This window comes from Sceloporus occidentalis, unplaced genomic scaffold, assembly GCF_023333645.1.
Source record: "Sceloporus occidentalis isolate IW3139 unplaced genomic scaffold, rSceOcc1.0.p SCAF_4, whole genome shotgun sequence".
Lineage (NCBI taxonomy): Eukaryota > Metazoa > Chordata > Lepidosauria > Squamata > Phrynosomatidae > Sceloporus > Sceloporus occidentalis.
This window is the reverse complement of record NW_028316984.1, coordinates 82093054-82159038: the sequence shown is the minus strand read 5'-3', so window position 1 is coordinate 82159038 and position 65985 is coordinate 82093054. Positions and strand designations below refer to the sequence as shown.

The following is a 65985-nucleotide window of genomic DNA, read 5'->3' as shown; positions in this document are numbered from 1 at the left end:
TAATGCACTTTGATAGCACATAAATTGCCATGGCTCAATGCTATGGAATTTATAGTTTTGTGAAATATTTAGCCCAGGCCCATAGCTAGGCCTTTAGAGACCCTGAGGCAGAAAGTACATTAGGGGCCCTGGGGCCGATTCTAGGGCTCAGCAGAGCAGATCGTTTGCACACTCCCGAGTCCTACCACACGCCGCAGGCACCATCTTGGCACACCGTTTACACAGGGCATGCATTGATGACGTGGCTCATGCGCCATATCCAAGCGGTGCGGTGCATGAGGGACATCACATCGCCACTCCAGGGCACTTATGGAGCCTCTGTTGTGGTGGACAAAGGAGCCACGTTTTTAATTTTCTTGAATTCTCTTTGGGAGGCCCTTTGACTGGGGGCCCTTTGACTGGGTTGCTCCAGTCTGGCTACAGGCCTGATTTAGCCAGCTCTGTCAGCTCTGGTGCCACAACAAACTACAAATTCCACAATTCCAGAGGATGGAGCCATGATAGTTAAACTGTCTTAATGCTGCAGTGTGGCAGCAGTTGCAGTCTGATCTACCTTATCACAGTTATTATGATAACAATGGAACTAATGAATAAAAGACTGATAAGTACTTTTATCACGACACTGCCTCTGACCCACTTTTTATCTCTATCTTCTTCCCTCTTTTCTATTGCCATTTCATTCATGGCTTTCCCCTGTGAATGAAAGGGGCCAGGTAGGAGATGAGGCAGCTATGGGTCAGAGGCAGTGTCCTGCGATCAGCATCGCCAATGCCACTTCCTTCCCAGGGGAATCATGGTTCAAGAGCTGTGTGTGATAATCTCCATAATTATAAAGCAATAGTCTTTTGTACTTGGAAGGATCGCCCTTCTCATGGGACTAGTCAACCAGAATTCAAGTGGAGGAAAGCTTCCAGAGACATCCTCCCTTCTTTCTTAATTTTGCACTTTCAACCACAGTTGAAATTGACTAGTGTGTGGAGAGGGGGCGATCTTTATGAACCAGGAATTTACTTCTTCACGGCAAACTCAATAGAGAGTTTTGCAATATTAAAAACATTACAAGATGCAAGGCAGGGAAAGAAAGATGAAAGATTGTTGGATGCTTTCCTCCATTTAAGCTTTCACTGTGTCTGTCCATCTGTCTGTCTATATGGGAGAGAATGGGGTTGAAATGTATCAAAAGGGCAATGGGAAAATAAAAGTAAACAACTTCACACCGCAGCCCTGATCCAGCCTTTTAAGAAGATATACCCTCAAGGGTGCCATAGCCACAGCAGCACAGCTATATGGCGTTCCTTTGGAACTGCATTGTATGGACGCAGCGCCGGAGGTGCACCATGATGCCGCACACCATGTGGATCACCACGTGTCATCAGAGTGCCCCGGGGGCGGAGTCAGGTGTGACACTACACCCTGACTCTTCCCCCATGCCAGCCTTAATACCTGGTATGTACAGGGCCTGAGTAACTTTTGTACTGATGCATTGATGCAATAAAGTTGTTCATCACTTTTAGAAAAGGAAACTGAAACCAAATGAAATAAAATGATCAAATGCTTTTTTTCTAAGGAATGTTACTGTCTGCCTTCAAATCATTTCTGACTTATGACTACGCTAGAGTTAACCCTATCACCGGGTTTTCTTGGTAAGATTTGTTCAGAAGAGGTTTGTTTTTGCCTTCCTCTGAGGCTGAGAGGCTGTGAAGGTCAGCCAAAGGGTTTTGAGGGATTCAAACCCACGTCTCCAGAGTCATAATCCAATGCTCAAACCCCTACACTATGTTGGCTCTGAAATTCCAATGCTAGAAAACTGTGGTACAGTAACAAAGAATGAATTATTTTATTCTTTCGGCACAAAACTTAAAATCTTATTTTAGAAGTAGGGAAGCTTTTTCAGCCAAAGGATTACATTCCCTTGTAGGGGTGACACGTGCCTCCACAAAAACTGATTGGGATCAAAGTTTAAGTGGATAAGAGCACCCCACAAGAATTCTACTGCAACCACACACATGTGCATTCACACATATATATATATCCATTCATTTTGTCATACCCTTTTGCCAGCCTCCACATAAATCACATTCATTTTCTCTTTCATACATGTACAAGCTCACACACCACACTGCAGTTTTCAATTGTATGCAATGGAAGGCTTCTCTCAACTGTAACCTCAGTATGGGCGGTATGGTTAAATCTCTCCTCACCAGCTGCAACAATCTTTAAATCCCCCACCACATGCCAGTTTATGCTTGGTGGAAAGGAAACCATCTGGCCAGATATGAAGGCTCTGTTGATGGCATCTGACCTGCAGGAAAGTCAATCAAGGCATAAAAGAATTCACATAAGGAAGTGCTCAGTGTGGGGAAGGAGACTGAGGTGGATTTCACCCCATGGTCACATCACAGAATTTATATGGGAGAGAAGCCATACAAATATGCAACAAAGGAGGGTAATAGTTACCTTACACCGGTGCTTCTCAGGCTATCTGAAATGGGAGAATAGCAACTCCCCACCCCATGTGCTAGGGGCCAGTCACATATTTGTGCCCAGTGATAACAACTGCTTCTTTCTTTCTTGGAAACTTGCCATGGACTGACAACCGACCAGACTCTAAGTAGCACTGCCTTACACAATACCCAATAACTTGTGCAGAGGAGAAACTATACTGTGTTAGTGCTTAGAGTGTGGAAAGATTCTTAGTGAAGACAGCATTGGAATACTGCAGCGGTAGCAAGAGGAAAATGATCACAGGCCTGTGGCTGGGAAGGAAACCAGGCACTGAAAAAAACTTTCCCAAACCCCTCAGATTTTGTCCACCTTATCTTGACACCAAAACACACACACACACACACACTGAAGAAATGATATAATAACTTCACAGTGTCTTTTCATTGGCAGTACTCGGAGCCTTCCATCTACAAACATCCTATCAAAATGATCCAAATGTGGAAAGAGCTTTGGCAAGGAGCAAAAACCTGGAAAGAATGTTATACTCATGTGTAAGTCTACAAATTTTAGTCAAAAAATTGACCCAGAAAAAGCCAGGGTCGACTTATCCACAGGTCAATGTAAGTAAAGGAGCCATCCCCTTCTCTAAGTAGAGTAGCATTTTGCCACTCCTTTTTGCCCCAGAAAAATGCCAGATCAGGGCTGCAGCATGTGGTTGTTGTGGCCCCGATCTGACACTCAAAGAGGTGGTCTGCTTTGCCCCATAGTCACCATTTTCTTTGCTTTGCCTTTTCATCCCTTTTGACATGTGTGCATTTCTTAGCCCAGCCCACACATGATCGCCTTCGCCACATATCACACAGCCCCCATTTGCCATAATTCCTCCTCATCCATCCAGCTTTTAAGGTTAGCACAAATTATTATGCCTGGCAGAATTTTGTAACTTCTTTGGCATCATTTTCCTTTGCTTCATCCTTTACATCCTTTGTTACATACCCTCAATTTATCCAAAGGGCAAATCAAACTTTTTGGCCCCAAAACCTGCCCTTGACTTATACATGAGGTCAATTTATAGTTGAGTATATATGGTATATTGTGTTGTTGCTGCTGCTGTTATTGTTGTGTGCCTTCAGGTTGTTTCTGACTTATGGTGACCCCCAGGAAACCTATCACATTTTTTGACAAGTTTTGTTCAGAAGGGGTTTGCTTTTGTCTTCCCCCTGAGGTTGAGAGAATATGACTTGCCCAAAGTCACCCTGGTGGATTTCCATGGCTGAGCAGAAATTTGAATTCTATTCCCCAGTGTCATAGTCCAATGCTCAAACCTCTACACCACACTGGCTCTCCAGCAGACTTCCCATGTAAAATCTCCACACAGAGCAATATCTCAAACACCAGGGATGTGGAACGACATGCAAATGGAACTCCCATCTTCAAAAATTTATGGATTTCATCTCAGGAAATACCATATAAATAATCAAAATAAGCATTTTCTCATTATAGCGAATAGTAAAAAGCTTTTCAAGTTGTACTACAGAGTTTAGTTTCCTTTTGCATCTGAGAGTACTGGAGAAATGGGTAGCTTTAGACCAGGTGGACTGTTAAGAGACCAATATTTTACCCTGCTTTCATAGGTTTTCTGATGATAACATACTAGATATTTATGTGCTGGCTAATTTGTTTGAATGACAGGATACACATTTTAATAATGAACAGGTGGCTGCACAAGTTGGAAAATACTGCCTAGTGTGTTGTGATGACTGAGAGACTGTGTGGTGAACCTGCACCAACTGTATTGGTATGTGGCATTTACCTAAGGGTCTCACAGCACCTTCAAAACTGATTTATTGTGGTAGAAGTTTTTATAGCACTTTTTAATGAAGTGCTACCTTTAGTTGTCACTCAGGGGACTAGAATATTAAAGGCCATGAAACACAAGAGCTTTTGCCTGTGACATTTCTATGCAAAGCTCAAACTTGTTAAGTGCCATCAAACTGACTTGGACTCATGATGTCCCTATGAATGAGAGACCTCCAAGTCATCCTACCCTCAACAGCCCTGCTCAGGTTTTACAGGCCAAGGGCTGTTGCTTCCTTGACTGAGCCTATCCATCTGGATTGCAGTCTTCCTCTTTTCTTATTGCCTTCTACCTTACTAAGCATTATTGTCTTTTCTAGTGAGTCATGTCTTCTTATGATATGGCCAAAATATGACCATCTCAGTTTAGTCACCATGGCTTCTAGGGAGAGTTCAGGCTTGATTTGCTCTAGGACCCATTTGATACGGTATCTGTAGAACACTTCTCCAGCCCCACATTTCAAATGAGTTGATTTTGTTCCTATCAGTTTTCTTCATTGCCTATCTTTCACAACCATACATAGAAATTGGAAATACAATGGCATGGATGACCTTAATTTTAGCATTCAGTGATCTTGACACTTCAGGATCTTATCTAATTTCTTCACACCTGCCCTTCCAAATCCTAGCCTTCTGATTTCTTGACTCCATTCTCATTAATGACTGAGCCAAGGTATGGTAAATCTTGAACTATGTCAATATCTTCATCATCCTCTTTTAGTTTTCTTAATGTTCAACTGTAAACGTCCCTTTGCACTTTCTTCCTTGACTTTCTTCAGTAATGATTCTAAGTCTTTGCTGTTTTTTGCTAATAGTATAGTCTCATTTGTATATCTTAAACCAATGGGCCCCAAAGGCCCTATTCCCACTGGGGCATTTGCCCTGGGTAGACCTGGGCAGATTCAGTAACCCCCATACCGAATCGTCCCAGTAAGAACTTCCCACTACCTTTACCCCGATCAGTGTAAATTACCCCCGCAGACATTCACACTCACCAAAATTGCGGTTTAAGATGGAGCCTCCTTGTTGTCAATCAAATGACATCAATGGTGACGTGTCATGCAGCCATTCGTAAACGGCATGAGTGCTTCCCCCCCCCCTTTTTTTTAAAAACCTAGTGGCAAGGTTCGCATATTCTGTCAAATTGTCAATTGTGTTTAATCAAGCTTCCTTTCCATAGGAATTCTCTTCCGATCTGCCCCAAACCACAAGCATTCTTCTCCTAGGGTTTCTCCCCCGATCTGACCCCAAACAAGCCTTCATTTCCATGGGGTTTCTCCCCCCTCCCCTGATCCAACCCCAAACAAGCCTTCCTTTCCCTCTCATGCAGCCATTCATCAATGGCATGCATGCCCCCCCCCTTTTTTTTTAAAACCTAGTGGCAAGGTTTGCATATTCTGTCAAATTGTCAATTGAGTTTAATTAAACTTCCTTTCCATGGGGTTTCTCCCCCGATCTGCCCCCAAAGAAGTCTTTGCTTTTTTGCTTTTATTTTGGCTGCCATACCAGCAGCAAGCAAACAAAAGGGAAATGTAGCACAAGCATACACATTCTATCAATATGTATCAGTCTGTAGCACAAGCATTCGCATAATCTGTCAAAATAAAAATTACAAAAGAGAGAGAGAGAGAGCCGCTTGCAAAGTGACTGGTGCAAGAGGGGAGGCATGTTCCACCCACTCCCCACCTTCTGACCTAAATCCCTCCTCTGAACTTGACCCAATCGTGACCGAGGTCAAGTTCATATTTTCTGGCAACAGGGAAGAAACTGGTTTTCTAAAAAGAAACGGGAAAAAATCCACTTTCAGAAAATCCGTTCTAAGGGGGATTTGCCCTGGATCGGGTGTGTAAAACCCTGATCCGGGTGTGTAAAAAATGGCGCCAGTGGGAACTTCCCACTTTTAATCCGGGTTACAATTTGGTAGTATGAATGGCCCCAAACTGTGCCCTTTAAGAGATTTTGGACTTTAGCTCCCAGAATCCTCAGCCATGTTGGCCAATAGTCTGGGTTTCTGGGAGCTGAAGCCCAAAATCCCTTAAAGGGCACAGTTTGGGGACCACTGTCTTAAATTGTTGATGTTCCTTCCTCCAACCTTTACGCCTCCTTCATCTAAGTCTAATCCTGCTTTACAGATGATATGTTCAGCATACAAGTTAAACAGATGGTAGGATAAAATGCAGACTTTCCTGATCCCCTTGCCAATTGAAAACCATTCCTTGTCTCCATTATCTTGGAGAGAGTTGGGCTTGGACCCTAAATCCAGCCTTTGGCAAAGTCATTATCTCTTTCAGCTCCACACATGTGAAATGGGCACACTAAAAACATTGTCCCTTTCTTGTGGTGGTTAACTGTTCTCAAGTCAACTCTGATAGATGGTGACTCTATGAATGAGAGACTTCCAAGACATCCTTTTGTTACCCAAAATGGTGAAAAATGTAGAAACTGTGCCCTATGAGCTAAGGGAGCTGTGTATGTTTAAGGTGGGGAGGAGAAGGATAAGAGGTGGCACAATGGCCAAATATTTGAAGGGGTGTCATATTGATGATGGAGCAAGCTTGTTTTCTTCTGCTCCAGACACTAGGACATGAAGCAAAGGATTCAAACTACAGAAAGAGATTTCACTTGAACATTAGGAAGAACATCCTGACAGAAAGAGCTGTTTGACAGTGCAGTATGCCACTCTGGAGTGTGGTGGAGTCTCCTTCTTTGGAAGTTTTTAAACAGATGCCAGATTACCATCTGTCAGGTGTGCTTTGATGGTGGATTCCTGCATGGCAGGGGGGTGGAATGGATGGCCCTTGGAGTCACTCCTGCTCAGATCTTGCAAACTTAGAACTGCCCAAGCTTCCTTCATTGAACCTATTCACCTGTAATGAACTCTCTCTCTTTTCCTACTGCCCCTCCCGCCTTACCAAGCATTATCCTCTTTTCTCAAGAATCATCTCATTTAGGACAGTCTCAGTTTAGTACTTTTGGCTTCTAGGCTTGATTTGCCCTGAGACCCAATAAGCTGGACAACCTAAAGCGCTTTGCATACAGGGAAACCTTTGAGTAGGAGACAATGTTTTTTCAAAGTAGAGAACGAGAATGGGCTCTTTCAAGAGGAAATATTGCAGGTGTCACATACTCAGAATCATAAATTGGAAGAGACCCCAAGGGCCATCCAGTCCAACCCCCCTGACATGCAGGAAGACACAGTCAGAATACCCCCAACAGATGGCCATCCAACCTGTTTAAAAACCTCCAAAGAAGGAGACTCCACCACACTCCAAGGGAATGTGTTCCACTTTCAAACAGCTCTTACTGTCAGGAAGTTCCTCCTAATGTTGAGGTAGAATCCATTTTCCTGGAGCTTGAATCCATTGTTCTGGGTCCTATTCTCTGAAGCAAAACAACACAAGCTTGCTCCACCCTCAATATGACATCTCTTCACATGTTTCAACAAGGCTATCATGTCACCTTTTGATCTTCTCTTCTCCAGGCTAAACATCCCCAGCTCCCTAAGTTTCTCCTCATAGGGCTTCATGGTTTCCATTTTGGTTGCCCTCCTTTGGATATGCTCCAGCTTCTCAACATCCTTTTTGAACTGTGGTGCCCAGAACTAGACACAATATTCCAGGTGAGGCCTGACCAAAGCAGAATAGAGTGGCACTACTACTTCCCACATGTTGCAAGAAAAGATAGGAAGACTAGAACGGGGAGGGCAGCTATGAAAGAACTAGAAAATATCCTAAAATGTAAAGACATACAACTAAGCACAGAAGTTAGAATCATACAAGCCATTGTATTCCCTGTCACCAGGTGTGGATGTGAGAGCTTGGCAGTTAAGAAAGCGGATGGGAAGAGAATTAATTCATTGGAGAAGTGGATGTGCTGGAGAAGAGTGCTGGGGATCCCAGGGACAGCCAAGAAGTCAAACAAATGGGTCCTAGAGCAGATCAAACCAGAAATATCCCTGGAAGCCAAGATGACTAGACTGAAGCTGTCGTACTTTGGCTGCATCATGAGAAGAGATGACACAGAAAAGACAATATTGCTAGGAAAAGTGGAGGGAAGCAGAAAGAGAGGAAGGCCACATGCCAGATGGATGGACTCTATTAAGGGGGTCATAGGTATGAATTTGCAGGACCTGAGCAGAGCAGTGGAGCATAGGGAGTCTTGGAGATGTCTCAACTACAGGGTCGCCATGGGTCGAGAGCAACTCAAAGGTGGATAACAACAACACAAGAATTTCCTCCTTTGATCTAATTCAAAGATATAGTTAGTCTGTAGAATCAGTCTGTAGAGAGACCTTGTAGCACCTTTGGGACTCACTGAAAGAAATTGGCTTTTGTAGGCTTTAGTCTCCTTCCTCCGATGCATCCTGGCCAGGCTCCAAGGTGCTAGAGGTCCCCTTGATGTAGGCACTGTACTTAGCCTGGAATCAGATTGGCTTCCTTAGCTGCTGCACCACAACAAGCACCACAACCACTGCCTGAATCTCCTTCAGCCTGGGCTCACTCACCCGGGGTCCCAAGCACTCCAAGCAGGTGGCCACCCAGCCTGGGCTTCAAGACCTCCAAAGGAGGAGGCTCCACACCCATATATTCCAGTGTGGAAGAGCTCTTCCCCTCAGGATGGAAGCCCTTCCCTCTTTAGGGTGGACTTGGGGGGCCTCTCTCCCTGCAGCCTGCCTCCCCCTTGGGCCCCCTCCCCTCCCCTCCCCCCTCCCCTCCCTCCTTGGCCCAGCCCCAGCCCCCCTGGCCCTGCCTCCTCCCTGGGGCTCCCTCCACCGCACTGGCCAGGCCCGCCCCCTTCCCTTCCCTTCCCTTCCCTCCCGATAAAACCCCTCGGCCGCCTCCAGCCCTGGACAGGCTCCGGGCGCCTTCCTCCCTCCTGCTCCCCCGGCGCATCTTCCTCCTCCGACCAAGAAGGTAAAGGGCATCGGGGCTGGGGCTGGGGCTGGGGCTGGCAGAGGGAGACTGGGGAGGGCAGAGAAAGGAAGGAAGGAAGGAAGGAGGGGTGCGTGTGTGTTGGTGTCTCCCCTTCCCTTTCCCCCCCAGAGAGGGGCTGCATGGGGGGGGGCTTGGAATGGGGCGGAGGGGGCGCCTGTTGCTCCCAGGGAGACTGGGGGGGGGGCTGTGAGGGTGGATGTGTGTGTGGACACACACACACACACACACACCTGGAGAATTGTAAATGTGTATTGTTCTAATACATGGGTATGCCTTGTCTTTTTTAAATTGCATGCATGTCCTTTGGATGTGTGTTTTAGTCACTCCCTGCCTCCATCCCTGAGGAGAGCAGGGGAAGGAATACGATATCTAGATATATACATATATATGTGTGTGTGTGTGTATTATTAAATACAAACACATATACATATTATGTATGTACCTTGTTGAAGAGGCGGGGTAGAAATAAATTTTATTATTACACATGTGCACATGCACAAACACACACACATATATACGTACTCGATGTATATATACACACACACCACACTCTGGGTGTGTAAGTATATATGTTTATATATACACACACAGAGTATGTGTATATATGTGTGTAAATCATAGAATCATAGAATGCATAGATATGTGTGTGTGTGCATGTCTATATATATATATATACACACACACATACACACACAGTGTAAGTATGTATGTTTATATATACTTACATACATATATATATACACACACATACTCTGTGTGCATATATATATATATATATATATATACTCTGCATGTGTGTGTGTATATACATATAAACATACCTACACACACAAACATATATACACATAATCTGTGTTCATGTGTGTATGTGTAACATATGCTTATATATATAATATATATACATAGTCTCTCTCTCTCTCTCTGTATATATATATATATATATACACATAAACATATACTTACACACACACATATATACATATACTCATATATACATGTAAACATAATTACATATGCACACACAGACATATATACACATACTCTGTATTCATGTGTGCGTGTATATATAAACATATGTTTACACACACAGAGCCCTCCTTATCCACAGATTCTTTATCCGTGGATTCAGCTTGGAAAATATTCCACAAAGTATAAATTCCCAAAAGTAAGCCTTTTCCTTTGCCGTCTTATAGAAGGGGCACCATTTTATTGTGCCATTGTATGCAATGGTGCTTGAGCGTTTACGCTTTTTGGTACTGGGGGGGTGTCACTGTGTGTGTGTGTGTGTGTGTGTGTGTGTGTGTGTAGAGGGAGCCTCACTCTGGAAGGAGAGCTTTGGAGGTGGCAACCTGTTTTCCTGGAGGGTGGCCCAGTTGGGGGGGTGCCCCTGGGGCAGGGTGACCCACCACCTCAAAAAGGTGGCCATGCCAGAAGAAGGTTGAGCATGACCCAAGGAACGCTTCCAACGCTCCTAGCCATGTAAAGCCATGCTCTGAAGGGAAGACACTAAGGAATTCCTCCTGCAGAGAAGGCGGGAATGGTAGAGGACCAAAGAAAAGCTAGAAGCATGAATAGAAGTGGAGAAGCTTGCTTCTTAGTCCTGCTCCAAAGAGAAGGATTTAGGGAATTCCTCCTGGAGAGAAGGTGGGGATGGAGGACATGTCCTAGAAAAGGAGGACAGCTGGTCCCCCTCTTCTGGGGGCTGGCCACCCCTCCCCTCCCTCCCTCCCCCTGATCCCTCCTAATGCTGAGGGCACTGGAGGACGTGCAGGGAGGCAGCAGCTCTTGGCGCCTTTGGGGGGGGGCATTTCTGCTTGTGGGGTCCCTGCTTGACCCAAAGCCCCGCCCCTCTGAGCTTTCTCCTCCAATCCCCGAGTTCCATCCTTCTTTCCCCCCTTCTCCCCTCCCCTCCACCTGACAACATCCAGTTCCTATGGACAAAAAAGGAACAGATTCCCCATAGATGCCTAAGGAGGGGGGTGCTGGCAAAGGAGAGGGTCTGCCAGACCTTTTCCTGGGGGAGACTCCTGCCAGGAAACCAGAGGCCTTATTACAGATCCAGTTGGCCAGGCGGCAAAGTACAACACCCCAAATCCACAAACCAGCCACACTTTTGATTAGGGCCACCTGAATGCAACTCCTGTGTTTTGTGCCTTCAGGGTGGCCAATGAAGGCATCGCTCTTTTGGGGATGTTGGCTGTTATTGTACCGTCAGGTACAAGTGTGTGGTCAACAATAGCATCCATAGAATAACATGTAGAATGCAACAACATCCAGCATCCACAAAATAGTGATACGTTTACTGTTGTTGTTAGTTGCCCTCGAGTTGGTTCTGACTCATGACGACCCTGTGGATGAGACCTCTCCAAGAATCCCTATCCTCCACTGCCCTGCCCAGATCCTACAAGCCCTTGCCCATAACTCCCCTGATTGAGCCTATTCATCTGGTTTGTGGTCTTCCTCTCTTTCTTCTACCCTCTACCTTTCCTAGCATTATTATTTTTTCTAGTGATCTGTGCCTTCTCATTATGTGGCCAAAGTACGATAGTCTCAACTTGATCATCTTTGTTTCCAAGGACTGTCCAAGGTCTGATCTGTTCAAGGACCCATTTGTTTGTTTTCTTGGCTGTCCATGATATCCTAAGTACTCTTCTCCAGCATCACATTTCAGATGAGTTGATTTTCCTTCTGTCTGCTTCCTTCACTGTCCAGCTCTTGCATCCGTACACGGTAATTGGGAATACAATGGCTTGAACTATTCTGACTTTAGTGCTCAGTTGTATGTCTTTGCTCTTCAGTATATTTTCCAGTCCCTTCATAGTTGCCCTTCCCATTCCTAGTATTCTTCTTTCTTGACTTCAGTCTCCATTCTGGTCAATGTTTGATCCTAGATATGGGAATTCTTTTAACTATTTCAATACAGTTATTAGGGCAACACAAATGCACACCAGGCTTTTGTGCATTTTGAGTTGACCAGTAAAGATATTGCTGCTGCGTGGATTTGGGGTGTTGATGCAGTCTGAAGTACAAGCAGGTAGTTCAAAGGACAATAAGGCCGCTGAGTATGTTAACACTCAAAATCATGTATTTTGTGCATTTGAGTCAGCCAATAAAGGTATTGCTGTTTTGTACATTTTGAATGTTATTAGAATTCAAAGATATAGCCATGCTAGTCCGTAGAATAGAAAGATCTTGTAGCACCTTTGAGACTCACTGAAAGATGTTATTGTCAGTTGGATGTTATTGTAATCTAAAGAACAAGTGGGTGGTCTAAAGGACAATAAAGCTGCTGAGTACAATAACATCCAACATCCACAAAACATCTATACCTTTATTAGGACAGCCCAAATGCACATCATGTATTTTGTGCATTTGGGCTGGCCAATAAAGGTATCACTGTTTTGTGCATTTTGGATGTTATTGTACTCAGCAGCTTTATTGTTCTTTAGACTACCTGCAGTGGAAGCATGATACACACACACTGAGGCTGACTTCAGTGCTGATCTTTTTCTGCCCTGTGGGTTTGCCATTTCTCCCACAAACAAGTCCAGAAAGGGCAAGGGTGATGCCAACATTCACCCCTCTCTCCTTTATCCTGTGGCAAAAAAGGGAGATATGACACTAGCGGATGTGAAGTGTCAAGGGGTTAATTCAAAATCAGTAGCTGCCAGCCTGGGCTGGATTACAGACTCCCACCAGCCTTTCCATGAGCTGGGGATGATGGGATCCATAGTTCGACAACATGTCTTAACAACCCACCATTGGGAACCAGTGGTTTGGTGTATACCTGAAAGGCAGCTCAGCTCTCTGCATTCCCCATCTTTGCACTTTTGGCAAAGGAAGAAGCAAGGGGGGTGTTCTTCTCTACCCATCATAGGAGTCTGGCTGTGGAGGCTTCACCACATCTCCAGGTTTCTGCAGTCTTCCTCTAGTGCCATGTAGACTTGGGGTTGCTGTGCATACTGAAGTCTCAGGAGTATGGGGTGGGGAGGTGGGGGGGGGGAGAAAAGTCCCATGAAAACTTATAAGGCTGAAATTGGTTCCTTATTCCCAGTTCTGTATTTGCATAAAAATTCAAAACACAGTAAAATTATTCAAATGAACAAAGACATGAGGTTTGAATGCCAGTGAACTCCAGAAATATCTTCTAAATACCTGATGGTGCATGTTGCCTTATTCGTCTGAATGATTTAGCTATGTTTCCAATATTTGTGCAAATAAGGAACTGGGGAGAAGGAATCAACTTTCCCCTACTTTAAGGCTGGAGAATGTGCCATCCATCACACTACACTGTTGTGTGTGTGCCTTCGAGTCACCTGTTAATTTAGTGTGACCTGTGATTTTTTCATAGGGTTTTCTTAAAAGTAAAGGTAGTCCCTTGACATAAATGTCTACTCATAACCAACTGTAGGGGGCACTGCTCATCTCCGTTACTAAGCATTGTCCAAAGACGAATCTTGTGGTCATGTGGCCAGCATGACTGCACCGAACGCTGTTATCTTCCCACTGAAGTGGTACCTATTTATCTATTTGCATTTGTATGCTTTCGAACTGCTAGGCTGGCAGAAGCTGGGACTAGTGACAGGAGCTTACCCCATTCAACACTTGGGTCTTGAACTGCCAACCTTCCAATCTTCTGATCATCAGAATTGGCATCTTAAGCACTAAGCCACCCCATCCCTGGGTTTTCTTAGACAAGGAATAATCAGAGGTGGTTTTGCCATTTCCTTTCTCTGAAATATAGCCCAGCCATAAAGCATCTGGTATTTGTTGGGTGCAGTCTGGCTTACATACCTAGAAGAAAATATCAAATAGTGGCATATTCCCATATTACAAAAGTGAGGAATCTACAACATTTAGGTGTTGTGAACCTATAAACCCCATCGCTGCCTGATTACTGAAAAAATGTGTGGGGATTATTTGAACTTGTGTCTATCCACATCTGGAGGGCCACTGGTTTTTTTACCTTCCATTCTGGCAAGGTAATGTCAAAAGAAAATCTACCACCTCATTTTGTATACAGTGCACCCTTTGTTTACGCGGGGATCCATTCTGGACTCCCCACATAAAACAAATAATGCGTATACTCAAGCCCCATTTAAATGAATGGGGCTCGTGCACGCGGTGACACGGTGGCACGCGCATGCCACGGGCACATGCCCCATTCATCTCTATGGGATGCGCCACCCCTTCCTCCCCACGCAGCTTTCAGCATATGCTGAAAGCTGCGTAAAGCGCGTCCACATATGACTCGGACACACTGTAATATGTAAATTGGCTCTTTGTCAGAATGGGTAGTAGTAAACTAAAGAGAGATCTGGGTAGATGTGGAAACCAAGAAATGTGGTAGATGGGCTTTCAACCAGTCAAGAAACATTTGGTCAGCTGAGCACTGAATTATTGTAAAGTATTTTTAAAGCATTGTGTTTACTAGGTCAACTACAACAAATACTTTGATCATCATCTGGTCTGATGCTTGGATAACTCTAAATGCAAACTTTTTCTTTATCATCACCATCATATCCCATCTTTTTCTCAGTTTAGGCCTGAAGGCAACTTATAACTTGAAATAAACCTACCAGTTATTCTGAAATAATTAAATTAACTTCTTTAAAATTGTAATTAATTAGTGTAACTGGTAACAGTGTTGGGTGAGGGTTATGGAACAGCAGCTTTGCAGGTCTCACACAAGCCAAAAATCTTTTAAACTGGATGTGCCATGGATTTTATGTGTGTCCAAACCTTTGATTTTATGCGTGCCCAAACCTCTGCAGCTGAGCAACGAAGCCTTCCAATTTTTATGGCCAGAGGCCAGAATACAACATCTGATGATCTCTTTGACTAAGGCTGAATAGTACACAGTGAATAAATCAACAATTCTGTCCTAGGTGCATACTTAAATTGGGGTTATCTTTGGAATTGGAGGGGAGGAACTAAAGAATAGATTTTTAAATTCTTGTATTAAATGTTAGTATTTCCTTTGAGAAATACTGATGTTGAAAGAGAACCTACTACATTACATATTACTGAGCAATTGCAATCAACAACTTACTTGAACCTGCTGAATGATCACAGATTGCTTCCTCTTAGCACTTAGATAACAGACAAACATTTGAGCATGGTCTGAAAGCGATACACCTTCTTTTTCAGAAAGTGGTTGTAAATAGCTGCTTGCTGTGGCAAGTAAAGATCTCCACCAGCTACAGCTGCTTTTATAAGCGGAAGAAGAATTGATTTCTTTCCTTTAATGTGTAACAAATGAACACATGAAGCTGTGCTGTTTATTTATTAGTTACATTAACATCCCACCTTTCCTCGAGTGAGCTCTAGGCAGAATGCATTATTATGTTCCACACCTTTTCACAGTAGGTCTCTGAGGAGGTCAGGCTGAGAGTGACTGGCCCAAAGTCGTCCAGCGAGTTCCATGAGCCTGAGCCTGTGAGGACTGTTGTTGCTGTGTGCCTTCAAGTTGTTTCCGACTTGGGGCAACCCTAGGGCAAACGTATCATGGGGTTTTCTTGGCAAGATTTGTTCAAAAGAGGTTTGTCATTGCCTTCCCCTGAGGCTGAGAGCATGGGACTTGCCCAAAGTCACCCAATTGGTTTCATGGTGGAGCTGGGAATCAAACTCTGGTTTCCAGAGTCGTAGTCCAACACTCAAGCCACTACACTGCACTGACTACCTGTGAGGATTGGAACCTAACCTGCTGCATTTTCCAAAGTCTGGCCACACCACATTGGCTCTCATAGCTAGCTGGATCATTAGTCCATATTACTCAGGACTATCTGTTCTGGGACAGAGAGCACTTACCAGATGTGTAGGTTTTTAAAATCCAGAAGCACCAGTCAGTCAAACTAGTTGTAAGGAATTATGGGAGCTATAGTCTAACTATATCCTCTGACTATCAGTGGCTCATTAATTGGAGGTGGTTCTGTGTATCTCAAGCCTCTACTTGGAATGGAGTTATGAGCGGTGTTATGAACCTTTCTCACTGAGCTATGTATGGTCATGGGGCTGGTAAAATGATTAATGTTCAAACGTTTGCCAACTTCATTCCATAGCTTTCTCACTGTTTGATTTGTGAGCACTCGCCCTCTATTTCACTGGAATTATCAGCTCTTGATTAATCAGAAACATCTGTACCTTTAAAGAGTCTTGCTCCAGAGAAAATTGCCTGTAGGTATATTACATCCCTAAGGTGGGATTCTGGGAGCTGAGTCCAAATGAATAACTTTTCTGAGCTCTGTTTCTTGGCCACCTTTGAAGACCTTGGTCTAACCATGGCAGTTTATAATACAAAAAACAGTACAGCCCAATATAAAGCAGATTATAAAAGCACCTTAAGTTTAAACAAATGTAAAATAAGCCAGTTATAATAAAATACAACTTCCGATATCTAACAGTTTCACACAACATAACATAAAATCTTTTCAGTTAGAAACAGGAGAGATCAGATAAATTTTTAAAGCCCGCTAAAAAGTGAATTCAGAAGAAGCAAGTCATTCATCGCTCTCTTTCTGAAGGTAACTCCATAGGATGTGAGAGCCATTACCAACAATCCCTGTTTATAATTCTTGTCAATGCGTCAAGCATATCTGTTGGAACTTCTAACATGAACATTTTCAAGTACAGTGCAATCTGTACCTGCTGATTATTTGGGAAGAAATCAGGGTTTCATGGTCAGTAAAGTAAGCAATATGTATGTCTTGAACCTAACCAATATACAGATGGCACCTGTTGCTTGAGCAAAAAATTACAGCTTGAGTTTTTGAAAGTACCAAAATTATTATCTACTGATATCTAAAACAAAGGAGCCAATTCTGTTTTCATGGAAATCGTCTGCAATTCATCCTGTTCAGTGTCCCTTTTACAACAACTGTGGTACTGTTTGTTTGTTTTTACAGTGCCTGTGTGTACTTGGAATAATGGGTGTCCTGCTTCCAGCATCCCAAGCACTATCCCTTGCAATAAATGGATTACTTTTCCTAGGAACTGTCTCTGGAAACAACACTCAATGTTCAACTATTTCTGTCCAAAAGGAAGCAAGTAAATATTCAGACCCCAAACAGCTTGAAACGATGGTACTAATGTGGGAAATAAAATGGATTTAATTGTGAACGTTTGTTACAAGAATATGAAAAGAACCTAGTTTTGGATCAGACCAAATGTTTATCTAGTCCAGCATCCTGTTTTGCACAGCAGCTAAATAAGATGCACCTGGAAATCCCACAAGCAGGATATGAAGGAAATATCTCAGCATGTGGCATTCCCCAGCATCTGGTGTTAATAGAGATGATGATGATGATGATGATGATGATGATGATGATGATGATGATGATGATGATGATGATGATAGAGTTTATTCATATCTTCCCACTTCTCCCAATTGGATCAAGGCAGCATCACAACAGAGTTTAAAAAATACAATTGAAACATTACAATATTATTATCACACAAGTTAAAACCACAGTTAAAAACATAAAATCAACAATCATGGGGTCAGATGCTCTTGTTCCATACAGAAACAGTCTGTAATTCATAGAAGGTCAGGTGGGTATTGTAGATAGCCACAATTATCCTTGTCCTGTCTGAACTTAACTAATTTCCTTTTAAAGCTATCCAAAATGACAGCTGTAACAATATCTTGTGGCAGTGATTTCCTCAGTGTAATGATACACTGTGTGAAAACATATTTCTTTCTTCTGTCCTACATTCCCATCATAGGGCTTCATGGAATGACCCTAGATTCTAGAATATTGAGAGTGCAGATCTTCTCTTTTTTAGTTTTTAAACACCATGTGTAATTTTATAAAATAGACTGTGCCTCCCATTTCCCTTTTTTCAGCAGAGCGTCTTGCAGAGTAAACCCTGCAGCAGAAACACTTGGCAGCATTTCTCTGAAAGTTGTAAAGGGGAGTTTTCATTTTAAACAAATTGGAACCAACTTTAGTTTTGTCTTACATTATTTCTGCTAGGTACTAGTAGTGGCACATAGTGCTGGTAATGAACATTCTGGCTTTCAGTGATTAGTTAGTAGCCAATTCAAACAGATACTACACTGATTTAATGCAAACATCAGATTATTGTAATGAGTAACAGTTTTCCCTGACAGCCAGAATGGTGCAGCCAAAATCAGATGTTGGCAAGAAGACTAACTTCATGATGTATACATTGGCTGCAGCAATGCTAGTATCAATCAGTTCTCTTTTCATAAAGACAGTTTAGTTTAAAATAATACTAACAGACCCAATTTTTTAAAATAAATGTATTAATAAATTAAGTGCATAATTATCTTGAATAATTCAGTCATGTTTCTTCCACACCTATGCTAAAATGAGATTTTACTCATGTTAGAGCAATAAGTAGTAAAGCTTCAGGCTTTAATTGATTAATTGGCGAGATTAATCAACTAAAGCCTTAATCACAGATTACATTTTGAACCTTGGTTAATTGGTGGAACTTGCAACATGTGAAGACTCAGGGATTTAGGATCAAAAATGTGCCAGGCCTTTCTTGTTGGAACAGATTTTGTAGAAAAAGCAACATAAAAACAGATTATTTTTTTCTCATTTGTATCCAAAAGCTAGTGAGAAAATCGCATTCTGAATGGCAGGCAACTGGATAAAAAAATAATGAATCATCATTAGGGTAAATATATCTTTTAGCTCTGTCTAGATCTTCTCTTAATCAGACCTTGAACTCATTTATTTGAACACTGACGATATATCTGGATATAAAAGGGAGGATTCCATATTCATAAAATGTGTTTTTCTTCTGACAATGTGCTGGAACTTCATTAAGTCTGGCTGTAAAATGGTACAACCAAAAATTGTGCCCTCCTTCCCAATATGGAGATGTAGTCATGTAATATGAAAGGGCAAGGCTTTAACTCTGTCCAGTTATGCTGTCATTACTAGATTATGAACAGCCAGCCTGGTGTAGTGATTTGAGTGTCAGACTTACTCTGGAGACCAGGATTCGATTTCTAGCTTGGCCATGAAACCCACTGGGTGATCTTGGGCAAGTTCCATGCTCTCAGCCTCAGGATAAGGCAATAGCAAGCCTCCTCTGAACAAATCATGCTAAGAAAAACCCAATATAGGGTTGCCTTAGGGTTGTCCTAGGTCAGAGACAACTTGAGGGCCCACAGCAACAACAAAATAGCCTAACCATAACCAGCCTTGCACCTGACAATTAAAAAAGAATTATAGTAATGTGGCCCCCATATTCAATGCTCAGATAGCATTTCTTCCACTTATAAGAATTGTATTTTCCCTGGACTTAAAAGGGACCTTGGCACCAGTATTGATGCTTTACTGATAGAATTACCCTTCATGTTTGTAACCAGATTCTGACTGTTTCCCAGGGATTTATCTAGCTGTATGGTGTAAAGCAACCAATAATAGATGGGGTGAAGAAGAAAAGCAATGCAGGCTGGAGGGAAGTTTGGTAGGTTGAGTGCCAGTAGGCATTTCTACACATGCTGTTTCAGCTCACACCTTCCATAGCTCTCATGTTTCAGAAGGAGGCCCAGAAAGGGAACAGGAATCACCATGCAGCTAATAAGAATATACTGGCATCAGGTTATTTTGGGGATAGTTTGTGCAGCTCATATCACAAAGAAACAGAGCTGAGGTTATTTGCATTATCATGCTACCTCAGATGGGTGTGTCAGAACTGCATGCCGCCATTACCTTATCAATAACCTGCTGGTACCAGGAAAAGAGAAGAAACCTGCTTGCAGATACTCTTCTAACTGCTTAGCATGTAACTTATATACCACTCCGTGTGCATCTTTCCTCATGTCTTCCTATGGAGAAGCCCAGGAAGTTAATCTGTGTAGTAACGAGGAAGTGATTATTTCAGAGGAGTCAAGGAACACTACTGTTTAACTTGGAGTTTGTATACTTGAATACATAGTTTGTATACATAATGTGTACCCATAGAAGTGAATTGAAATCCAGAAAAGCTGATGATGAAATAAACCAGAATTAAAATGCTGCTAGCTTCCTTTTGTTCTGTTTCCTCTGCCCTGTCCCTTTTCCATTTTAATACATTACTGTGAGCCCGTACAGACAGGCAAAAATAAAGCTGCTTTGGGTCATTTTGGAGGTATGCTGTTTAAATGATGTATGCATCCTAAGAGGCTGGAAGTTGCGCCAAAGCCACATTTCAGTCCTAAAGACTGTGGCCCGTTACAGATGGGCCGCATAGTACGTGCGGAGCGCATACTAGGGTTAGGAAGGGGTGGTGCTTCCGCACCCCCTAACCCTAGTGCGTGCTCTGCACGCACAAAATGGTGGCGGCCGTTCCACATGGCCGCCACCATGACGACGTCACGACCGCGCCGCCTCTATACGGGGTGGCGCGGACGTGACGTCATCTCTCCGCTCCAGGGCGCTTAGTGCGCCCTTAGTGCGGAGCAGGAAGGAGCTCCGTTTCGGAGCTCCTTCCTGGTTTGCGTCCGCTGGGCGCAGCCTTCAGATGGCTGCGCCCAGTGGTGCAAAGGAGAAAGGGGCCAAGCGGCCCCTTTCTCCTCCTCCCCACCGCCACGGGGTGTCCTTGGGGCTTGAAGCCCCAAGGACACTCCTTTCCAGGCTGCGGGGAAACTGCCTTTTGCCGCTTCCCCGCAGCCTGGAAAGCAGCGGATCGGGGCCTCAGCGGCTGCCGGTCTAGCCACTGAGGCCCCGATACACTGGGGAAAGGGGCGGGTGCAGACCGCCCCAAACAGGCGGTCTGTAACCCGCCTGTGTGTCATTTAAACAGCATACCTCCAAAGTGACCTGAAGCAGCTTTATATTGGCCTGTCTGTATGGGCCCTTTGTGTCTGTGTGTATAAGGCACAACGTTGGCAAAGCCAGTTCCACCAATCATAGCAGTACTGTGGTGCAAGAAGCTCTATCTGCTAAAGCATTCCTTTCTACACACTTGTCACCTCAGGGTTGGATGGTGCCAATGCAAGATATGGCAGGAAATCTAAAAGATGATAAAGTTGTATGAGTCCCAGGCAAAGAAATGGAGGACATAGCATTACAGTGTGAGCTTACAGGATAGCTTCATGGCAGAGTGGAGGTCAAGACAGAGAAGAAATCTGAAGCTGTATAGAAAAGTTCCAGGATCCTTCAGCTGTAATGACTGCTGGCCATGTTGCTTGGGGACTCTGGGAGCTCTAAGCCAAAAAAATTAAATTTTCCAAACCAGGTTTTTGTGGCTGAATACTTCAGGTAAGTGGAGTAATTTACACAGAGTTACAGTAACCTGCAAACTTATTGTGGGTGCACAGTTTAGACTTGGTGGTAATGGGCAGAATATTTATTTTGTCCCTATTTCTGTCAAAACTGTGAAAAAATTAGAATTTGCAAAATTTAAATTCAGCAAGTGTGTAAAATGGGTAATAGCATTTATCCTGTGTGACAGAAGGACCTGGTAATTTTCGCTACAGTCATGTGGTCTAGAAGCTTGCTTTTTAACTAAAAATGTACATGTTTCAGATTCAAGTCTTTAACAGATTTTGTATATTAAGCTTTATTCCATACTGTGTGGCATGGTCATAACTGTATCATTTCAATGCATCTCTGGAGCACTAATATTAAAGCAGACAACAAATGTGAATCAATAGCTCTTTATGCAGAAGACACAACATTTTTTTAAAAATTGGTGAAACTAGCTTCATGCCATCATCATTGCCCATGGTATCTACTCACACACCTGTGATTTTGCTGTCATCTCTGATCAACTAATGTTTTGCCGGCTGATTGATTGACTTTCTTCCTCTATTCTCCATGAAATGCTTCAAAAACCTGTGATGAGAAATAGTGGCGAGGGGAGTGTGCCCACTTTGTGGGCAATGGGGACTCTGTCATACTGTTTTCAGCTCTCTGAAAGATTACATCTCTGCCTGTTTGTTTCTAATTGGCTCTGCTCCAACAATCCCTCATTGCCCAGAGCAACTGTTATCTAGGGGGACAGGAAAGCCATTGACTGAACAGATAAAGGGGGCCTTGCATGAACCTTGCATGAGCCAGGGTAGTAGACTGAGGAAAAACGGAGGGAGGGATAGTGGGCATGTTAGTTTAATCCTAACCTCATTTTTTTATCTTAATCTTCTTGAATAACTGGGAATTTCACAGTTCACTGATCCCCAGGGAATTGCTCAACAAACAGCCCAGCCTGAATACACAGAGCAGGGTATTTGCCTGGTACCCAAACCCTTTCAAAATCCCCCCACCCCCACCCCCACCCCCACCACCACCACCACCACCACCACCACCACCATCAGCACATGTACTGGCTGCAAGTTATTTTCTAATTTGCGCCATCCTTCCTAGTGGAATGGGTATAGATTGCCAAGTGCACAAGTACAGGACTGTTTAATTGCTGTCAGTGCTCCAAGGCTGCAATGCTAGACATGCTTCCTAAGAGGATAAGCTGTACTGCATGTAAGGGGACTTGCTTATAAGTAAATGTGTATAAGATTACACTGTGAGAAATTCAAATGCTGCTCTGAGCCCCATGGAAAATGAAGAGGAGGTTATATACATAACACATTTAATTAGATGATAAATGGCAACTTCTGTGGTCTAATCTGCTTTCAATTTGTTTTTAATTTGGTTGTTTTAATATAATTCAGTGGTACTCAGACCTTTTACCCTTGCCCCCCCTTTATATTTACATGTTGATGTCACCCCTCCCACTCAGTCTTGTATATGAATAAAAATATTTTGTTTATTTAGTATGCACATTTATACATATTCATATTTTAACATTTAATAAGGATTTAACTGTTCAAATTAGAACAGTTCTATTTAAGTAAGTTCAATGTTTAACTCAACACATGTGTAACTTTTACACATAAAAAGTTTGTGAACAGGAGGAGGAAGGGGGATCAGGGGCTCCAAATCTCATGCCTCCCCTTGAGAAACTCTCATTCTCCCTCTGGGCATCCTTCCCCACCATTTGAGAACCACTGTGATTATTGGTTTAATTGTGTTTTACTATACTGTGTATATGTGCATCTGGTTTTAATTCTTCTTAAGACTTAGTTCTGGGAGAAAGGCAAAACCTAGTTCTAGAAAAAAGATGGAATATAAATAAATAGGTATTGAAAAAGGATGCAGAGTTCTTGTTCTTTGATGAACATGCACCATTTTTTTTAAAAAAAAAAAAGACTCTTCCAGTAGGATAACTAAGATGGGCAGCTGGTTGCCTTGAGGACAGAACTTAAGCAGGGATGCAAAAAAAGCATCACATATCTTGTTGTATATCAGCAGTGATTTAAAAAGTTATGCCAAACCCATTTAGTCTTTTCTGTTCAGTGTGTAGTAAAGCATGATGTCAATATGACAAGTGAAGAGCTCTTTCTTGTTTGAATCTTCAGTGGGGGCAGTAGATCAGGCAGAAGGGTTCTGGCATAGTGTCTCCTTGGCCTTTGCACTCCAACATGTTTTACTGGGAAGGTTTGGCTTCTTGACAATTAAGTGTCCTATTCATATGGAAGCCAACTGGGATTGGGAGTGGGATCTCAACCTGGGTTGCAATTGGCATAAAGTAACTGACTTTTTCTCTCTCTCCATTTCTCTTGCAGAATCTTCACCCTGAACGATGGTGAGTTCAGAACTTTTTGTGGATCTCTTCCCTTCCTGCTTTATCTGTGTTTGTCTGTCTGTCTTTATGTCCACTCATCCATTCTCCCTTACAACGATAGGGAATACCAGTTTGCCTTCTGATTTAGCCAAGGCTGGAGCAGAATTTATTCTTGGTCATTGAAGGTTTTTAAAGCAATTTGTCTGACTTGTTTGTTGTTTCCCTTGTGTGCTTTTTTTCTAACAGTTAAACAATACAGAATGAAATTGGTAACATATTCTCCACTGTTCCAGAATTTGTGTAGGACCATCTTCTGTTCTGCCTGAATTGCAGGTGTGGAATTTTTTCAACCTGAGGGCCAGATTTCCACCTGAAAAATATCTTGGAGTTTGGGATGGTGGTGAGGTTGTGTGTGAGCTCTTGGTGTGTCTACTTTGTTTTTGCTGTTGGTGTGTCTACCAACAGTGCTGTACCAAAGTAGGCACTCTCTCACACATTCTTTCCTCAGAAACATATTATTCATATATGCAAACATGTACACATAGTTTACCCTGTTTATGCACCTACCATATGCATAAACGCAAACCCATTCTCTCTCACAGAGAGAGAGAGAGAATTAGAGAGAAAATTATGCACACTGAACATTTCTCTTTCCTTCTGTTGCTGCTGTAGTGGCAAACAGAGACTTGTCCTTGTGGAGCTTGAACCTTCCTAAAGATCTCAGGGCTTTTTCACATAAGGCAATTATAGTGCTATGATTCCACTTTTAATGGCTGTGTCTACATCCTATAGAATCCTTGGATTTGTCTTCTGATGGGGCACTAGAGTTCTTTAGCTGAAAATTTTAAATGCCCCCCTCCTTGAACTGCACCTCCCAGGATCCCATAGGATGGACTCATAGCAAGTGGAATCATAGCACTATAACTGTGTAATGGGAAAGGCCCCCTAGTTCTGTACACTCCCACCTTCTGTGCAGAGCTTCCAGGAACCACCACTGGAAGACCTTTGTGGCACTGTAGGTCAACATTTCAGCCAGCCAAGGCAATGAAACTCCTTTCCCCCATCACTGGCTACCGCCAGAAATTGGATTCTCTCCATTCTTCTGGGAGAATCTGTTTTTGCTGCAGCTATATAGCCTCACATTTCCTGGGTCTATTTCTTCCTTTTTACCTTTCTTTTTCCACAGCTGTCTCTGGATCAGATCCACACCGAGCCACCCCCAACACCCAAGGAGCTAGACTGGGCAGAGCAGGGGTTCCTACCACCTTTGAGCCCTCTGCGCTGTGCCTGGCGCCGTGATGTGCCCCTGGATTGCAAGATCAGCCCAGAGGATGCCCAGGCACGGGCCTGGACAGCCTACTACTATGACCTCTTACAATGCACCTTGCAGCAGGAGGGACTCCCAGAGACTGTTGACCTCACCAAGGAACCCCGGACAGGTAAGCATTTCTCTAGCTAGAAGGAAGCGCATGGAAGTGCCTTTTTTAAAAACCTGCTGACATTTTCTCTCTTGAATGCCAGTTTGTTCACTCAAGATGTCAGTCATTTGTTCTGTGTTAAATGTTGAAATGAACACTTGACGATACTCCCCTGGGGATGGGTTTTTATCTCTGCAGACATGCAAATACTATTAACAAAACATTCCTGCACATTTCTTACAAGTGCAACACCAGAAAAACTAGTTTGTGAGAGTAAAGGGATGACTAAGATCTATGCAGCGGAACTAAATAATTTTTCAGTAATCTTGAATTTCAGTAATCCTAAAGGCTAGTAGTGGCAGCTTTGTTTGGGGAGGGGAACTTTTTACTCTTTGGGTTAATCTCAGTCTCACAACCTTCTTTTATGGTAGAATTTAAAGATATAGCTGTGTTAGTCTGTAGTAGAATCATTATGTAGAGAGACCTTGAAGCACCTTTGAGACATAGGCCCAGTACAGACCGGAGCTTTGTGAAATTAGGGCTCTGTAGGGCTTGGCATCCATATGTGCCCAGCCCTGCTTTCAGCACCCATGCACCATATTGCTGCACCCCCCAGGGCACGTGACGATGATGCGTGGGCATCCAAGCACCCAAACGGCGCTCGCCAGAAATGGCGTCATCATGGTGCATGAGTGCCATGATGATGATGCTAAAAAGAAACCACCTAGAGGGGTTTCTTTTTAGGGAGTACGGTGGTGCTGCACCGTATGGCTGGTGTGGCACCAACGAGGGGCAAAAACGGGCAGCATGGAGCCGCCCGTCTGTATCCCCCCTAACTAAAGGAAGATGCTGCTAACTTCTTCCTTTAATTAGTCTCAAAGGTGCTACAAGATCTCTCTACAACATTCTTTTATGTGCAATTTCAATGGTGCCATATTTTCTTACAATTTTGAGCAATGTGGGATATAATGTATTTTGTGTATACACTCGCCTCTCCACATTTGTGTTTTAGACTTTTGTGGATTTGATTATTCACAGATTTTATTAATATGTTCTCTCTAGGAATATCTGGGTCCTCCAACGCAACTCTATGGCCAACTTTAACAAAAATCACACTGAAGGACCTAGAGATTCCTAGGCATTTGTAGCTCGTTCAGTGCAATTCTGTGGTCAGTGTCTGGCAGATGCTGACCACAGAATTGCACTAGAGGATCTAGACATTCCTGGAGATGTGTTCTCTCAGCTTTTTGCTGTGAGGTCGAAGAATTTCATGGCCAGCATCCATAGGTTTTTTGTTTGTTTGTTTTTTTGGTAGGTTTTTTGGGCTATGTGGCTGTGTTCTGGAAGAGTTTATTCATGACATTTTACCAGCATTACTCAAAACTTCATTGGAATCAGGCTTAAATCATGCTGAGCTAGAAGCTGTGACCTGGGGTGCTTTTGCACTACATAATTATAGCACTTGGATACCACTTTAACCACTGTGGTTTCATCTTATGGAATCTTGGGGTTTGTAATTCCATGAGGTATTTAAATTTCTCTGCCAGACAGCCCCAGAGACTCTCCAAAACAATAACCCCCAGAATTCTGTAGGAGGGAGCTAGGGCAGTGAATGTGTTATCACTGTGTACTCTGAAAGAGCCCTAGATGGGCAGATTCAGTATCAGCAGTCCTGCCTTGAAATCCCGGACTTGTGTAATTTAGAGAGCAAGAATGTAAGATTTCAAGATGCAGTGATGAGAGGCAGGCCACTGATTCTGTTCTTGTCTTTTTCAGGGTTTGGTCCATCAGACATCACCATCTGTGTCTTGGGTTCCCCCACTTCATATCTGTCAGTACTTCTAGAAGGTGGCAACCAATGCCCTGGTGAGTTCCACTGTAAAGTTATATCCAAAAGGCTTGGTCAGGTCCCTTCTTTTTTGTCCCGCTGGGCAGCACATTGGCAATGTTTTTATTGGCAGGTGGTGAAGAACAAAGGAGTTACAGCTAACAGGGCCACTGCAGATCCCCACAGACAGTGTATCCCCAAAACGTTGTTTCCTGCTGGAGTACCTTCTCAGGAAGAGAGCACTATTCTGCTTACAGCTTTCCTTCTTTAACAGAGAAACCTACCAATAGCCTCCTTGCCCTCCGCAACTCACAAGAGTGGGGAGGGAGCATTAAAAGCTTGAGGGCCAAATTCCCCAAGTACATGTCCCCCCCAAATTTTTTGCCCCAAACTTCCTTGAGGTCTTTAAACAGAGGCTGGATGAGGCAGAGGCCATCTCTCAGGGATGGTTTGTTTGTGAGTTCCTGCTTGGCAGGGGGTTGGACTGGATGGCCTTTGTGGTCTCTTCCAACTCTATGAACTTCTATGAACATGGGAGACAATTTCATGACATTTTTGCTCCCTCAAGGCCATTTAAAGCCTCAAAGACTGCATCTGTACTGCAGAAATAATCCAGTTTGACACCACCTTAACTGCCATGGCTCCATGCTATGAAATCATGGTAATTGTAATTTGTTGTGACACCAAAGCTCTCTGACAAAGAAGGCTAAATATCTCAGAAAACTACAATTTCCAGAATTCCATAGCATGGAGCCATGGTATCAAACTGGATGATTTTGGCAGTGCAGATGCAGCCAAAGATGCCTTTCCCCCACAACAGGAACTACTACTACTATTAGTACTATTACTATTGGTTTTGTTGTTGTGGTGGTGGTGGTTGTTATTATTTCTTACCCGCCACTCCCCATGGATCAAGGTGGGGAGCAACAAAAATTAACGAACAATATCAGTTAAAAAGACTTCAGTTAAAACACACATCAATTTAAAAGGACAAATAAATGTACAAATATTAAAACAATCCACATCTTCCCTGGACCAAGATGTCTGTCTGTGCATGTTTCCTGCAGCCCCTCTTGGGCAGCTGCTGTGTTCCTGGCGTTCCTCCTGTCTCTTTTCAAAGCCTGAGACAGGGCTGTAACCAGAGCTCTTATGGCAGCTGAGCTACTCATATTTCTTTCTGGCCAAGGTGGCTATAGCAGCATGAAGCTGGAATGAACCAGAAGGTCAGCTCTCCAGCCTCCCTCACCAAGGCACAAGCCTCCCCACCTATCAGCATTCTCTCAGGACTCCAATTTATTCAAATCTATGAATGGGCAGCCAGCTCCTCTTCTAGAGTTCCATGAGCTAATTCATATTCTGCTTTAACATTAAGTGTGGAAAGTGTTTCAGTGGCAAAATACTAAAACCTGGAAAGGTTACTTTTTTGGAGTATGGTTCTCCGAACTCTCCAGCCAACATGGCCAGCATCAAAGTTTATTGATTTTTCCCCCTTTTTGCATTAAGGACTGAGTCATGGCATAATTATTGATTGATTAAAGATATATAGAGCTGTTTCTTGAAATTAAAATGCAGTAGATGACAACAGTTGTCAATTTTCTGGACTCTCATGCACATTATGAGCGGCTTAGTTTTTCTAATGCTTTGTAAACAGTGTAAGGACTACTGCCTGCTAATGCAACAACTGCTAATCTCAAATAACTTAAGTCTCCATTTCCTCTTCCCTTCTCAGTCCCTCTCAGTTCAGTGGTGCCTTATGGGAGAGAGTGGCAGAACAAGAATAGGATGCACTCCTCTTTGCTGGCTCCAATGGCTGATCAGGGCTGATAACCAGGGTGCTTACAGCACCAAGAGCATGTGGAGTGCCATATCTCCCAGTTGCTAGCAGTTATTCTGGTCCACTTATAGTATAGGCTGCTAAATTATGATAGCCCCTCTCAAAGTATACTAGGCTAAATTCAAAGTGCTAATTATGACCTTTAAAGCTGTGCAACTCTTGATTCCAAACTATCTGAAAGGCTGTTTACCTATACAAGCCCGCCCAGGTTTTTGTAGAGCAATTTTAGTTTCCTAAGACTCCAGCCTTCGTTAAGAAAATATTTAAATGCCAAAAATATCAAAGCTACGCTTATTAGGGTCTAGCTTTAAATCAGCAGAGTAGCAGAAACTTGTCCTTATCTAATTATGCTTCTCTAAGGACTGAGACTGACTAAAAAATGGACACAAGTAACTTGCAGTTTAAACAAAAGTTTAATAATGGCTTTAATCTACATATATGCTAATCTAGCTAATAAATAGTTCAAGTAAAGAAAAAAAAATATCTCACAATCTTTCCAAAGAAAGCTGAGAGAGGAAGAAGATGGGGAACCTAACAGGGCAGGAGAAAATCTTTGTGTGAGAGAAAACCTCCCAAAAGGAGGAGTGACCTGAATCATATAGTTTGTTTATCAATTTGCAAAGTTATTGGCCTATGATTCAATAGGAACAAATGGGATGTTAGAATGAGGGCAGACAGCAGGATTTGCATGCAGGAAAATCTAGCTATCTAAATAGGGGAAGAGAGAATACAAACATCTTCCAGCAGTTTTAAGATCTTTTAAGAGAGGGCTTCTTTTGGTCCCATTGCCATTACAGGTATGTTTGGTGAGGACATCTAAGAGAGCCTTCTCAGTGGCTGCTCCCACGCTGTGGAACTCCATCTCACAGGAGAGTCATTTGCTTCCTCTCTGCTCTCTAAATAAAGAAAGAAATAAAGAACTTTCTAATTTGGGAGGCCCTTCGCTCTTAACTAATGTGGCAGAGGCTTTTAGTGAGGTGTGCTGAGTTTTTATCTCTCTCTTTTTTACTATATTTTACATATATTTTAAACTGTTTTTACCTTGGGCTTTTAGTAGAATTGTATATTTAATTGTTTTTACTTTTTATATAATAAGATTTAACAGTATTTTGTTTTAATCCGTTGTACATTTCCTTGGTCCCTGTCCCAAGAGAAGGACTCCACAGAATATAAATTAAGTTATTATTTTTAAGGGATTGTTTTTTTTCCAGTTTGGGGCAAGCTTTTCTCTGTTGTAAGCCTTCTCATAATGCACTAATGGGCTGGGTCTCTTCTCTTTCTTCTGTCCAGGTAACATGCTGCTGTGTCTGTCACCAGCATGGCTATCCAAGGTACCTTCCGAAACCCACCCAGGAGAGTCATCCTTGCTAGTCTTCAAGGCTGTGACCTTTGATCTTGGTGGTCGTACAATGCTTGAAGAATTTTCACCCCCACGCCGTGTCACCTACTTCACTGGCTATTTTGGGCCATGCAAGGTGCAGGGCCAGTCAGCAGCAGAACTGGCCCGAGACCTTGACTGCCCCACAGGGGGCTCAGGAGAGCTGGCTCGCCTGCTGGAGGACAAGCTACTGACACGACAGCTCATGGACCAGCAGGCACAGGTGGCAGTGCCCCCCACACTGGCCTTCACCTTCAAGCGCCCACTACCCCTACGAAGCGTGACAGAGGAGCAGCATGTCCGCATGGTAGAGCTGAGTGGGCGTGAGGGGCAAGACAACCTGCTACAGGAGGAAATCACAGCCTTCTTGCAAGGCAGTGCCATGGAACCCTACACCCAGGTGAGGCCCCTTGGAGGGAGACCTAAATAAGGTGGAAGTTATGAAAAGTCATGTCACAGGGTTGAGGTAGCACACATCCCATATCCAGCTATAGATTAGGGGTGGAAAAAGAGTTGTTCTGGGCTGCATGTGGCCCCATGGGATTATTTTTTAGGGTCATGGCCCTTCAAAATTGCCTGGACTCTGTGATTTTTCTGGACAAAAATAAAAAGGTGAATTGCTCCTCCTGGAATCTGCCAATGATGTGTCTTTTAAATAGATTGCAAGAGAGCTCTGAACTGCTGAACTTTAAAAAAAGCACCTTCTTTTTTGTGGTTTTGACAGACTTGCATCTCTTGAAGGGAGAAAGTCAGTTTCTGGACCCAACGCAGTTGCCCGCCCCTTCTATAGATCAGTGTAGAATCTCTTCCAGCTTGAGGGTTGAATTCAGTTCCATAGACACTTTCAGGGGTTGCTTTCCAATGGTGCGTGGGGCCAGGTCAACAGAATGGGACTAGAAATACCAGCTTATTTTACCTTAAAACTCTACATGCTGGTAACTAAGCCTTGAGAGGGACATTCAGACCTTTTAGAACAAGGAAAAACTACAAAACTACTGTAGATTCAAAGATATACCCATATTACTTTTGTTAATTTTGTATTGTTTGTTTATGTTATTGTTATAAAACAAATAAAATATTCAATAAAAAGATATAGCTGTGTTAGTCTGTAAAATCAGTATGAACAGAGATCTTGTAGCACCTTTGAGACTAACTAAAAGAAAGAAGTTGGCATCATGAGCTTTCATAGTCTTAAATCTACTTCCAAATGCATCTGAGGAAGTAGACTGAAGTCTATGAAAGTTCCTGCTGTCAGCTTCTTACTTTCAGTTAGTCTTAAAGGTGCTACAAAATATCTCTACATACTGTACAACACTAAGAAGATCAATAAATAATGGAATTAGGGAAAGGGACATGGCCATCTGGAGAACTCTAAGAGGACCAGATTTGCCTCATAACTGAGGTTCCCTACCATACCTCAGCTATAGATCTTTTGAAGAAAGCATTATCTTGCAAATTAACCATCTCTATTTAAGACCTCTCTGTTGTACTTCCTACAGGTGGTAGTGAAACCGTCTGGTTGGCGCTGGAATGGAGCGCAAGCTGTGTCATTCCATGCTAAGTCAGAACATGGCTGTGTCTTGCAAGCTGTCCTTACACTGCTGGAGACCCTAGAGGAGGAAGAGAGCATCTTGCTGGAGGCCTTCATTCCCACTGCTCATATGGTCCAGCCTGGCCCTCCCGAGACAAACAGCTCTCCATGTAAGGAGATCTTCTAGTTGCTCCCTACTAAGGGCAGTTCACACCCTGTGCTCGCACCCCCAGGGGGCGTGAGATGGAATTTCAGGGGGTGTGACAAAGAATGCCTTGTGTCCTTGAGTAACTTTCATCACTCATTTTTGTCTAAATAAATTAGTATCTAATTGCTCAATTTTATGCACTGATTTTTTTTCTAAAGTTCAATTTGTTCACTCACAGAATTGTACGTGGTTCAATCTGTGGTTCAAAAATTAGAAAGTAGACTTCTTCATCTTCAAATGTGATATTACTTTTGTTGGGGATGTGAACATTAATCAAACATTTCTCAGGGATGAGGGGCATAGAAAAAATTGGGAACCTCTGGCCTAAAGTGCTTGAAAGTGATGCTTTACACTGGTAGTTTGCTAAATGGGAGAAGGGGGACAATTGATGGCACTAGCAATGTGGAAGGAAGCCAGCTTGGAAACCCAGAATCTTCCAGGATCATTACTTCAGACCAGAATATTCCCTCTGTTCTTGCTTTTGTATTTCGCCCCTTTCACTTTCTTCCATGTGGCTCTTTACTTTCAGTGTGCCTTTCTAATCCATTATCTCTCTCTCCTTGTTCTGCCTCTGCAATCCCAGGGAGCACTTCTCCACAGAACAATCTGGCAGTCCGAATATGTGCCGTTGTCTGCAGATCCCGAAAGGACCAGCCTCTACTGAGCAAGGTAAAAAGAAGAAGCCCTAAGTTATGTTGGAAATTAGTGATGGGGAGAGGGAAAGATAAGGAGAACCACCATGAGCAGAAAATCTTTAGCATTTTTGAGTCCAAAACACTACCCACCGCTTTAATTGCCCTGGTTCAGTGCTAGAGAATGCTGGGAATTGTAGTTTATTGTGGCACCAGAGCTCTCTGACAGAGAAGGTTAAATGTCTCACAAAATTACAGTTCCCAGGATTCCCTAGCATTGAGCCAGATCAGTTAAAGCTGTCTCAAACTGGATTATTTCTGCAGTGTGTTTTGGACTGGGGACACAGGAGTCTTTTCTTCTGTCTCCAATCAGCATAGGAAATTGTGTTGAGAAGAGGGAAATGCAAGGCTCTCTCACTAACTTTTAACAGTGATATGGGACGGACACCAAAAACAAGCTCTGGTTGATCTTTGCACATTAAGTGAGTCATGAGATCCAAATAATTTATTTTCTTTTTTTGGTTGGAACTGAGTTCGGTTTGATCTTCAGCCATGAAAATCACAATCTCTAATTTCCTCCTGGACAGGGAAATAATTTGTCCATCCTTTTTGTAATCTTGGGTTAGATCCAGATAGAGAGTAAACTCACTTTAATCAATGGCACTTAAATTAGTTTCAACTAGATTGGCCCATTGATTTGAATACATCTACTCCAAGAGTATTAAACCTGTTTTTGGCACCAGGACTCAAATTCCAATTTGAGAAGGGACTCAAGATCCATTTTGTGTAACTTGGTTTGGCATAAAAGTATCATGTTTGATATATTAAAAGTGCAGTTTATTTTTTCAAATAAACTGAACTTTTAATAGATGAAACATGATTGCACATTGAATGTACTTTTTAAAATATTATTTTTGTTATGAATGGAGCTACAAGTTCCAACTGTAAGCAACACCTAAACTATAAGGAACTTCTTTGCTTTTGTCAAGAACAGCCAAATACAAACAAATAAACACAAGAGAAACCATCAAGAATCATACAACAAAGAAAACTGTTTTGTCTCCTTTCGTGCTCCTTAGTGCCAAGTAGACGTAACACACTCATTCCCATAAAAAGAACTTACAAAAGGAAACCAAGAGCAGGAATTGCTTTACTGTGAGGGACTATACATAGTTTTAGGTAAAAGTTTACCTGTTACTTCATTTTGAGAAATAATGTGGAGGAAGTAAATATATAAACACTTTGTCTTAAGTATTTTTATCATTTTAAAAGAAAATATTCTGTAATTCTTCCCCAGTTTTTTGGGGCAGGGAAGAAGAAAAGGCTTTAGGAAAAAAACTGGAAAGACACCCCTCCCACCAAACATTTCCTTTTTTTCCTCCCCTTTTTTTGGGGGGGGGGCGGTCTTCACATCTCTAGACAGGGCCAAAGATAGAGTAGGTGGGCCAAAAAAAGTGGGCAGGACCAAAAGGTAATTCTTACAGTTTTGACACTTTTCTCCATCAAGCATACAAATACACAGCTCAGTTAACTGTATATCTACTCAGGGGTAATTCCCAGTGTAGCAGCTATCCTGCCTGCACACCACAGCTCAGTTTTACCCATTTAAATGTCTTTAAATTCCCTTTTATTTCCAATCACTGATCAGAGATTAGAGCAGAGGTTTCCCGACTCATGGAAAACCCAGATTTTTCCCATTCCTCGGCTCCTCTGAACATGACTAAATCTGGCTGTGTACTCACAGTCACAACCTTAGGGGTGAAACAGGCCATCCCTGAGAGATCTGGGTTGAAGCCGTGGCAACCGCACACCGTGGCCCCAATTCCAGCTTTTTGCCAGCCCAAAAAGAAGCAGCTAAATGCCAATTTTTTTGAGCTGGCAAAAAGCCGTCTTTTTCCTGCCTGTCGCAGCTTTACGGTACTCCTGTGGTATACAGAATGTAAATGCCACACCACTGAAGCACTGCGAAACCAGCCCACATGTGGCCAGCCCAGCAACGTTGGGGCATGTGGAGTGCATACGCCATGCCCCCAAGCCGCTAGGAAGCCACCATTTCCAGCCGGTCTGTTTTGGCTCTTACTTTATAAATCTAAGAAAGTGGAATGGTTTGGTTCTCAGTCTTAAGACTGCTGGAGTTAGAAGGGACAACTGGAAATCACTGGCCCAGAAAGATGGTATACTTTTTGGTTCTTTTCAGGTTGTGTGTGGTGTTGGCCGGGCAGATAAACCCCTGAAGCACCAGGCCACAGTTCCCCAGACACTGGAGAGCAGCCTGCGGCAGTGGGGGTTAAAATATGAAGCCCAGATTGCAGCTGTCTATGCGCAGATCAAGCAGAAGGCTGAGGCAGCCATGAAAGCCTTCATGGATATGGAGGCTGACCTGTCAGCTGAGCAAAGAGGTGGTCGCCGAGCGCAAACTGACATAATTGGTGAGTTTTCTCAGTCAGTCATTACAGAAGCTGTAAGAAGATATTGCTGGGTACCACAGTTTAGTTTCACAGATCAATACAGGGCTTTCAGGGTCCTTCAAACAGCATTTCATCAGGATGCAGGGCATCAGTGTGCTGCTACACTTTAAAGAATCAGCACTGAAGAAGTTCTTGCATTCTGTGTTCTAGGGACAGGCTCATGTCAGTGTCCTGTGTTTCTTTTGCCTTGGATTAGTAAATGGCCATGAGGCCTGATTGTGTGGCTGCCTCTTCTAGGGACCTACATTATGTTCTGCTTATATTGGACATATATTTATTTACTCATTTATTAGTCACTTTTATACCCACTGTATGATTTCACAAGAAACCTGTGAAATAAACCAAGGTGAGAAAGTGAGTGGCCCAAGGTGACCTAGTAAGATTTATGGCTCAGTGGTGACTAGAACTGAGTCCCAGTCCACATACTGGAGCACTCTCAGACCCATCACTTCTGCAGGTTAGGACCCTAAACCCCACATTCCTGAAGATGTGACTTTTTGGAATCTGTTTTTTTATTATTATTATTCAAGCCTTGGATTCTGGTTCCTCATGGCTTTCCACACATTTCTTTAGAATTACACTGGCCATCCAGGAAGCTTCTGAAGTTCACTGACCACGATGTATTCCGTGGTTTGTTATTCTGGAAATGGCTGCTATAGCTATTGCAGATGCCTGACTTTTTACTCTTTGGCAAAGCAGTATCACTGAGCTCTAGGTTCCCATGGAAATTGTTTTTCTCCTAAAACAAACAAAAGACAGATAAAACCTAGTTGCCGCCTATTAGCTTCATTTCAATATCACAGAATGCCTCACTTTCTCAGAAGCTGCCTATTTGTTTTGTCCCACCTCTGATCCATTTAAACTTATTTCCCATTGCATCACAAGATATTGTGCATGTAGGACCCACCCACCCACCTTGCTCATTGTCCATTGGCGATGGCCTCTAGATGTACAAAACCTCCCCTACATCCCACTTCAGCCAGGGAAGAACACAGCACTGGTGCTGTTTAGGCTACTACTGAACTAATCAGGAGTGGGGAAAATGTGGTCTGTGGGGCACATGTGCACCTGGACCTACTTTTCTTTTTATTGGTTTAAAAAGACATACAATACAAAACAACATATAAACATTACAATTAAAACATATTGTGCAAACATCCACATAAACCATATGTAGACAATAAACACAAAATCGAATACATGTACAGTGGAACCTTATTATACGCGGGGGATCCGTTCCGGATCCCTCCGCGTATAAAAAAATCCGCCTATGCTCGAGCCCCATTGTTTCCAATGGGGCTTGTGCGCGGCAGCGCGCAAGGCGCAACGGGTGCGCGCGCCCATTCAATTGAATGGGACGCGCCGCCCCTTCCGCCCCACGTGTGCCGGCGGCTTTGAGAGCCTATGCTCAAAGCCGCTTATAAAAAGACCGCGTATGCGGAGGTGCCACTGTATTGCATTTAATCTAATTCTTGTTCTCCTGTAACCTTAACAGCATGTATTCGAAACATAACTTCCAGTAACTTCATTAACCCATTGTCTTCACCATATTAATAAATTGATTTGTCATATTTTTCTGTACTGTCATGTTAAACTAAAAATATATATAATATAATAAATCCAAGCTAAAAATTAAGAAAGAAGCGAATCTAAACAAACAGAACTTAACAGTTTTTCTAGCCAAGTCTCGCTATTTTACTGATAGGTCTTTCTTCAATTTCTGATATATTCCATAAATTATGATATACTGTATCCACAAAAGGAATCTTCTCACCTTTTTAACAGCCTCTTTTTATGTAAACTACCTTTGTTCTACTTGGATCCCACTTTTGAAGCCCCTAAGAGCCACCAGCAGTCCTCAAAAGCCCCCTGCCCCCCCATTTTAAAAATTTTTCATCATACCCAATGTCCTGTCAAATGTGTGCAAGCACACAAAAAAACCCTTTCCAGCCTTTCCTCCCCCTCTGAAATACCCCTCTGCTTCTTCCTGAAAATGGTGACCAGAAGTGATACCACATCACTTCTGGTCACCATTTTGAAGGAGAAAAGGGGAAAGGAGGATATTTTATCACTCAAGGGAACTGGGGGGATAGGGTGGAAAATTGGCCCTTGCATGGTTACCATCCCTGAAATAAATCCATAAAATGCCATCCCCCACCTTTATTTTATTTCAGTGACACAAGCCTGCATGAACACTCAGCTCATCTTGAGGAGGAGAGAGTATGTGCTTCCCCTTCACTGGTCACCCAGTACTCCCACAAGTCCAGATCAGACTTCTTTCTCTGCCTCGTCTCTCTTCTTTTGAATGGACTCTTAAACAGATGACATAAACACAGTAGCTTCCAAGTCAAGCCCAGGATTCTGGAAAGAGTAGCATAATACTCTGTCCACTAACATTGCTCTAACAGTGTTATTTCGGACTTAAAGAGACAGAGATTTTTTTCACTCAAGGCTAGCAAAGTTGAATTTCAGCAGTATAAAAGGGTGTTTGGGTGTACTTATGACACAACGTCATGTTCCTCCTGTTGCTGATTTGTATTTAAATTGGTGGAGCACACCTTTTTATTAATAGAGAAGACCTGTCAGTAGTTCCCGATATCACTGCTGTTACATTAGTCCCTTCTGGTGCAATATGACTGTAATCATGTAGCATGAGGGGACATGATTCTCCTCCTCCCTCTCTCTCCTTCCCCCTCACTATTTCCAAGCAAGTCGTGCCTTTTGGCTTTTTAATTTTTAGTTTTGCTGTGATTGTATCATTACAGCTAAATGATAAAATAAAAATAATTTTTAGTGTTTTCCCTTAATTACAAGATTGCAGCAATTTTTTTTTAAAAAGTGAAAGGCACACATGCACTGAGTAGGGCACTCACAGGTAGCAAGGCAGGGGCTATGGAGCCAGTGCAAAAGGGACCATGGATTACCATGATTGCAGAGAAGTGTGATACTGAATATTTTCAAACTGGTATGTTCCCATTTGTTTCATCCTCCCTTAGTATATTGGAGTGTCACCTGTGTACATGTGGTAGGGGATTAAAAAAGAAGGTAGCGGCAAATTGCCCATCACATATATTTTAAGAAAAGTATTTAAAAATAAATTCATGGAGGATATCTTGCTGTGCCTTCAAGTTGCCTCTTGATTTGTGGCGACTCCATAAGTTTCATAGGGTTTTTTAAGTCCAAGAATACTGAAAAGGTGGTTTTGCCAGTTCCTTCCTTTGAATAGAGCCTTCAGCACCTGGTATTTATTGGTGGTCTCCCACCCAATTACTAAGCAAGGCTGATCCTACTTAACTTCCAAGATCAGACAGGATCTGGTGCCTTTAGGGTATTTAAGCCCTTTATTGGTGGCTATTAAAAACAGAACTTGGAAAAATTACCTTTGGGGACAATTTCCCAATTGAGAGATTCTGTACTAAACCTTGTGGTTAATCATAGGGGCTATATGGAACCTCCCATGTTCAAACACAGTATCCTACTGGTTATTCTCTGGCAACAGCAGGGGAGAGCTATTGCCTTCTCATTTTGCAGGCTTCAGAAGTATCTGATAAACCACTGTGGATAAACAGGAAGCTCGATTAGATGGCCCTTTGGGACCTACAAGTTTCCTCCTTACAATAAATGCCCACTCCAACCAGCAGATCTGCTTTGGAGAGTTTATTTATTCACATACTTTCTCTTGAGATTCCTGGAAGAAGACTAGGGCCTGTTACAGACAGCCAAAATAAAGCTGCTTCGAGTCACAGTGGAGGTTTGGTGTTTCAATGATGCATGCGTCCTAAGAGTCCAGAAGTCGCACCAAAGCCACGCTCCAGCCCTAAGGACTGGAGCGTGGCTTTGGTGTGACTTCTGGACTCTTAGGACGCATGCATCATTGAAACACCATACCTCCACTGTGACTCGAAGCAGCTTTATTTTGGCTGTCTGTAACAGGCCAAGGACTCTGTGATTTAGCACTGGGTTCATCAGAATGCGTATTGAGAACGCTAGGCCTTGTTGACTGACAGGATATTTTGCTTCTCTCATTTTCCCAGGTGTGGATTTTCTCCTGAGTGCAGAGGAGCAGGTGCTGCAGCTGGTGGCCCTAGAGATGAACTCCCAGCTGTGCCTGGAGACCTGCTCCGTCTTCGAGTCCATGGGCCGGGCAGTGGGCTCCCCACTGGGCGAAGTGGCATGCCCCCTTGTGGAGACGATGCTGCGTCGTGCACAATGCCATCTGATGGAGGGCAAACACGTGTTGGTGATTGGGGCCGGCGGAGTCAGCAAAAAGTTCGTCTGGGAGGCTGCCAGGGACTACGGGCTAAAAGTAAGATGCGGAAACCGGACCCATGCAGCCCCCTGCAGGCTGCAGGATGGACTAGCTAGAGAAGCTCCAACCCCTTCAGCCCCTGTCCATATCATTAAACACACCTGGTGCCATCTAAGCCCAGAGAGGGGACAAAACCAGAGAGACCCCTTCTACATGCCACCAACAATCATAAAGGGTTTGCTCATTTTACTTGTATTGGGTACCTGCCTGCGCCACTTCTGGCGTTGGCTATTCCCTTGGCATGTTTTCCAGCTGTCCTTCAGGTTGGCCATCTTTATCAGGATGACTTCAATCAGGGCACTGGAGGGCCCAGTCCAGAAGCAGCTTTCTGTTGGAAGAGTCACTGGGGATGGAGACGAGTTCTAGTCAACTCTTGTGGATTTCAGGCTCAACCAAGGCTGCCTCCTCTGTAACACCCTCTCTCCACAAATAGTGCTAGGAGCAAATGTGGGGCACAGTGGATGAGTTCCCCATGTAGATTCTGGATCCTCTGGATCCCTGCTTTTCTCAAATACCAGCCATTTGTGGAATCAGACACTGATGGGTTGAATATGTTGTTTCCTTAATTTAGTAGGGTTCCTGACCTTGAAAAGCAATCTGAGAAGCAGAAATGGATGCTTCCTTCTTCCTATTGCTGCATCTCCAGCATGGCATGTGGCTGTTAAAAGGCACAGGAGCCCTGTTAATGAAACTGGAAGGGACCTTGTGCTGAGGCAGCATAGAAATTTCCAAGCAGCTTGTTCAGGAACATCCTCTTGTCTCCTCTCCTTTCCCCCAGTCTTCCTAAACATCCATTTTTTTTTCTGGACTTTTCCAAACTCAGAATATAAACATAGTCCCCTTCTCAGTGTTGGGACATTACTATGTGCTGACTTGTTTCCTCCTTTAAAGGAGATGAGAAGATAGTGCCATTTCATTAATGAGCCACTTTGGGGGTCTGCCAGCCTCAACGTCCTATTTCTGGGGCTCACAAATAATTTGGGTCTCCACCAGTTTAAAACATGAAAGGAAGTCCCTCTGAGTAGATGGAAGACTACCAAGGAAAACAAAGTTATGCAGGGACTGTGGTGGGAGTATGAGAATGCAGTAAGAACCAAGTGGGTAGAAGGGTACTGAAAGATCAGCTGATAGTTTAGGTGGTGGCAGCAGTGGCAACAGCAGTTTTCTCCATTGTCCTCAGAGATCAAGTGAGATAATGCTCAGCTTCTTCCTCTGAGACTGAGGATTGTGTTTGTCCCTCTCGCCTCTCCTCCCAGACCCTAAATGGGTCACATTGGCTACACATGCCAGTCCAACAGAGTATCAAGAACGCAGCCTCCACAAAGGGGCAGTCTGCATGCTTTATCCAAGCTTCACTTGGAAAATGGATTGGTGCTTTTTAAAAGGAGGGGGGAAATCTCTGCTTGAACAGTTTCTATTCCCTGAAGTTGCTGGATGTCCCTGCTAAAAAAGCAGCAGCAGTGAAACAGTTAAGCCTTCCTCACCCATCCACTCTCTGCTTAGGGCTCACAAAAGCCAAATGAGCAGAACAAAGTTATCTCCTTAGCCTAATGTGAATCCAGATAAGGGGATTGAGAGGAGACAGAGAACAGAAGTGTAACCCCCCTGTTCATCCTCCCATACCACTGGCTGGCTCAACTTCTGTTTCTCAAGACTCTGACCCTCAGTCTCCTTCATACTGTCAGCCTTGGTGTTGTCCCAGCATCTCATTCCCCTCCTGCCAAATCTAGAGGACAATGGATCTTCAGTTGCTGCAGAAACAGGGAAAGCTCAGATCCCATCTCCCCCCCACCCTACTTTCTCCAGGCCCATGGGTGGTGGTGGAATGGGCAACTTCCCAGTGGGAGCATAGATGGAATGCTCTATTCTGTTCCTCTAAGGTGGGGAGCAGCTGCCTACGGACTGTGCCCTCTTCCCAGGGGTCTGCTGATGTACCTGGTTCAAAGGAGCTGGCCTCCTCTGAAATTATCAGTAGTGATATATCTCTGATTTTTCTCCCACCTTCTCTGCATCTCTGCCCTTTTGTGTCTGCCCTTCCCTCTTCCCCACCCGTTTCCACTCCTCATCCCTCTCCCTCCCCTCCTCCCTCTTTCTCTTTCTTTTTCTCTTTCATCTTTCCCATCCCCAGATCCACCTGGTGGACTCCGACCCCAACCACTTTGCCTCCCAGCTGGTGCAGACCTTCATCCACTATGACACCACAGACCACAAAAGGGACGAGGAGCATGCCCAGCATCTGCTGGGGCTTGTGCAAGAACGGGGCTTGCGCCTGGATGGCTGCCTCTCCTACTGGGATGACTGCATGGTCCTGACAGCACTGGTGTGTGAAGGGCTGGGCTTGCGCTGCAGTTCCCCCACTGCTATGCGTGTGGCCAAGCAGAAGAGCCGCACTCACCTGCACTTGCTGCGGCGGCGCAAGGAGGGGGCCCGTTGGCCCTCAGCAGCTCTCTACGCTGTGCCCTGCTGCCACCTGGAGAGCCATGCTGACGTGGAGCGAGCTGCCAGCCACATCAATTTTCCTGGGGTCATGAAGTTAGAGTACGGGGCAGGAGCGGTGGGGGTAAAGCTGGTGGAGGATGCACAGCAATGCCATCTGCATTTCGACAAGATTTCCAGAGATCTGCAGGATGACTCTGACCATCCAGGCATTGGGCTGGGCTGGGGCAATGCCATGCTGTTAATGGAATATGTGTCTGGAACTGAGCACGATGTGGATCTGGTGATATATGAAGGGAGGATGCTGGGGGCATTTGTTTCTGACAACGGGCCCACCCGGGTGCCCAACTTCACTGAGACGGCAGCCTGTATGCCCACCTGTCTGCCCCCTGACCGTGAGGCTCAACTCATCCGTGCTGCCTACCAGTGCTGCTTAGGCTGTGGCCTCACCGATGGTGTCTTCAATGTGGAGCTCAAGTTGACAGCAGCTGGCCCCAAGCTCATTGAGATCAACCCCCGCATGGGTGGCTTCTACCTCCGCGACTGGATTCAAGAGATCTATGGAGCAGATATCATGCTGGCCTCTGTCATGGTTGCCTGTGGAGTGGTCCCACTGTTGCCTGCTCGCTCTCGTCCCCGCACCCACCTGGTGGGAGTGATGTGCTTGGTATCGCAGCACCTGCAGGCCCTCAAGTCCACAGCCAATCTGGAGACGTTGCAGGCCCTGCATGAGCGTGGCGTCATCCGCCTCAACCTGCTTGATGATGAGCTCGTGTCCAGCGAGTACGAAGAGCCCTACTGCAATGTGGCCTGTGCCAGTTCTAGTCGCCAGGAGGCCTGCCTCAAGCTCCTAGGCATCTGCCAGGTGCTAGGCATCGACTCACTGCACTACCCTGTCGCCCATTTCCTCTCTCATTTCAAATAGCCTTGGAGAAATGGCTCCCTCAGTCTGAAGCTGCGCTTGTGCCTGCTCCAGAGAGGGAGCCTTGCTCATCCCTCCAATATTATCCTTCCCTTTCTCCCAACTCGGCACTGGGGGTTGCACTACACAAATGCCCTATTTTCATACATTCTTTCTCAAGTGGCTGCTGTCTCCCTCAGGAAGGAGTGTGGCACCATCTGGTGCCATCTCTGGTAAGTGCCACACCCACATCACTCCCATCCTTGAATGGGCTCACATCCTCCTTTTATGGGGAGGGGGAAGCCCCTGATAGCTGCAGAGTCCCATCATTCTTCAGCCTTCTCTGTGAAGCCATCTCCTTTTCCCTTTATTTTCAGTTCTAATTAATTTCTCCCCATATTGGTTCCTCGGTTGTTCCTCTCAATTGTCATTTACAGAGGCAAGTTCCAGTCTTTTCACCTTCTCTTTCTTCCATTGGGGAAAGGATGTTGGTTTCTAGCAAGGCTGCCCCTGCAGAGAACTTACCTCACACTTCCAGGATGAGTGGAAGAGAGGACTTGAGTCAGATGTTTTTCAGACTCCATCAACCCATATATTTCTCCAGTGATCCTACAGTGCTGAAACTGAACCCTGGTATCCAAAATAGAAGCAAGCCCCCAAATCCCTTGGTCAAACTACTGTAGCAGAAGGATCATATGCGAGTCCTATAATAAATAAGTGGTACATACAGAGTAGTAGAATGTAAAGCACATAAAAAGTTACCTTTGCTAGCTCAGCAGTTCAAATCCTGCAACTAACATTCTTGATCTGTGTCATCTATTCAAGAGGTAATGAGCATGTACCGATCCATGCTCATCAGATGACCATAGGCTAATACAGGGCAATAGACTAACCACTAGCATACTTGCCTAGGGAGAAGATAGGCAGTGACACAAATTCTCCCGGCTTGTTAAGAGAATCTGCCATTAATCTCTCTCTCGCTCTACTCCTGCAGTGTCCCAGAGACCCAGTAGTAGGATGTCACTTTGTCACAAATGTGACGATTTCCAAGCACTTTGATAACCTGTTAACATAGGAGACACTCCAGTAAGAGACAAAAGCACCAGCACTCCTGACTTATCTTTTTAAAAAAGCCTTCCAGTGAAACCCCAATGCCTCTGAAGACCCTACACTACAAAGAAACCATAGTGCCAGCATTCCTGACCATTTCTGCAATAACAAGCCATGACATTGCCGCCACTGGACTGCAATGAAGTAGCCAGGCTTTGTGCTTAGCCCTCCTAGCATCCCCAAATAAGTAATGTTACTTAGTACCAGCATCCTTAAAAATGCCTATAACTGGCATAGAGAGAAGCTAAAAACGGTGTTCTGATTGGTACAGTGCAAGAATCTCTGTCTTTTCAATAGCTCACAGGCTCCCTGTTACTTCCATAACAAGAGGAAGAGAAATGGCAGGCTAGAGGAACTGAAGGGTCTTGGAGGACATTCCTGAGCCTTGTGAGGCTTGAAATGACAGACGATGATCCCTTTGGGGGAGAGGGGAGGCAGGAACTGGGAGCTTCAGGGTACCCATGATTGAGTGACTAACAGCAGGACCATTAGTTAAGTGTGCCCTCCTAACATGGGTTCAAGACCCTGCCTGCCTTCCTGCCTATCCTTCCTCCATTTCTGTAACCAGGCAGGCGTAATAGTTCCTCCCCCAATAAAATGCCTTGTAAAAATATCCGGACTACAGAGGTGTTATTTGCACCTGCTCCCTGGGGCTCACCATCCAGCACCCAGCCATTTACCAGAGAGAAAATGAAAATTGGTGGAGAAGACTGACTGAGCAACCAATGAAGAAGGACCCGTTTTCTTCAGGGAGGCTTCCAGGTGCTTCCATGAGTAACTTTTCCTGAAGGGAGTGTGGGGAGGTAGGCAAAGGGTTTTCCAGAGTGTGGCTTCCCACCGTCTGATGTGAAGAACGATGACAACATTCATTTAGGCTTCCTATTGGGATACCTTTTTAGCTCATTAATGCCTTGGGGGCTAATCCTCATAAGGTATATATTCCTCACTGAAGGGATTAGAGAAGTTAGACTGGAAGGTATCCCCTCACACTTTCCAAAGGGAAAAGAAAACAGTTTTCTTTTTGTCTTAAGCATTTTGCAGGCGTAACCCCTTCCTTGCAGCTACTGCCATTAACCAAATGACTGGGATATGACATTCTGCAGCATGGCACTTAGGAATTGCTTTCATTTCCAGGCACTGCCCTTGGTTCTGCTTTAATCTATCCCACACAAACTTAGTAAGTAATGACCTCATGGGAAGAACCAGTGTTCTCAGCTTCTTTGGATGATGCCTGGCATTTGAGGCCAGTCAGAACCAAAGCTTCATTTACTAGAACTGCTCCAGTTCTAGTAAACCTCTCAACAAAACAATATTTTCAAGTCTAAAGGGCCTGTGAATTCCAAAGCTACAAAGTGCTCAGTGAAGAAAATCAGGCTAAGTGTGACCTGAATGTATCAAACAAGTTGGAAGAAATTTAGGCAAACTTTCCTAATTTGCATTAGTGTCTCTTCATGAAATAGTTCCCTAATGTTGTCATGGATTTGCAACACTGGCAGTGTTGAGGGTTGCTAGGAAGTGTGAGGAAAGTGCCTGAGCAGAGAATGGGTGGGAGGCTAAAGGCCCTGAAGTGGAGAGGGGACTGCTGGCAGAGGAAATGGAGAGTAAAGAAGAGGAAGGAACTGTCAAACTTGTTCTGTTGATTCAGTGGGAATGCATGAACTTCCACACTTCACATCCTGTGGCCTTTATCATTTCCTCTACAAATCCTGACCTGTGTTGGAATTTTCATCAACCTGGACACTTACCAACCCATGCGTTTCCTCCTCAACATGAGTGTCAGGCTGATGGCTTATCTGGATGTTGTTCTAAACTGTCTGACCCTATACTGTACAACAGGTATAAGAACTGCAGATCTAATCTCATTCACAGAAGGACCCAATTCAGCCCACTGAATTTATTTCTTCCTGCCATGGTAGTTAGTAGTCTCTTATCTACAATTGCTGGGTGGAGATAACAATGTGGACTTTACTTCACCTACTGTCCTGTTTGGGATAGCAAAAAGCATGCAAAGCAGCCATATGCTCAGCTATCACTTCCATGAAATGACTGTGGTCAGCTGCTGGGAGGTTGGGACTTGGCCAGTTCCTGGAAGTGACAGTTTGAGTAGGTATCATTCCTGAACCATTTGTCTTTTGCTATGAAAGTAAAGGAAGAGAGGGGGATCCTTGGCAGGAACATCAATTTCATATGGTACCAGAGAATTAAGGAAACTGAATGTCTAACCATAAGATAATTGTTCTAATTAGAGAAATCTGGGTTTTGCTTGGTCCTCGATCTCTGGCATTGCAGTAACATTCAGATCACAGAATAGAATCTACTACACAGAACTGATAGATAAATCTTTTTCCCAGAGAGATATTTGAAAGAAGAAAGTGATAGATGATTGGAGAATGTCTTATCCTCTAAAATGAGTCACTAGCAAGTTCTCTAAACAGGCAGAGAAATGACATCTCTCAAAGAGCAGGATTACCCTCAGAGGCTTCCAGTGCTGAGCCCTGCTAAATAAAAGACCTGGTATATTTGAATACAGACTTCATTTAGAACCACTAAAATGTTTAGGGCTGGACAAAATCTTTTAAGTATAATTCAACAAACAGAAAATGGGCATGGAACTGCTGTGTTAGTAAGCCTCTGACTGTTCTAAAGGTCACAAACAGAGTTCTAAATGGTGGGAAGAAATTTCTGCCAATAGCACAGATCACCTACCTCTGAAGGAAAATATACTATACCCAACCCTTCTCTTAAATCTGTTGGGTCTATGCCTGTGAACTACCCTCATCTGTTGTTTCTGACTTATGGTGACCTTAGGGTGAATCTATCATAGGATTTTTGTGGCAGAGGAAGCCTTGCCCTTGGCTTCCTCTGAGACTGGGAGTGTGTGACTTGCCCAGTAGGCTTCCATAGCCAAGTGGGGATTGGAAGCCTGGTCTTCCAGTGTCCTAAACCAACTTTTAAACCATTACACCACCACCTCATACTGATAACTAAATTCTTAGACCATTTAAAACAATAGACGAAGAAACTGCAGCTTGCTAATTACAATGCTAGTATTCAAGGCCCAAAACAAGTCTTTCAGCCTGTACAAAACACAAAGAAGGAAGAACACCTTCTGACTACAACAGAGTGACCACCATTCCATTGGTTTGGGACTATTAGCTTTTACCAGGGCTTTGACTGCCATTATCAGATTTTGCAAAATGAAGATATGTGGAGTGGGGCTTGATCTGGACAAAGGCATGAAGACTGTCACCAGGAAGGCAACCACAAAGCCACGGCCAGTTCCAGGCCCTGCAAGGTTTTAAAGGTAAGTCCCTTGAATTGGATCTGGAAGTTAAGAAACTACTGCAATGACCTGAACACTACTAGGATATGCTCATTTCCCTTTTCTTTCACCAGGAAAGAAGCTGCACCATCTTGCTTTACTTTCTGAGTCATGGGCAGCCCCACAACATGTTAAGTGCAGTCAATCCTGGAAACTGCAGAAGTATTGCTAGGTGAGGGAGGACCCTCTTCAAAAAAAGGCAGCTTCAGTGCATCAGATGTGGCTAGGAAAATTTCCCCCTCACTGTGATCATCACTAAAAAGAATTGAGTTAAATGCAGTAGTGCCTTTAAGACCAGTTATTCATATAGGTATACATCAACCAGATCGCAAGCATACCAATCCACTTCCAAGAGTTGGATACAGTATTTCCCATTTGCTTCTTCATTTTATCTCTGTTCATCATTGTCCACTCAACAGGCCCAGTTGCTGATTTAAGGCAGAGGCAGCCACTCCTTTCTTAGCTAGTATGTATGTGTTTGTGCATATATATGCACTCCAAAACTTTACAAGTATAGGCAGCTTGTGTGTGCGTGCCTTTAAATCACCTGTTGACTTACGTTGACCCTATTAATTCCATAGGGTTTTCTTATGCAAGGAATACTGAGAGGTGGTCTTACCAGTTTATTTCTCTGAAATGTAGCCTACAACACCTGGTAGTCATTGATAGTCTCTCATCCAAGCACTAACCAGGGCTGAACCTGCTTAGCTTCCAAGATCAGAGGGGATCTGGTGCTTTGGGGTATTGCAAATATTAGAGAGAAAAACATTTATCCATAAAGATTTTTAAAATTAAAATATAATTGAGTCATCAACAGAAATAGTAAAATGAAGAAATAAAACAGAACATATACTATTATTTACATTGTCATTATTATTTTAGGTCACCAAGCTTTAGAAGAGCTGTAAGCAGTGCAGTCCTGATAACAGCTGAGGTGCGGAGAGTATTTCTGCAATTTTTATAGCACTAGACATACCTATGAAGATTAGCTTCCCATCTTGTTCATTAAACAGCTCAGTTTTCACTGGCTCATTCCACAAATGGTAACAGATCACTTGGAACTGATTCATCTAGATTCTTGTTTGTTGTGCCTTTCAAATGTAATCATGTGGAATGCATTTTTTCTGTGACACAGTCCAGAATGTCTACGGCCCATGTTTGTTGAAATCCTGTGAGCAGCCATCTCTGGCTTTTTCCTATCCAGTTGACATACCATACCCAAGTAATCTGCCTCACCCACATAGCTGTCTCATTGTTGTATAGCTTCTAATCAAATAGTATTATGTTACAGAAAAGCAGATCCCTTGTGGAATTCTAATGTTATAAACTCCTCTTGCATCTTAGTTGTATCTGTGAAACTAGGTGACATGCAGCATCTCATGTTACATTACACCAGGGTGGAATAATGTATAAATATATCCCAGTTAAGGAAGTACATATGTTCCTGGACATTACTTTTTAAACAGACATTTTGGTACCAGAAGCAGAAATAACATGGGGAGAATAGGGATAGGTTCCTGCACCATGACAAAGGAGCAGTTTAACATGTTCCAGCAAACCTTTAATTCAAAACTAACAACAGAAACATATGAAGTGAAACCATCAGGTCAGGTAAGCCATGCATAAGCAAGCAAAAATATTTTTAACCTTCTAGAGGAGGTTTGAAAGCTTCTGCCAAAATGCATCTATGGATTGGTTTTTTTCTTTTAACCACCTCTACAGAGCTATGCTTTAACATGCTTGGAACAGCTGGTGAGACATGCATATATGCTCTGTCCCTTTCTCTCCATTGTGATGCATACTCAGAAATGGATTCTGGAGGCAGCTGCTGTCGTAGGCACGCATACTGTATATGGCTACAGTAGGATTGGCGTAAACAAAACCCTCTTTTTCCAAGCTAAAGCTTTTGTTGCATTATTTCCTGCAGTCATGCCACTGGAACCTGGCACTGAAAGGCATTGTTTCTCCAGGTCTCCTTCAGTGCTGATGCTTTTAAAAAAAGCTTCTAGCTAAACAAAGGGCAAGAGTGAGAGGGCCCTAAAAAGACATTGTAAACCGGAGCTTCTTTGTCAGAGTCTCTGGAGTTTATCACACGGGAGGAATTTCTCTGAATTTTGAATGAAAAGAAAGTGGGGCCAGAATGCATTCACGTGAATTTGCTAGTTCAGTGAATTTACGTGAATTCGAATTACGTTCGAACTGACTTCCCATTGCCCGAAAATAGCTTGCCATTGCCCGAAATTGCGGGTGATCACCTCTCATGCAATAACATGAAACCCATGATTGCGTTCGGACTGACTTCCCATTGCCCGAAATTGCGTGCGGTAGTCTATCACGCAATAACGTTAAAACCCATGATTGCATTCGGATCGCCACTGGATTATACTTCCAATTTCCCTTGTCTGATAACGTCCTCTGTTAACTCTGCCACTGCACTTCATCTTACACATTGTTAGAATTCAGGGACTTTCCGAAATTCTCTGAACACCAGCCAAATATAAACTTCGCTCACCTGTACTCTAAATCACCAGGCAACATTAAAATAAAATAAATCTTTATTCTTTTCACGCAAGATCAAACTACTTTGTATATTTGGCATATTAAAAGCAAAGCAAATTATTTAGTTTTGGGAGCCACTTCTACAATGACCCCATGCACACAACTGGATTTAAGAAGATTAAACCAGAATTCAGTTATGCCCATAAAACCAGTTCATGGAACATAAAGAAGCTGGAGGTTCTCTGTAAGACAAGCAGCAAGATTGAAGAGGGGCTTCAAAAGGCATGCATGCCCCTGAGGCATAGTTTGAGGCGCACAAGAGACAAATTTGCTGAGGTGAAGGTTGGAAACTCTTGAGCTCTATGATAGAAGAAACTGGGGTGAGGGGTAGGGTTATAAATGTAATATACTTTCTTCAAAAATGAAGTAAGAATTGGCCATACTTCCAACTCAACTTCAGCATACCCTGAACAAACAATTGCTCCTGCTTCATAGCAACCTAATTTGCCAGACTGTATCAATACAAGTGTGTGGGTTTTTTTTAACTGAAGCTGGAAGAAATAAATTGCTTCTTAAATCTATAAGACTGATTTGATGTCTCTTTTTTAAATACATGGTGTCCAAAAATTTACCATTTCAGTTCTGTTTAGAGTTGAAATTGTAAAGATAATTTTCAAACTTAACTCATAATTTGGCAGAAGCCTTATCAATTTCTAAGAAGTTAGATCATTCACATTCCAGACCTTTCCTTTTTCTTCTTTTCTTCACTCTACCCCAGGGTAGTAGATGGAAAAAACTAAATATGTCAAAGTAGAAAAACTAAAGGGATTATTGGAACAAAATAGTCGTTCCTAAGCATTTCCCTAAATTTGAACTTCCAGTTTTTCCACGTACACAACCCAGCTGAGCATGCATGGACATGGCAGCTGTTTCACCAGCATTGCCACAGCCCATCTTCCATACTAAGGTATTTCAACTAAAGGATTGCTTCTACACTGAATCGCCATGTGCATTTTTGATAATCAGATTTTTTTTAAAAAAAACAAAAGACTCAGTTGATTCAGCATTTGATAGGCATGCATATACATTAGAGAAATAATCCAGTTTGAGACAGCTTGAACTGCCCTGGCTCAGTGTTAAGGAATTCTGGGAATTGTATTTTTGTGGGACATTTAGCCTTCTCTGATCCTGAACAGCAAAGATATACATATCAACACATTTGAGATGTTGTGCTGGATAAGAGTGTTTAGGATACCATGGACAGCCAAAACATCAAACAAATTGGTCCTTGAACAGATCAAGCCAAAACTCTCCTTGAAAGCCAAGATGATAAAATTGAGGCTGTTGTGCTTTGGACACACAATGAGAAAAGACATGGACCACCAGGGGAAAAATAATGCTAGGAAAAGTAGAGGGGAAAAGGAGGGGAAGATTGCAAGAAAGATAGATGGACTCAGAGGAATGACAGGCATGGGCTTGCAGGGAGTGAGCAGAGCAGTGAAGGATAGGGAATCTTGGAGGTGTCTCACCCACAGGATCCTTATGAGTTGGGGCTGACTCAAGGGCAGTTAACAACAAAGGTCAGAGAGCTCTGGTGCCAAAATAAACTACAATTACCAGGATTCCCTAGCACTGAGCCAAGGCAGTTAAAGCAGTCCCAAACTGGATTATTTCTGCAGTGTGGTATGGAACAAAGGTCCGGAACACATGGACCAAATGAAGTGGTTTCCAGCCACTTTGGGAGTGTGGTGTTTATAAAGTGGCCCAAAGCCACTCTGACACCACACTTATGGTCCTTTGGACTGCAGCAAAAAAAACCAACTCCTGACGGTGCAGCTTGAGACCTGTGGCAGCGGCCCACTTTGGAAGCGGGTTATGTGGTTGCCACAGTCCCAGACCAATTGCAGCCAGAGTGACCTCTGCCCACTCCTTGCCAGTTCTGGGCCTAAGCTATAAAGCTAGATAATATCCTTAGCAAGGCACCTACTACATTAATTTCCCATGCAAGCAAAATTATTCTTAAAATTTTGCAACACAGACTCCAATCACATGTTTTTATGTGTGCCTTCAAGTAGTTTCCAACTTAAGGCAAACCTATCATGGGATTTTCTTGACAAGATTGTTCAGAGGAGGTTTGCTATTGCCTTCCCCTGAGGCTGGTCTGGGAGAGTGTGACTTGCCCAAGGTCACCCAATAGGTTTCATGGCCATGCTGGGAAATGAATCCTGGTCTCCAGAGTCATAGTCCAACACTCAAACCACTATGCCATGCTGTCTCCTTCAATCACATATGGAGAGAGAAATCCTAAGGTACAAGCAGGGTTCAGGAAAGATAGAGGCACTAGGAACCACACTGCAAACACAGGACGGCTGATGGGTAATGGCACACTAAGGAATTCCAAAAGAAAATCAGCATGTGCTTTATAGACTATAGTGGTCTTTGACTGCACCAGTCATGAAAAGCTATGGAACACTCTCAAAGATATGGGAGTGCCACTACATTTGATAGTTCTTATGAGAAACCTGTACTTGGGAAAAGAGGCCATTGTTAGAATATGGAGAAACAGAATGGTTCCCAGTTGGCAAGGGGGTCCAACAAAGTTGCATTTTATCACCCTATCTGTTCAACTTATGTGTAGAAAATATTATATGAAGATCAGGCTTGGAGACAGAAGGAGGAGGAATGAAAACAGGAGGAAGAAACATCAACAATGTATATATGGATGACACCATATAACTAACGGAAAACATCACAGACCTAGAACGACTACTAAGGAAGCTTAAGAAAGCAGACTTACTGCTGAACATTAAGAAAACCCAAAATAATGACCACAGGGGTCATTCTCATACCTTGGATCAAACATTGATCAGAATAGGGACTGCATCCCCACATCAACCACATAACCTGTTTTGGTGTGTGATAATTTCCTCTGGGATGCCATCATAAAATCTTTCAATTTTTTTCCTTTTCTGCCCCTATAATTGGAACATAAATGTGAAATATGGTTATATTTTCTCTCACATCTTATTGATACTAATTCAGCCAGACATTGTATCCCCTAGTTGCTTCTGCTACATCTCACCTCACTATTAATAATAATAATAATAATAATAAAGTGTATATTTCCCACCTCTCCCAAAGATCGAGGCAGGATTACCTCAATAAAATAATACAATAATACAAATACAATTGATAAAACACTAATACTGAATTTACCACATTCCTATTAGTTCTCTAAATGCCACCCCTTTGCAGGTTTTCATTTCGTGAGTACAATACTCTAATTATCTGATTGAAAATGTCCCATTCCTGTTCACTTTAGCTGACTTACCCCAAGTATTGCTACGTTTATACATTCCATTTCTTGTTTTATAGTAACTGTTTTCTCCTGATTCACGCTTCTCACATTTCATATTCCTGAAATGTGATGTGCCGCTTTGTATTTTCCTTTCACATCCGAGTATATCAGCAGCTAAACATCAAGCTTAAATCCAGTTGCATCATTAGACACAGCACAACTTGTATTGGCCCTCTCCTGTTCTGCAGTAGTCTGGGAGTCTCATCTTCCTACCTCCCTTTTCATTTTGGATTGTCTCATCATAGCGTTTTCAGAGTAAAATACATTCAGAAGTGGCTTACTGGTGCCTCTTTCTATGCTGTATTAACAGGACGTAGCTAAAAAGCTACCGGCATAGTCTCTGAGGGATCCTGTCAGCATCACCCCGCACTACTGCTGCTGCCCAGTAGCTGTTTAGTGTGGCTCCACAAAAGCCTATCTGACTTGGGGGGCACTACCAGTAGCATAGCCTCACAGGAGCATGCAGTCTCATCTCCACAGCAAAACAGTATCATTCTGATTCATGGTGATCCTAAGGTGAGTTATTCGTGCAATTTTTGTTGGCAGAATTTGTTAAGAGGGTTTGCCCTTGCCTTCCTCTGAAGCTGAGAGAGTGTGATGCATTCAAGGTCATCCAGTAGGTTTCCATAGCCGAGTGGGGATTTAAATCCTGGTCTCCATTATCATAGTCCAACACTCAAACCACTACATCACATTGTTTCTCCTTCTCTTTATCCCCAGTTGTTGTGTGTCTTCAAGTTGTTTCTGACTTATGGAGACACAAAGGCAAAGCTATGGCAGGGTTCTCTTGGCAAGATTGGTTCAGAAGGGGTTTGCCTTTGCCTTCCTCTGAAGCTGAGAGAGCCTGAGGTGCCCAAGGTCAGTGGGTTTCCATGGCCAAATAGGGATTCGTACCCTGGTCCAATGCTCAAACCACTACATGCTGACTCTTTGTACCTTGGTCTTGAATTGTAGTTCATTGCTCAAACCAAGTGACATGCAACTAAAGCCCCCTCCCCACATTACATAAAACTACTGCTATCCATTTTAAGCTGTCACACTCCAAACATTTCCCAAGTATTACCTGACTGCAAATGGGGGTGGGCAGATGCAACCCCCCAGATATTGTTAAATTGCAACTTCCAGCATTCTTTACCATTGCCTATGCTAGCTACAGCTAATTGGAGCTTCAGCCCAACATCTAGAGGACTGCTAAAAACAACCCATCCCTGCTAAACAACCTATCCCTGCTAAAAACAATACTCCGGACCTGAACATCCTTTGTAAGGGCCAACTTCTTTCTTTCAGTTAGTCTCAAAGGTGCTACAAGATCTCTCTACATACTGATGATTTCTAAGGGTCCCTCATTACCTTACAAGAGTCCTGATTTACATCAGTATCCCTCTCAAGAAAACTTGACTACTGCATTCTGTTCTTTGTACAAACTAGTCCTTAACAAAAACTATGAGATCAATTTAGCATTATGCTGGTGGTTGCAATGGAACTTTCTGCCTTACACAGTTCTTTGCACCAGTCCAAAACTGGTTTGGGGGAGCCAGTTCTAGGAAAGAATGGAGATTCGCTGCTGGATCCTGTCTTTTCTTTTGTACAATAACATCTAGCTCTGTATAAAGGAGTGGGGAGATATGCAGCCAGTTCAATGAGACCCAGCTGAGCTGTGCTTTAAATACCATCGGCTAGTACGTTGTGGATGTGGAGAAAGATGTTTGTGTATTCTTCTAGTGGCTATACAGCTTACTCTTGAGATTTACCAAGGGTTTTTGCAAACAGACAACTGTATTTAAACTATATTTTGATTCTTCAACTTAGTTTATGTCTCATGATCTGAAAAATAAACCATAAAGCAGGTTACAATTGTGGCCCAGTACATAGGGTTGGTAGCTAGTCACAGCAAAGACACTAGTATGACACATGTATAAGGTAAAATGATAATAATTAGGAAGTGAATTTCCAATGCATATTTGAGCTAAATGTGGATCAAAAACGTTGAAGACTACTATCCAAATTAATTTTTGAGCCACTAGGAGAGTACAGTCTGCATAACTATCACAAGGGGTCACTAATGAACCACCTTGTTCCATCAAAAGAGAAAATGCAGAGAAAAACCCTAAAGTGAAAAACCCTACAGTGACACTCATTATAAATTTCTAGTAAAAACAAATGTTACCAGCCATGATTCTTTAGGTATTATAGGTTTATAGTACAGTCCAATACTTGTCTACTCAGAAGCTTCAGTGATTTTAATGGGGCTTATGTCAGGAAGTATAGAACTAGGACCTGAATATACTTATGCTCATGCTTGCAGTAGTCCAACTACACTCCGCCCATTCAATCAATTCCTGAATGGTGAATCAACAATAACCTACATCTTATTGCTTCAATGGGCTTACTCTAGTTGCAACATATTTCTTTGTCTTCTTCCACATTCTAAGCAGGACTGGGCTTGTCCACAGTGCTTTGAGTGCCACTATTGAGACTACTAAAAACAAAAAATAAAAAAGAATAATACACAATAATATAAATATATCATTGTAATAATTATAATGTAATAATATAAATGTAATAATTTGATACTGTAGTAATTTAATTCTGTTTTAATAGAACACTTTTCTGGTTTTGATTGTACTGTTTTGAATCTCGTAGCCGCTCTGAGTCCCAATTTTGGGGGAAAGGCGGGATATAAATAAATATAATAATAATAATAATAAATATTGTAATACTATAATACTAATAATAAAAATTATAATGTTAACTAATATTACTATTATAATATTAATATTAAATAATAATAAATGTATTAAATATTAGTATTATAACACTGATAATAAATAACAATGATAATAATAATTTAGTCTCGGATAATATAAATATTATTGTATTAATATTAAATAATAATAATTCAATATTAAATAATATTAATATGATACTAATATTAAATTGTATTATTATAAAATTAAATAGCATTGTTAAATATTATTATAATATTGATATTTAATAATAAAAATATTATGTTAAATATTATTATATTGATGTTTAACATTTATTATAATGTTAAATAGTATATTTATAAAATTAATATTAAATAATAGTAAAATTATATTAATGTTACTTTTATAATAATGATGTTTAATAATAATAATAAACATAATGTTAAATAATATTTTATAATATTAATATTAAATAATAATAGTAAATACAATGTTAAATAATATTAATTTATAATAGTAATATTAAATAATAATAAATAATAATAAATATGATAATGTTAAATAATATTAATATCTTATTCAATTGTAATAGCAGTCGTAGTAGGTGATGCTTCCAGGCCGAGTCAGGGGCGGGCCATCATCATCCGCCTGGGGGGCCTTAGGCAGCTTGTCTAAAATGGCGGCGGCTGGGGCGTGTGGGCGTGGCCTGGGGCGATGACGTGAGGCGCGGAGGCGTGGCCATGGAGGTCTCCCCTGCGGGGGTTGAGTGGGGCGCCCTTGCCATGGCCGGCGTCTTCGACATCGACCTGGAGACTGAGGAGGGGAGCGACGGGGAGGAGCCTGACTTGGGGCCCCCGGCGGCGGCGGCGGCGGTGAGGCGGCGGAAGGAGGGCAGGAGAGGGCGCCCTGGTGTCTGTCTCCCTCACAGTCTGAGGCGCCCCCTTTCCTTGGGAGGCAGCCCCCCCGCAGTGTTGCCAGTGTGGTGACTTTCACACGAAAACGGGGACTTTTCAGAGCCTTTGGTGTGATTTTGGGGGTTGGTTTTAATGGTCATTTTGAGAGTTGAAATAAGTATTTGGTGAGATCTTGGGGGGGGGGGGAATTTGGTGAGCTTTGGCCAAACGTTTGGGGAATGATCTTCGAGGCTTGTTGGCAACACTGCCCCACAGGGACCCAGGAGGAGGAAGGGTCCCAGGGAAGGAAGGAAGGAAGGGGGTGGCAGCAGGGGTCTCCTCGCCCTGGGAGCCCCCTCCTTTTCCTCCCCACCTTCCCCTGATACTCCTGGCCTCTCCTCTCCTCCCTTTCCTTTCATCAGTCTTTTTAGCATCAATCTTTTTTAATGTAGTTGTGATTTAATTGTTATTTTAAGGTGGGGGGGAGGGAGGGGAGACAGACCTTGATGTTATAGATTATTGATTATTGAATTTTCCCTACTTTTTTATTTTTAAGACATATATTATCATGCATAACAAACACACAATCATAAGCAGCAAACAGACAGAGAAACATATATACAAACAAATAAACAACAAAATAATAGATATACATACACACTGTGAACTATGATATTGATTATTGATTGTTTTAACCCATTTGAATTGGGTTAATATTATGTACTATTATTTTATTATATATATTGAACTGTTTTACTGTAAGCTGCCTAGTCGGAGTAGGCGGGGTGTAAATAAAAATTAGTAGTACAAGTAGTAGTAGTATTAATTTTCCTCTCAAACTCTCTTCCAGGATGTGGACCCAGACTTTCACTGCAGTGGCCTCGAGTGAGTACCAGGTAGTTCACACACATAACACACACACACCCTAAAAATAGCAGGATGGACAGAGGTCCTCCTCACAGCCAAGGAGGAGGACCAGGCACCCCCAAAATGGAGGACCCTTCAGGAAAATGGAATTCCTCCTGGACACCAGGTGGAAAGGGAGGACAGGTAAAAGGCACCGTGAAATGTAGGACAGTTAGTGAAATGTAGGCCATGTAAGGAAAATGGACGGCACTACGGAATAAAAGCTAAAAGCACATAAATAATAATATGTAATAATAATAAATATTATAATATTCATCTCAAATAATAAAATTATAATATTAAATAATAAAAATTAATCCTTAGGACTGGAGTGCAGCTTTGGTGCGGCTTCCGTACTCTTAGTACACATGCATCATTTAAACAGCATACCTCCAAAGTGACCTGAAGCAGCTTTATTTTGGCCTGTCTGTATGGGGCCTATATTACCTTGGCTTGGCCATTTTATGTAAGAAACCCCAGCGAATACCAAGAACCCACATATTATATATGTATGTAAATTGTGGTTGAACAACTCCATATATGGCATCTCCATGTGCTTTCTGGGCTATGTAGGATTCCTTCATGTTAACTTCATATGAGGAGGATTTCTTCATAGAATCATAGGCCTGTTACAGACGGGCCTTAAAGTACGTGCTGAGCACGTACTAGGGTTAGGAAGAGGCGGTGCTTCCGCACCCCACAACCCTAGTACGTGCTCAGCACGTACAAAATGGCGGCGGCCATTCCACACGGCCGCCGCCATGACTACGTCACAACCGCGCCGCCTCCAAACGAGGCGGCGCGGTTGTTATGTAGTGGGGCAGTGCGAGGGCGCTTAGTGCGTCCTTTCCATGGCCCTGGAAGGAGCTCCGTTTTGGAGCTCCTTCCAGGTTTGCGTCACTGGGTGCAGCCTTTAGATGGCTGCACCCAGCGACGCAGAGGAGAAAGGGGCCAAGTAGCCCCTTTCTCCTCCGCCCCGCCACCGCGGGGTGTCCTTGGGGCTTGAAGCCCCAAGGACACCCCTTTCCAGGCCTCGGGGAAACGGCCTTTTGCCGCTTCCCCGCGGCCTGGAAAGCGGCAGATTGGGGCCTCAGCGGCTGCTGCTCTAGCCACTGAGGCCCCGATCCGGCGGGGAAAGGGGTGGGTGCAGGCAGCCGCTTTTTGGCTGTCTGTAACGCGCCATAGAGTTGGAAGAGACCGCACAGGCCATCCAGTCCAACCCCCTGCCATGCAGGAAATCCAATCAAAGCATCCCCAATAGATGGCCATCTAGCCTCTGCTTAAAGACCTCCAAGGAAGGAGACTCCACTACACTCCGAGGAAGGAGTGTGTTCCACTGTCGAACAGCCCTTACTGTCAGGGAGTTCCTCCTAATGTTGAGCTGGAATCTCTTTTCCTGCAGCTTGCATCCATTGCTCCGTGTTCTAGTCTCTAGCAGCAGAAAACAAGCCTGCTCCCTCCTCAATATGACATCCCTTCAAATATTTAAACAGGGCTATCATATCACCTCTTAACCTTCTCTTCTCCAGGCTAAACATCCCCAGCTCCCTGAGTCATTCTTCATAGGGCAAGGTTTCCAGACCTTTCACCATTTTAGTCGCCCTCCTTTGGACACGCTCCAGTTTCTCAATGTCCTTTTTGAATTGTGGTGCCCAGAACTGGACACAATCTTCCAGGTGGGGCCTGACCAAAGCAGAATAGAGTGGCACTATTACTTCTCTCGATCTAGACACTATACTTTTATTGATGCAGCCTAAAATTGCATTGGCCTTTTTAGCTGCCGCATCGCACTGTTGACTCATGTTCAACTGTGGTCTTGAAGAATCTTGAACAGCAATTTGTTACACTGGATTAGGATGATCATATGATACCAAAATTTGCGGGCAGGGGGATTCTGTAATGTCCATACAAGCTTGTAATACAGTTTTATAAGTACAGTTAGCCTTCCACATTTGTGAATTTGACTTTTGTAGATTTGATTATTTGATTAATATGTTTATCCTAGGAATTGCTAGGTCCCCCAGAGAAATTCTGCAGGAAGCTGACCACAGAGTTGCATGGGAGGATCTAGAGATTCCTAAAGAAAACAATTCTCTAGGCATTTGTAGGGCCTCCAGCATGATTCTCTGGTCAAATCCTGGCAAATGTTGACCACAGAGTTGCACTGGAGGATTTGGAGATTCCTAGAGAGGTGTTCTCTTAGCTAAAAAGAATCGTAGTTTTTTATTTGCATTTTTCCACATTCATGGGGCCATTCACCCTAACCTCAGCAAATGTGGAGGGACCACTGTACAGTTGGCTGTTTTGCAAGTAATTCTCATTGCTTTTTGTGTTCTGTCAGTTTTATTCTGTTGCTCTGTTATTTGGGATACTGCAATTGAGGTGGGTGCTGACTTTCTTGGGTACTTTGAATTTTCTGTCAGGAGAGTTTTGCTGCATTCCCTGCTGCACATGAGCTTTCTAGCTGAGTACTAGTCAGGGCAGTTAAAGAAGTATCATACTACTTTAACTGTGCAGTGGAAATATCCTTTCAGCTCCTGCACTCAGATGCACCCTTCCCCCCATTCCTCTAGTAGCAAAACATATTGTATGTATACAGTGCTGTCACTGTGACACGATAGCACTGTATATTATTGCAAAATCAGAATGATGGCTCAGCATTGTGAAAGAAAGAAGGCAAAAGAGGGATGGAATGGGGGGGGAGGCATAGGGTGATTAGAAGCATCATCATTGCTTGGCTGTGTTGTTTACTAAGGCTCATATATTTTATTTGTTTGTGTATTCAATATCCCACCTTTCTTCCAGTGTGAGACCCATGGCATTTTACAAACTAGGTTAAAACAAAATACAGAATTTGGCAAGGACATAGTGGGTTTTATTTGTGTCAGTAACCACTGTATGAAGAATTCAAAGATATAGCTGTGTTAGTATGTAGAATCAGTATGAAGAGAGATCTTGTAGCACCTTTGAGACTAACTGAAAGAAAGAAGTTGACAGTATGAGCTTTCATAGACTTCAGTCTACTTCCTCCAAATGCATCTGAGGAAGTAGACTGAAGTCTATAAAGGTTCATGCTGCCAACTTCTTTCTTTCAGTTAGTCTCAAAGGTGCTACAAGATCTCTCTACACACTGTAGAAAGACTTTGTGAAAACACTGAACTAGTGTAGCTTACCTTTTTTGTATTTTTTCCTGCCACCTAAGCCTTATCTGCCCTGTTCTAATTCCATGTTGTTTTTAATTATATTCACATTAACAAATAGGCCTAGGATACTGATATGAAATGGATTCAGAACATGCCTGGTCAAACCCAGGACTCCAATGATACTGGAGCCCCCCTGGGGTAGTTGCATTCATTGTATGTATGTGGGTACTTCTTGTCTATTAGAGTGCCATGGGAGTAGTGGGCTTCTTTTAAAATTCTGAACAAAATGTCTTGCATTTAAGATACTTAACTGAAGAAAGTTCATAGAAGTAAAACTTCATATCAGCATATTCTCCCCATAGTACCAGGCACCTCATCACACAGTGTTCAGAAGGTGCTCCATGCCGTGGAGAGGCTTTTCAGGGGTTAGTAGGGTCTAGGAAGAGGGAGAAGTTAGGAAATTTTCTTTCCACAAACTTCCTTAGCTTAACATGGTTTAGGTGCTCCCATACCATAGCTGTTTGCTATCTATCTCCTGTCCTTCTAAAACCTCAGAGTCCTCCTTCTGGGGATACCTTGGCTGGTGCCCTCCTCAACTGTCCTGTTTTCTTCTTTCCTTCAGATTGGTGCCAGGACATTATGAAGAAATTGAAATCTCAGAGAACATTGTTAACAATGGTCCAGAGCACATCGGGCCCCACTGCTTTGAGCTGCTGCGTGTTTTGGGCAAGGGTGGCTATGGCAAGGTGAGGAATGGCCTATGTGTGTAGGGGGAGGGGTATGTGGGCCAGGGAGACCAGAATTGAAATTTTACTACTTTAAAGGTGTCCATGGTGCTCAGGAGACCATTACTGTTCAGTATGTACAGTTCTGGGCCTCTTTAAAGCTTTCTTAGGGCAGTGGACTAAGAAGATAAAGGAACTCAGGCCCCATTCTCACTGAAGAAATAACCTAGTGTGGGAACCGGGTTATTTCCCTGGAATGCTACAATCGAATCTCTCAGTGGCATTTATTGCCAGGATTGATTCTATCCATGGCATTGATTTGTCACGATCTTGGCATTTTACCCTGGGATTTTCGTTCACATTTGGCAATGGAGTAAAATGCCACAATCTGGCATAAGGGGGGGAGCAGGAAGGGTAGGAAGAGTGGAGGTGGCTGAGGGAGAGGAAGAGGAGGAAGGAGAAGGGCGGAGGGGGCGAACACAGGCAAGATCAAGGTGACAGTGGAGGAAGTAAGAGGAGGAGGAAGCAGAACGACAGAGGGGACGAACGTAGGCAAGATCAGGGTGACAAAGGAGGCAGGAAGAGGAGGAAGGAGAAGGACAGAGGGCGCAGGCAAGATCGGGGTGACAGAGGAGGGAGGAAGAGGAGGAAGCAGAAAGACAGAGGGGGTGAATGCAGGCAAGATCGGGGGGTGGCAAACGAAAATGGCTGGAGGGAGGCAAGAATGGGGGTGGCTGAGGGAGAGGACGAGGAAGGAAGGAATAGGATGGGAACGATTTTCAAGTTCCTATTGGGAGAAAACCAGTTCTTTTGAAAAGAACCGCAAGAAAATCCATGGCAAAAAGCCCCAGGTTAAGGGGGATTTACACTTTGCGCTCCCCAAATCGGGTAAGAAAACCCTGGTGCAAGTATGAACGACCCCCCTGATTCGGGTCAGGAAACTCTGGTGCAAGTATGAACGACCCTCATTTAAATCGGATTGGAGCCCAGGTTAAAATGCAGTGTGAATGGGCCCTAAGATGCCAGATTTTCTGGAGACTTTTTAGCTCATCTCATTCACAGAAGACTACTTCTCAGTTAAGAAGTAACCCTGTGTTTTTGGTCTATATAACTTCAGGCTGCATAAGGAGGTTCTCATATTGATTTTCATATTATTCTTACATGAATAAACATTTGTCTTCATTCCTGGTAGAAAGCTAGGGTAGACTCCTCCCATGAATTCCCCCCTCTCAAGCTGTTTTTGCAGCCCAAGAAGCTCTCCAGAGTTCTTTGTTGGTTCCCCCCACTCCCCAAAAAAAGAATTAGGTGGAAAAGGGGACTTTCCATTCCTTGAACATTCCCAGAGTGTTTGGTTTTCTGTTTTTTTAGGATCACAGCCCTCCTGAAACCCATCTTAAAATAACCTTTCTACATCCATTAATTACTGATTTAGTTATCTTCAAGTGCCTAGTGAAACCTGTGGAGGTTACCAGAAGCTGAAAATTGGAGTGTGTTTGTGGCATATAGACGTGCGTTCAGTTAGGTTCCCCATTCTATAGCGCAGACATGTTTGTCACCTTAGCAAAGAGCAAGCCAGAACACTCTGTCAAACAACAGGTTAACCAGTACCACCAGTACAGAGGCTTCCAGTTACCACCTTCTGCTTTGGTGACACAGATTCTCCAGGTTTAAGAAAGAGGTGGGGCAGATAAAACAGAAAAGAAGAAAAAGTAGAGAATTTGGTGTTTTTGACTTATGCAATACTAATTAAAACATAGATTGGCTGTGCTACTGTGATGAAGAACTATATTCTATTTCCATTCATTCTAGAAAGGCAGAAGGGCTGATGAATTATCTTATGCTTACAGTGAAAATTTTGCCACCAGCTTTGCAGATCATTTTTTTCTTTTTTGGTTTAAACGAATCTTTATGTGTTTACAGATCTCAATTTAATCTTGGTATTTAAGGACCCAGAGGTTGATGTGGAAAGTACACTGAAGGCAATGATAACCACCAGTTGTAGCTTACTTCACTGTAAAAACTAGTTGGAGAAGCTCAGCCTTTAACTTGATAGGATTATGTGTGCATAATTGAGGAAGGGTGTTGGCCCAGATACCTTAAAGCAGCAGCCATTTGATCTTTACTTCAGCCACCAAACCTGGGTGTGGGTAATGACTGGATGATCCTGTTACCATCCTGTTTTCAAACTTTACTTTTAGAGAAAGCAAGCATCCTGCAGTTGCAGGCATGCCTGGGATATTTTTGAGCTTCTGGATCTCTGCTAATGCAGATTTCATCAAGGACATAGCATTCAGTCTTGACTTTGCAACTTTGGCTAGAATTTTTCCACTTAAAAATCAGTAGGAGTGTTAGTACACAGATTATCTTCTTCAATCTTTTAGACAGAGTCTAAAAGATCTAACAAGATAATCTGGGTTCAAACATAGTGTCAGTGCTGATGTGGCAGCAGAAGAGTTGTAGGTAGGAATGTTCTTTAGTGGTACTGCTACAATTAAGGGCATTCGAGAAAATGACCCAAAGCCCAGTACTTCACACACACACACACACCCTGCTGAAGTCTCCTGTGGTGTTCCATTTCCTCCTCTTTCCTCCCTGCATTAGAATTCTGCACTAAATTCTCAGAGATATAGTGTGGTATCATTGATCTGTCGATGACATTTAATTCTAGCCCTCTTTCATGTTCTGTAGCCTCTCTGCTTACTTGGTATCTGACTGTTTGAGGACTGGCTGTGAGCAACTGGAGAGAAGCTGAATCTAGACATAACAGAGGCCCCCTTCAAATGCTGACCTACAACTCTTTTGTGAAATATGCAGATTAATAGCTCCCAATGGTTACAATCTTCTCACAGATTGATTGAATCCTGCAATATGGGATTCCATTTTGTTGAAGCAAATCTTGCATTGAAAGGCTTGCAAGGGCAAGGGAACTGTGATTGGGAAGTTGACAAGATTGGTGGCTATAGTTTATTATCTAAGTATTCTGTGGATGCTTGACAAGATTACCCTTCTTCTACCATTTCTCCAAGAATTATCTAATACCTCTTGAATATCATTAGATGCACACACTGGGGTAACTTTGGGCACAAAATAAACAGGTTCTAATCTCTTTAGATTAGATGTCATATAGGCCTGTTACAGACTGCCAAAATAAAGCTGCTTCAGGTCTCTTTGGAGGTATGCTATTTAAATGATGCATGGGTCCTAAGAGTCCGGAGGTTGCGCCAAAGCCACACTCCATTCCTAAGCACTGGAGTGCAGCTTTGGTGCAGCTTCCGGATTCTTAGGGTGCATGCATCATTTAAACAGCATACCTCCAAAGAGTCCCGAAGCAGCTTTATTTTGGCAGTCTGTAACAGGCCATAGATTCATTCTGGATTGGTTTCAGCACATTTTATGATGGGACCTCTATGTTCTCCATGGCAGTCTGCATCAGATGTTGAAGGGATGAAGGTTGGAAAGACTACATGTATGACAGGGGTCTTCAGGTGTACCAGTACCTAGCTTCCATGACAGAAAACAGTCCTTTATTATTTTAGTTGCTGTGTTGAAGAGGAGTGCTGCTACTCTGTGCCACTGATTCTATGCCAGAAAATGGATTTATTATGACCATTCCACAAAACTTGTCATGTGTCCTGGTCTCACTGCCTGCTTTGGTTTCCATTGTAGGTATTCCAGGTACGGAAGGTGCAGGGCACAAATGCTGGGAAAATCTTTGCCATGAAAGTATTGAAGAAGGTGAGCTGTGTGTCCCATTGCTGGTCATGTGCCTTGTTACATATCTCATCTTGAATATCTCTGATTTCATTGGTACAGGGTAGTCCTCACTGATGCAGATTAGTGGAACATCACGTTATTCTTTTGTTCACACTTGCTATGGTTAACTGTTGATATGATGGCCAACCTTCTGGTGAGAAGCTTCTCCATACAGCTGCTCCTCATATGGCAAATTAATCACTGTGGATATCCTCAAAGCCTTAACATCATGGTAGAACCAGCCAGGGTTTCTAGTCGACTGCCATAGCCTTTGAAAGCCCTGGCTGTGAATAGATTATTTAGTGAGACTTTGTTGACCTTAATTTCTTCTCGTGTCTCCTGTAGGCCAAGATTGCCTGTAATGCCAAGGACACAGCCCACACAAAGGCTGAGAGAAACATCCTGGAGGCCATCAAACACCCATTCATTGTGGACCTCATCTATGCCTTCCAGACTGGTGGCAAGCTCTACCTCATCCTGGAATGCCTCAGTGGTATAGTTTCAACATACAGCCTGGAATTTCGGGCTTTTTTCATTCCTTGTAGATTTTTGAGAGTAGGATGACACACTGCTTTCAAAGCAAGCTGATGGTTTCTCTTTCTTTTGTGTTTCCTAGGCGGGGAACTTTTCATGCAGCTGGAGCGAGAAGGCATCTTCTTGGAGGATACAGCTTGGTCAGTGAAAATGCTGGCATAGCCTGAATTGGGATAGCCAGGAGAACTGAACCTAGCTGTAGGCATTCTCTCTAGTTTCTTGCACTGGCCAGAGCTGGGAAAGATAGTAATAAAGGCAGCAAAGAAATATTA

At 43.2% G+C, this 65985-nt stretch overlaps 2 protein-coding genes across 5 annotated transcripts in view; both read left to right on the top strand.

The window, feature by feature from the left end:
* The first annotated feature begins 9124 nt into the window (after positions 1-9124).
* On the top strand, positions 9125-44485 carry CARNS1 (carnosine synthase 1). Of its 2 annotated transcripts, XM_089520577.1 has the most exons (11): positions 9125-9215; positions 17141-17282; positions 23821-23840; positions 25006-25258; positions 27014-27103; positions 30190-30677; positions 31777-31978; positions 32600-32685; positions 34846-35077; positions 39151-39422; positions 41554-44485. In XM_089520577.1, the coding sequence occupies exons 3-11, from the start codon at positions 23838-23840 to the stop codon at positions 42784-42786; spliced, it is 2859 nt and encodes a 952-aa protein (XP_089376703.1). In that variant the 5' UTR covers positions 9125-9215; positions 17141-17282; positions 23821-23837; the 3' UTR covers positions 42787-44485. The 2 variants fall into 2 exon arrangements, with proteins under 2 accessions (XP_089376703.1, XP_089376702.1); XM_089520576.1 differs by lacking the exon at positions 17141-17282.
* Positions 44486-56513: 12028 nt separating this feature from the next.
* RPS6KB2 (ribosomal protein S6 kinase B2) overlaps positions 56514-65985 on the top strand; it is a 21483-nt gene continuing 12011 nt past the window's right edge. The window contains exons 1-6 of one of the 3 annotated variants that reach the window (XM_089520572.1): positions 56514-56631; positions 57503-57537; positions 61324-61447; positions 65093-65161; positions 65525-65672; positions 65796-65853. In XM_089520572.1, the coding sequence (XP_089376698.1) occupies positions 56542-56631; positions 57503-57537; positions 61324-61447; positions 65093-65161; positions 65525-65672; positions 65796-65853 (524 nt within the window). In that variant the 5' untranslated portion in view covers positions 56514-56541. Of the gene's footprint in view, positions 56632-56739; positions 56809-57502; positions 57538-61323; positions 61448-65092; positions 65162-65524; positions 65673-65795; positions 65854-65985 lie in introns of those variants that run through there. The other 2 variants (XM_089520573.1, XM_089520575.1) reach the window with 2 other exon arrangements.

What these genes read in the sequence shown, in the direction of transcription:
- CARNS1 (XM_089520576.1), top strand. An exon ending in CCATGGAACCCTACACCCAG is followed by an intron (nt 30,678 to 31,776) that starts GTGAGGCCCCTT and finishes TACTTCCTACAG; the next exon opens with GTGGTAGTGAAACCGTCTGG. An exon ending in CGAGACAAACAGCTCTCCAT is followed by an intron (nt 31,979 to 32,599) that starts GTAAGGAGATCT and finishes CTGCAATCCCAG; the next exon opens with GGAGCACTTCTCCACAGAAC.